The sequence below is a fragment of the Gouania willdenowi genome, chromosome 10, assembly GCF_900634775.1.
Source record: "Gouania willdenowi chromosome 10, fGouWil2.1, whole genome shotgun sequence".
Classification (NCBI taxonomy): domain Eukaryota; kingdom Metazoa; phylum Chordata; class Actinopteri; order Blenniiformes; family Gobiesocidae; genus Gouania; species Gouania willdenowi.
The window spans coordinates 257,383-329,471 of record NC_041053.1 but is presented as its reverse complement, the minus strand read 5'-3'; the positions used below and the strand labels follow the sequence as shown (position 1 = coordinate 329,471).

Genomic DNA, 72,089 nt, shown 5'->3' with positions numbered 1-72,089 from the left:
CAAGGAACCTGTATGACACCAAATTAAGCACCTAAACCTCAGATTGAACACTGATTGGCTGAAACCTCCAAAATGGCGACGTATAAAGCAACATTGTGTGTTTGGAGGTAACAGTCAATCTGAAAAACTCCAAACACGTAAAATACAAAGTTTTGTCAGGAAGTGGGTGTGATTTAAAACCTGCCAATCACTCCAGGATTCACTGACAAATGAAAAAAGAGAGTTTTCCCCTAATTTCTGGTTCTGGCACATGTTGGAATGTCATCATTTCCTGTTTCAGACTCACTCATTTATTCTGTAATATCACTGTAATTACTGCTGGTATACAGTGTGTGTGTGTGTGTGTGTGTGTGTGTGTGTGTGTGTGTGTGTGTGTGTGTGTGTGTGTGTGTGTGTGTGGGGGGAATTGTTCGCCCACACACAACACATTTGATCAGTGAGTTTAATTCAGAAAAATGAATGAATGTTTAAAGTATGAATCATTTACTAACTTCATGTTGTAGCTTTAGTCTGTAAATAAATATGATTAGTGGATGTGTATTTCACATGTTGTGTATCATTGTAATAAATGAGATTTGTCATGTCTGAAGGTCAAATCAAATAGAAATAGTTCCTCCTCTGAGGGTCACAGCCTCACCAACACTATGTAATGATTGTTTACAGTAGAATAATCAGAAGTGAAGTGTAGGTTTACTGCAGTGATCAACACAAAGACCAAATGAATATTTTGAGGATTACGTTAAACGTCTCGTCCTGATAACGCTGTGGTTTGTTTGATAGATGCTTCCATGGCGTCCCTCAGTCACGTCTGTGTTATTTTGTTAGACATAGTGAAAGAATCCAATAGTTTGATAAGACAGAGGAAAAACAATCATTTGTGCAATAAACTTGTATGTAATCACTCAGTATATTTGTTTTGTGTTCAAATCTTTCTAAATATAACATTCATATTTATTGTATTCTAACTAATGTGTTCTACTGTATATAGTGTGAAATAGAAGAGCAGAATAAATAGTAAAGGTGAATCAGTGAGGGATCAAGATACGCTGAAGGAAGTATTGATAGTGAAAGTTTGTGAGAGATGTAGAGAGGGGTCTGGCTACAGACCTCCAGTGTCAGGACAGGACAAAAATTACTTTTTGTGCATCTGTTAAAGGGCTTTGGTGCATACCTGTCAAGTATCTCGTTTTGGCCGGGAAACTCTCATATTTTACCCCTCTTTCCCACCATCATCCCGTATTAGTATTTTCCCGTAAATATCCTGTATTTTAACCCACTCAGTGCCATTGACAAAATAACTCGTCATTTACGTTTTTTCACGGGGATTTGTGGGCGCGCGTGCGTGTGTGATAATCTACAAATAGTTGTTGACAACAAAATGTGAATTCTACTAGAATTCACATTTAAATAAACAGATACATTTTCTGAAGTAGGCAGAAAATGAGCTTCCCCTGCATGAAAGACCAGCAGCCGCCACTGGTGCAGACTGACGGGAGATAAACTTGGAAGAACGCCAAAATACAGTAAGAAATCCATTCAACTCTGACATAGACAGCAAAATAATAATAATTTTGCCATCAAAAGCCTGGTCTCAGTGTTTTGTTTTTTTTGTTTGCTTTATATAAGGAAACAATGTTCAGATGGTAGAGTTGTCACTAAAGCTTTAAAGTCACTGACAGGGTTTTTTTTTAGAAAAAAGGCTTTTTTCTCAGCTTTTTGCTCTGAAACTGAAGATTTGTGTAAAACTTGTTCTATTCACCGGCTGATTACAAAAGAATGAAATGAGCCAGAAACAATTTTTTTTAATGAAAGTAGAGGCTTCAATCTTTCATAATCTGGTGTCAGATTTCAGATAGTCATAGTAGAAAATATTCTCTGGGTCTTTAAAAATCAGTCAAAATGCTCAAAAACGGCTGGAACTGAGGGGGTAGAAAATCTGAATGAGTTAATGTAATAATAATTAAAAGATAAATAAATTAAAATATTCCTCTGTCTCTCTAAACTGAACATTATCACTAGCCTTGTGAGAACTTCCACCTGAAATGGCCTGAGTGGCAGTTTTCGCAATATTAGTGCTGACATCGGCAACAAACCTGTAAACAACTCAGAACAGAGATGATGAATGAAAACGTTCTGGTGAAAAAAACAAAGAACTGGTGTAAATACGTTGTAAAATCTAGAGTTTATCTTCATAAAGACCATCAGGATGTGACACAGTTACACGTTCTGTTAGATTAATAACTGATATTTTAACGTCTACCACAGAGGAAGGAACCACGTAAGTCACCATGAAAAATCATCCAATCACAAGCTCCACAAATATACACTGTTTATAAAGTGTTAAATAATGTAAAGTCTGTAATAAATGTGTCTAATAAGTCATTAGTGAATACCAGAGAATCACATGAGTGAGTATGAGAAATTATAATAAAATATATAATAAAATAGAATGTAAATGTCTAACTTAAAGACAAACTATTTGAAATGAATAATAAATTTGGAACGTGTTGACTTGTATATGAACTGTAATTATATTAAACCAACATGTGTGCTTCATATACACATTTATGTTTTATTTTAGGCTGTGTAATGGTAGAATTATATGCACATTATAATTCTGAGCTTATATCAATATAGATACTTATATATGTATATATTTCTCCCCCTAATGTCAGAGCTGTGTTATGTTTCTCTCTCAGACAAGTTCACAAACATGTCTTGTTCCCACAGAGAATCTCTCTTAGTGTCAGCACACAGATAATCTCATAACAAAGTGTGTCCCTCCCCCTCTTCAGTGTGATTAGCCAATAGCAGCCCTTCTGATCATTTTGTATTTTCTGTTACTATGTGTTGACACTTTTCCATTTTCTCCCCACTAGACCTTTTCATCTGAACCCATTTTCCATGTCAGAGCTCTGGAATAAAATCCACTAAATACAGTTTGGTCTATTTTTAATGTATTTCATCAGACATATAATGTATGCTCCATAACAGCTGTTTTATAGTTTAGGGCTGGGCGATATATCGATATCGATATTCCATTTTGGTGACATAGAAAACTACAATATCACATTTATCAACATATATATTTGATATCGTATTTTGTATAAAAATACAGAACTCACTCACACATGCTGTCCCTTACAGGTAAAAAGGCAAAAGTGTCAGATATTGTGCAGCTGTTTGTTAATAAATGAGCCTGTGTGGCATTTTCTAATGTTACCGTTGGGACAACAGTAATATGGTGCACCCCAAATATGTGTCACCACATTTGGTATTATTGAGAAAAATTTTATTTACACTATTTTGTTAAAATATAATCTGTTAATTAAGAGCTTTGTTTTAGATTTATTAGACACATTTCTATGTAAAATCTGGAGAGTAAGGGAGTGGAATGGTAAGTGGAACCTTAAGCACTGGAGTCGAGTAGATATTTTAATTGAAAAAGCGAGATATTTTAAATTTTTTAAATTTGTATTTTTTACTAGATGTATGAATCTATTTTTGACAATGTCCACACTACCACACGATGTACCGCTATCAGGAGTGATAGGACTGTCTGCACAGTTTTGACGACTACGTCATTGTGAGCCTGGATCTGTGTTTGTATCTGAGAGTCAACTGACAAGTTTGTACAGTGAATGTTATGGTCTCTGTCATTTGGTTCCTTTTGAGTTCCTGTTTCCTGTTTTATTTTGAAGTTTGGCGTCTTCTTTCCTGCTTGTGATTACCTAATGTGTTTCACCTGTCTTGATTGCACCCCCTGTGTCTTGCCTTGTGTATTATAGTTTTATTGGATTGCTTCCACACTAAAATTAAAAGTAGTACACTATTAGCAAAACCTTACACTCAAGAAGCAAAACATCAGCCCATATTTGCACAACTATAAGCACATTGTCAACCTCACACTTGTTGCAAAACTCTACACACAGTGATTTGCAAAACACTAAACACACTTAACATACATTCTACACAAAAATCTATCATGAAATACCAAAGCACTGACTGTCAAATTACCACATCGTCCAATCAATTGGTTCAACACAGTCATCAGGTGTGAAAACACTCGTTTGTTTAATTGTAGACACACTAATCAGGTGTGTAAGCCCTATAAAAAGCAGCAGGTGAGTTAATCAGTCTTCAAGTACAATGGAAAGAGTCGGAGGAGGAGGAGGAGGAGGAGGAGGAGGAGGAGGAGGAGGAGGAGGAGGAGGAGAAGGAGAAGGAGAAGAAGAAGAAGAAGAAGAAGAAGAAGAAGAAGAAGAAGAAATCAACAACAGAGGTAGAGGAAGACAAGAAGGTTCTCAAAGAGAACCGAATCTGACAAACGAGATCTGCGCAACACTGGTTGACCACGTTGTCATCCGTGGCCTGACGCTGAGGGAGGCTGGACTGTGAGTACAGTCAAATCTAAGTCCATATACAGTGGCAAGTGTGATAAGAACATTTCTACTGGAAAATAGGTTTTGTAAAAATATCATCATATCAAAAACATCTGCACAGTTTCAGTAACTGCTTACAGTACTGTAATATATGCACTATCAGCACTTCTGTTACCTTTTCCTGTGAAATGACTTGTATTGTAAACTGTTCTTTTTTTTTTTTCTACATAGGATTGAGGGTCAGGAACGACAAGGGGGAGGGGCCTCCCATGTTCACAGAACAGCAAGAGAGGGAGATAGTAAACATGGTTTTAGCCAACAATGCAATAACATTCAATCAGCTCCAAGCTAACATTATCAATAACCATATTCAACAATGTACATCAGGTCTGGACATCAACACGGACACGCATCCTAAAAAAGAACCATATTCAAATGAAGCTAATTTAACCAGTGCCTTTCGAGCACAATTCCGAAAGGATGAAACGACTGTGGCATGATTATGTAGAGGTACTGTATGTATTCACTTTAGCAGTGTGATCATGCATACTGTCTCATAATCTTTTACTGTAATATGTATACTAGATCTACACTGAACTACACAATTTTGCCTGATACTGTTCTTCAGAGAGTTCTACAAATGGATGGAGAGGAGATCCAGCATGAGTTCATGTACCTGATGAGAACCTGACGAGAACACGAAGGAGGGGCAGAAACATCTTTGGCCACAGGGCTATAGTCAATGTCCCAGGGCAACGTGGGGGTAATATAACACTCTGTGCAGCCATTACACAGAATGGGGTCCTCCACCACCATGCCCATATGGGCCGTACAACACAGCACTCATACTTACATTCTTGGACCAATTGCACAACATAACAGCATCAAATGGATCATATTCTATACATTGTTGTCTAGAACAATGTGTCTTTCCACCGCTTTGCTCTGGTTCAGAACTGGTTTCAGCAACATCCACATTCTTATATCTTCCACCATACTCTCCATTCCTCAACCTTATAGAAGAGTTTTTCTCAGCTTGGCGGTGGAAGGTATATGACCTCCATTTCCAGGCTGAGGTACCCCTCATCCAATCCATGGAGGAGGCCTGGGACCAGATGGAGGTAGCAGCAATACAAGGATTCGTCATTCAAGACGTTTCTTTCCAAGGTGTCTTGCTAATGACGACATTGTCTGTGATGTAGATGAAATTCTCTGGCCAGATCCAGCTAGACAAAGAGACCATGTCTAGTTTATTTGTTTTTGTCACATTTTGTTTCAGTATTATGAATCTCCATGTCAACATTTTGGGCGTGTTGAGAAATAAATGAGTTTCTTCAGTCTGAAACATTGGTCTTGTGTAGTGTTTGGTGAATTTACATAATATTTGTACTTTGTTGATAGTATCCTACTGTAATCATAGGGAAGTAGAAGTGCTAAAAGTGTTTTAGGTTTATCACAGCAGAGTGTAACTCGTGCAAACAGAGTACAGTAATGTGAAACGTGTGTGTTTCATATGGTAACAAAGTGTGGTTTTTAAAAAGAAGTGTATAGTTTTTACAAGAGTGTTTAATTATGCAAAGGATCTGTAGTTTGCTAATTGTGTGTGTGGTTGTGCTAATTGTGTAGTGTTTTGAAAACACGGGCCCTGTTCTGAAAATCGTGCTTAAGCAAGCCAAAAAAACTGTAAGCCTCAGTGTATCTTTGGGCTTATGTTACAAAGCTAGATTAGCTCTTATTGCGCTAACTTCCAAGATTTAATCAGTGTGTGCTGTCCTACGACGCTCGCTAACCTCTTACAGAGCTAAATCACCATGGAAACTTATGCTGAACGACTAGCCTGGTTGCCACCAGGTTTTGCTCTGGCTAGGATCTTAGCGAGTACTAAAACCCACCTCCTGACCAATCAGTTCTCTTAGAAAACGACCTGCCCATTGTTGTTAGATTCTTGTTGGTGCAGATCTGAAGCTGCGTTTAGGAAAGAAAGATTAACAATAAATGCAATCCTTTCATTTCCTGATGACATCATTTAGGAAAGATATAGATTTATATCTGGACTGATCTATAATCAGCTGATGAAGCATTTCTCTGAATGGGTGAAGTCATTTATTTATACACTTACAGCATCAGCAGGAAAATGCTACAGTGAAACAAGTGCTCTCAACCCTGTGTGTGTGTGTGTGTCTACTTTAATAGAAAAATGTGTGTGCTGTAAAGGAAACTGATCAGAGCACTGTCTGTTTATTATTCAATGGATTAATATCATAAATAATCTCATGCTTTTACACATTCACAGAGTCAGCGATTCGCTGGCAGCTTTCCTTCCTGGTGTGCGTAACACTAACAGTGTTGCTCTTTGCTGTCATCATGGATTTCATTTCATTATATTCTGCCTGGGGACCAACTCCAGATCCTGAACCAGAGCCTTTGGTCAGGGATGCTGACTGGAGGATTAACATGTTTTTGTTTTGTTTTATTTTAGTTGAAGTAGAGGAATAGAGAGGATTTTAATGAGTTCCCACATTAATAAACTAGATGACAATAAGGGACATTGTTTACTTTAAGAAGGGGAAAAATAATGCAAATTTGTCATTTTATTTTCATTTTTATGTTTTTAAGTGAGCACTTAATACTTTTCATTATACCATTACTTGGTTGGTATTGTTTACATATACATAAAGATAGATAGAAGTGCTGTTTATTAATTTTCAGTAAAAATGTTTCTGACTCCATCCTCTTCCTCTCCAGGTTGTTACAGTAAACTTGGATTAGTGAGAAACAGTTTTTATGTTAAAACCATTTTAAGGCATTTTGATTTGATGATGATGATGATGAGATGATGATAATGATGGTGGTGGTGGTGGTGATGATCATCATCATTTTCTGTAACACATTAAGAACCCCCCCCCCCCCCATTTGATGAACAAAGAACTCTTGTGGCCCCCACCATCACGACACAAAGAAAAGATAAAGTCTGACCTTTTTAAATTCGGACCATCTGCCTTCAAATCTCATAAAAAACACTTATAAAAAAGCTCTTTATTAATAAAATGCAAAAAATGCTCAAGGTTCATCAAGGCCATTAGTGCCCCCCAGTTTGAAAACCACTTCTTTAAAGAACACACAACACTACACTCCAGCTAACACACATGTGTGAGTGTGTGGTTTATGTAAATAAAAGGTGGTAATGATTCATCCATTACATCAATGAATCCATTAATATTCTTATGATCCAACTACATTGATCTGTGCTCGGCTAGTTGTCCTTCCTGATGACATTAATCGATCTAAAATGGTTTTAAAAGGTAATCAATCATATGTATTGATAGAAAGAAATAAGTGATGTAATTTAATCACAGCAGACTTTATATGGATGTGTTTTAAAACTCTTAACAATAAAGACATTAGTGTGTGTGACGTCATGGCCATTTAAATAACAATATGCTAGAAAAAATGTTGAATATGAGTTTTAAAATTTAGTAAATTTTAAATAATTTCACCTAAAAATTTGGTAAATTTAATTGTTTTCAAATATTTAGTACATTTAAATCATATTTTTCCAAATAATGAATAATTGCTACTAATTTTTTTTTAGTAAATGTAAGTTTAGTTCACATAGACATTAATTTGTATTTACTAATCATTATTGGGTTAATTTACATTGTGGCTTTTTCTTATATTAATTTAATCTATTTAATACCTTCTAATTAAATCTATTCGAATATATTACGTGTGACTTTGTTGCCATAATTTTTTTTAAGCAACTATGGGTCAGACTTTTTACAGTGTCAAGACTGGTGTTCCTGAGTCTACTGGTTTCTAGACTAGTCTTCCTGAGTCTACTGGTTTCTAGACTAGTCTTCCTGAGTCTACTGGTTTCTAGACTAGTGTTCCTGAGTCTACTGGTTTTTAGACTAGTGTTCCTGAGTCTACTGGTTTCTAGACTGGTGTTCCTGAGTCTCCTGGTTTCTAGACTAGTGTTCCTGAGTCTACTGGTTTCTAGACTAGTGTTCCTGAGTCTACTGGTTTCTAGACTAGTCTTCCTGAGTCTACTGGTTTCTAGACTAGTCTTCCTGAGTCTACTGGTTTCTAGACTAGTGTTCCTGAGTCTACTGGTTTTTAGACTAGTGTTCCTGAGTCTCCTGGTTTCTAGACTAGTGTTCCTGAGTCTACTGGTTTCTAGACTAGTGTTCCTGAGTCTACTGGTTTCTAGACTAGTGTTCCTGAGTCTACTGGTTTCTAGACTAGTGTTCCTGAGTCTACTGGTTTCTAGACTAGTGTTCCTGAGTCTACTGGTTTTTAGACTAGTGTTCCTGAGTCTACTGGTTTCTAGACTGGTGTTCCTGAGTCTCCTGGTTTCTAGACTAGTGTTCCTGAGTCTACTGGTTTTTAGACTAGTGTTCCTGAGTCTCCTGGTTTCTAGACTAGTGTTCCTGAGTCTACTGGTTTCTAGACTAGTGTTCCTGAGTCTACTGGTTTCTAGACTAGTGTTCCTGAGTCTACTGGTTTCTAGACTAGTGTTCCTGAGTCTACTGGTTTCTAGACTAGTGTTCCTGAGTCTCCTGGTTTCTAGACTAGTGTTCCTGAGTCTACTGGTTTCTAGACTAGTGTTCCTGAGTCTACTGGTTTCTAGACTGGTGTTCCTGAGTCTACTGGTTTCTAGACTAGTCTTCCTGAGTCTACTGGTTTCTAGACTAGTGTTCCTGAGTCTACTGGTTTCTAGACTAGTCTTCCTGAGTCTACTGGTTTCTAGACTAGTGTTCCTGAGTCTACTGGTTTCTAGACTAGTGTTCCTGAGTCTACTGGTTTCTAGACTAGTGTTCCTGAGTCTCCTGGTTTCTAGACTGGTGTTCCTGAGTCTACTGGTTTCTAGACTAGTCTTCCTGAGTCTACTGGTTTCTAGACTGGTGTTCCTGAGTCTACTGGTTTCTAGACTAGTCTTCCTGAGTCTACTGGTTTCTAGACTAGTGTTCCTGAGTCTACTGGTTTTTAGACTAGTGTTCCTGAGTCTACTGGTTTCTAGACTAGTCTTCCTGAGTCTACTGGTTTCTAGACTAGTGTTCCTGAGTCTACTGGTTTCTAGACTAGTGTTCCTGAGTCTACTGGTTTCTAGACTAGTGTTCCTGAGTCTACTGGTTTCTAGACTAGTGTTCCTGAGTCTACTGGTTTCTAGACTAGTGTTCCTGAGTCTCCTGGTTTCTAGACTAGTGTTCCTGAGTCTACTGGTTTCTAGACTAGTGTTCCTGAGTCTACTGGTTTCTAGACTAGTGTTCCTGAGTCTACTGGTTTCTAGACTAGTGTTCCTGAGTCTCCTGGTTTCTAGACTAGTGTTCCTGAGTCTACTGGTTTCTAGACTAGTGTTCCTGAGTCTACTGGTTTCTAGACTAGTGTTCCTGAGTCTACTGGTTTCTAGACTAGTGTTCCTGAGTCTACTCGTTTCTAGACTAGTGTTCCTGAGTCTACTGGTTTCTAGACTAGTGTTCCTGAGTCTACTGGTTTCTAGACTAGTGTTCCTGAGTCTCCTGGTTTCCAGACTAGTATTCCTGAGTCTACTGGTTTCTAGATTAAGCCAACTTCAGTTCCCCCTCCCCCCATCAGGCCCCCAACGCCCAGCCCGCCGGAGCCCTCACAAAATGACAACAAAAACACACAAAATAACAACAGATTACAGAAAAGCTCCAAAGACACACAAACTGTTAACAAAATCACACAAAATGACAGAAAAAATACAGAAAACAACCAAAATACAGAAAGTGACCCCAAAAACCCACAATGGACATTAAAAATGTAGAAAATGACAAAAAAAACACACATAATGACTAAAAACTGACAAAACATGAAAACCTCAGACAAAGACAAAAAGACTTTTTTCTCCCGTATTAACTCATTCAGTGCCATTGACGAGAAAAATCGTCAATTGCGTTTTATCACTGGGAGACACTGTGACGGAGGTCTCCTGTAAATGTAATGTAATGTTGGTTGATGTAGTGACCTACTATTGGCCTAAAGGTGGCAGTAGTGAACCTTTAGATGAGAGATTAGTTTATGAGGCAGAGGAGGGAGAAAATGGTGGAAATACAGAGCGATATTGTGACGTATCAAAAAGCTCAAACTAAAACAGAACATGTCTGGACCTGAGTGGATCATTGATATTGTCGCGATTGTAAGGGGAACCATCATCAAACTGATCCAAATGCGTCGACTCGCATAGGAAGAGGAAGTTACGTTTGTAGAGAACGACGGGGGGAGGAACTTGGACGCAGCAGAAACAGTAAACAAACCATACAACTGTGAGCCAGATAGCAAAAAATATTAATTTTGCTATGAAAAGCCTGGTCTCAGTGTTTTTATTTTTTAGATGGAAACACATTTGGAGGTGTTATAGGTGTCACTAAAGCAAGAAAAATAAATAAAAATGATCTTCAAAGTCACTGAAAGATTATTTCAGAAAAAGCCAGTTTTCTCAGCTTTTTCCTCTGAAACTGAAGATTTGTGTGAAACTTGCTCTATTCAACAGCTGGTTATGGGAGAACAAAACAAGCCAGAAACAAAAAAAAAAAAAAAAAACTTCTGGTGAAAGTAGAGATTTCAAACTTTTAGAATCTGGTGTCAGATTTCAGATTGTCATAGTACAAAATATTCTGTAATTTTTTTAAACTCAGTCAAAACACTAAAAAAAGTGGCTGACCCCGGGGGGGGGATGGGGGCTGCCATAGACTGTAGGAGATAGATAGGATCATTCCTTTGCTAGCTGAGCTGTTATGAGAAGAAAAGTGATTTAAAATGAACGCAATGATCCATAAAGCTCAGATGACTGAGAACAGATGAATAAAGTAGAGTTGAATGATGGAGCAAATGGAGGTAGAGGGTTGATAGAGGATGAGAGGAGGAGCTACACCATGAGAATAGAGGAAGGATGGCTTTGTTCTCTGACACTTCCACCGCTACGATGAACACACAGTGTTTACTGATATCTGCTGGTGTGTGGGTGTTGATGTAGCTCTCCACCCCCCTCCTCTTTACTTTGTGTTGTTGTGATTGATCACTTTCAGTAATACACACTTTGTGACACGTGACTTTGTTGAAAGAATGGGTTTGTTTTATTGATCTAATATTACACTGATTGTTAAACAGAATATATTAGAACACATCAGCTTATCTGATAAAGATATCTAAACACTTAAAATCACCTCTATACTAAACATAAATATATTAACTGTGGATAAATCACATTAAAACAGCTATTCACAGTCATTGTTGGGGGGTTGAGTTTATGTATATGTTCAGCTCTTGTCTCCGCCCCCTCAGCCTGCTGATTTGTACTTTATAGAGTGACAACATTCAAACAGCCATAACTTATTCAGATATTCTTTGATTTCTATGTGTGTGATGCCATTAGGAAACCTAGAATCTACACTTTGTGAATCTGTAAATAACTTAAATTCTCCTCTGATTGACAGCACATATCTGTAACAGATTTAGTCGACTAAAGTTTAAAGGTCATTAAGTTGACTAAAACTGCACTATAACTGAAATAGTCACGATGGCTACATTTGTACTAAAATTAAATCAAAATCTTCTGTCAAAATAAACACTGGTGATGTCACATCTCTGATAAGATTGATAAATATTGACTAAGAAAAGCTCTAATCTCAGATTAATATTATTACATATGGGCTACAATGAGTAAATGAACGCAACATGTTTATTAAAGCATTTCATTTTGGATCCTCAGACGTGCTGTTTGTTAGCACTCTGCTAATGATAGCGCTGACTTGTTCATGAAGACATCAGAGCAGCAGCTTTTATTTCTGAGTAAAGGTATGTGTGAGAGGAGTCATCTGTTTGTGTTTTAATGTGTGTGTGCATCATAAGTGTGTCTGAGGGCACACATTAGCATGTTTATATTAGCGCGAATATGAATAATATGTATGAGCGCTAACAGCTCTTTAACAGTAAAGTCACACACCTGTAACTCATCATCTCACGTCTCTGAGGACGTTATGTTCTCATCAGTGATTCACAAACACCTCAGCTCTGAAACACCTGCACAACATGAACACACTAGAAACATTAGAAAAGACAACATGATTCAGTTTAAAACTGCTCCCACCGGAAATGAACATTTCTAGAAGTATCCGTTGAAGGTGCATCAGTATTGAACGCCTTTATAAATATAAAGAATGGAGATCAGACTTAGTGGACTGCTTGTATTCTGTATTCACTGATGATATACCAGTTTATATATATATACAGTATATACTGCTATTTTTTGGTATTGATAAAATCAGAATTAATTTCATTTTCTTTTGTTGTAAGAGTTTTTATTTTTGGATGTGACTGAATTGTTAAACTTTGTGGCCACATAACTTAAAGCATTTGTGTTATGTTCTGTTGGGTGTTTTGTTATTCTGTGTCTTTGTTTATTCTGAGTCTTCTCTGTGTTTCAGGTGTTTCTGCTTGTGGCTCCACCTCCCAGTAATCAGGCTTCCTCCACTATATAACTGAGTGCTGTGGGTGTGGACCTAAATGCACGAAGAGATGGAGGCAGGACAGAGGCATTTCGTTCGCGGAACCAGTCCATGTTTAATAGTAAAGCAAAAATCCCAAAATCTAAACTCAAATCCAAAAAACAGGGGAGCAGGAACAGGAAGCAAGAACAGGAATGACAGCACACGTGGAGGGAGACAACAGCGACGAACCAACAACCACACTGTGACCACGCACTCAGTTATATAGTGGAGGAGGCCTGATTAGGAATGGGCCACACCTGGGTGAACACATGAGGGAGCTAATCAATCACCCACCAAGCACACAGACATCACTGGGAGGTGGAGCCACAAGCAGGACCACCTGAAACACAGACAAGACTCAGAATAAACAAAGACACAGAATAACAAAACACCCAACAGAACATAACAATTTGACTGTTTTATTTTCAAAACTACTTTTAGTGACAAAGAAATATTACATTTTTAACGTAAGCAAGATAAACGTTTCTTAATCCAAACTTTGCTTCTGTGTGTTTATAATTTTAGAATCACTGCATTCAACCTTGAAGAGCAGCATTTTCTTCAAAATAATCTGTTTTTATTGGAACCCTTTGTTATTAAAAGTATTGATTGTTAATCAAGAATCGGTTTGAATGGAATTGTGATTTGTTGGAAGATTCATATCGTAACGTTCTGAACGTCTCCACCCTCAGAACCTGTTCCTATTGGACTCATAGATACTCCTGCATCATCTCATTCACACTCATTATTCTTCTTTTAATTTGCTGCTTTCATTTCCTCTCATTGGATGCTTTACAAAGTTTGTAATTCAGTCAAATATACTAAGTCGTAGGAGTGCAGATGGTCTCAGTCAAGTTGACTTATTCATTCACTTTGAACAGACACATAAAACCATGAAAATCTGAATCCATTCACTGGTTCTAAAGTGTATTAATGTAGTGCTCAGAGCACAGGGAGACTTTCAGACAAAAGATGATAGAATAGATTTATGGGCTGCTATCTAAGGTTTAAACCCCGCCCACTGACCTGCTCCATAGGGGAGGAGCTCATCCATGTGACAGGAGTTGGTGCATCCTAATCACATGACCAATTCAAAACAACAGTATTTTAAAAGTGAAGACTCATATAGCTATTAGTGAATGATCTTAATAGACCAAATAAATCAATAGTTATGATCAATTAAAAACGCCACACTTTTCCTGATTATCCTTATTTAAGTAGCAGTCTTTGACTTTATTATGTACGTTTTATTTTTCTTTCTTTGTTTAGTGTGTATTCTTTTCATTTGTATTATTTATGGAGTAGTTTCCCTCTGGAATAAATAATGTGTTTCTGATTCTTTGTGTCGCGTTCTGTGCAGAAAGAAACGTTAAAGATGGGACGTTCTTCCTTCTCTCACAAAACAAAAGGTCCACAGACCACATCGTTTTATATGATAACTTATATAATCTGCACAAATGTATAATCCAAATATAACTATAGGAAAAGTTCATTCCAAACAACAAATAAATGGTTGTTTAGTTACAGAGGAACTGGTTCTGTGAAGCTTCTCTATGATATGGTTGCTCTGGATCTGAACAAAATCTCTGCCTAGAAGAGCTTGTATTTACATGAAGTAAAGTTATTGTATATTATTATTGTTTGAGCAGATAACAGCTGCCAGTGTTCAGCCTGAGATATGAACCGATTTAACAGATACAAAGTTTTAATACAAGTATTTTAATACCAAGGTTTCCTTGAGATTATACCTTTAAAAGACCTTTTGAAGATATGTGGAGGAGGTTAGAAGAAAAGAAACAGGAAGTGAACGTAGACATTGTGAGGTTCTAGGAGGAGATGGTGGAGAAGAAAGTTTGTTGAAAAGAAGCAAGTAGCTTTTAAAAAAGGTAAGAAGAAAATAATATGGTTTAGAAGAGGTCTGAGAGAGGAGGAGGAGGTACTTTACAAGTGGAATTGCCTTTCAGACTCACCTGTGTGACTCTGAGAAGTTCAGCAACACTTTCACTAAAACAAGCAGAAAAACTCTTCTCTCACAATTCAGCAACAAATCAATCCCTCAAATGTATTTTTGTAGATAGAGCTGCTTGTCATTATATAAACATACACACATATATATATATATATAGAGAGTCAAGCCTGAAATGATTCATACCCCTGGCATATTTTGAATTAAAGCTACTTTTATTCAACCAGCAAGTTTTTTCTTGATTGAAAATGACACCGGTGTCTCCCAGAAGATAATAAGACGATGGCTTTTATTTCCATTTGAACTGAAAGTGGCATGTCCAAAATGATTCATACCCTTCTCAATAATTAATAGAAAAGCCTTTATTGGCTATTACAGCAATCAAAAGCTTCTTATCATTGTTGACCAGTTTTTTATGTGTCCACTGGTATTTTTGCTCATTCATCTTTAGTGATGAGTTCCAGCTCTTTCAGGTTGGAGGCTCTTCTTGCCATCACCCTGATCTTCAGCTTCCTCCACATATTTTCAGTTGGATTAAAGTCACTGCAACACTGATGTTTTTGTCTGCTAAGCATTTCTTCACCACTTTTGCTGTATGTTTGGGTCATAGTCATGTTGAAATGTTCACTGGTGGCCAAGGCCAAGTTTCTCTGCAGACTGTCTGATGTTGTTGTTGAGACTCTTGATGCTCTTCTTTCATGATGCCGTTTACTGTGATTAGGTTCCCTGGTCCATTGGCTGAAAAACACCCCCAAAGCATTAGGTTTCCACCACCATATTTGACAATGGGGACAGTGTTCTTAGGGTTGAAAGCTTCTCCTTCGCTTCGTCATTGTGGCCAAACAATTTCATTTTTGTATCATCTGACCATAAAACAGAGGACCAGAAGTCATCTTCTTTGTCCAGATGAGCCTTTGCAAAGGCCAAACGGGCTTTTGTGCCTTAACTGGAGAAGTGGCGTCCTCCTTGGTCTGCGTCCATGGAACTCAGTAGTGTGCAGTGTCCGTTGGACTGTCTGCCTTGAGATGTTGCCACCAGAAGAGCCCAGATTCACCAGAATGGCCTTGGTGGTGATTATTGGATTCTTTTCCACCTCTCCCACTTTCCTCCAGGCCAGCGCAGGTGTCACTTTCGGCTTCCGACCACGTTCACTGAGATTTTCCACAGTGTGGAACGTCTTGTGTTTTTTAATAATACTTTGCACTGTAGCCACTGGAACATGGAAACATGTGGATATGGCCTTATAGACCTTTCCTGATTAGTGTGCAGCCTCAGGTCCTCATTGAGCTCTTTTGTCTTCTTAGCCATGACTGTCCACAAACCAGCTGCAGAGAGCTGCTGTTTTTCACCTGTTGAGTTGATTAAACATCAGGGTCATTAGGATGTTTTAGAACAGCTTGGACTGTTTGGAATGGTGTAGAACTTTGGATTTTCCCATACACTGACAATTTGCAAAGGGTATGAATCATTTTGGACATGCCACTTTTTGTTCAAATCTTATTTTTTTTCCACAATGACGTCTCTTGTACATCGTCTTATTATCTTCTGGGAAACACCTGTGTCATTTTCAATCAAGAAAAAACTGATGGTTGAATAAAAGTAACTTCAAGTCAAAATATGCCAAGAGCATATTTTACTAGGAACTCATGAAATGAGAAATGTTCCACGCTGTTTAGGGTGAGAAAAACAAAACAAAAAACAAAGTGATTAACTGCAATTTTTTTTTTTTTTTTTTTGTGTGTGTATTATTGAAAGGCGATAAAGTATCAGCCCTAGTTTCATGGTCTCAGTGTAATAAAGCCTTTGTCTGCTGATTCAGATTAGTCACTAATAGTTTTATATGGAATGACTGATTGTAAACGTGTCTTTTATCTGACAGAAAGGGTTCAGGATGCTTCAGAAACAAAGAAGAACAGAAACATCAGTAAAACCGAGGCGTTACGCTGACTCATTGTTCTCAGTACGCTGCAGTCTGAGCTGATCGAGTCAGAGACGAGAGGAACAAACACATTTAGGAAGTTTGAAAGGAAAACACCTGACTCTGTGAATCCACCCCCTGCGGTGCCGCAGGAAAACCCACGACACTACAAAGGCTCTGAGATTTAGGAACGCACATCAGGTTAGGACTGAGTTTCTGCTGCTTTGACACGTCACTTCAAAATAAAAGAATAATAAGGAACTAAGGCACTGTCTTAAAGACACTAAGTTTATATTATCCTTAATGAAAGGGAGTCAGAAAACCCTTTCATCATCAGACCATGATCTCAGGTTACACATTGCTTTGATGTTTTGTTTTGTGGCGAGATCTAAAACCTCTATAAAAAAAAACAGGTCAACATGTAGGAAAAGGTCTTTTTTTATTTCAACATAATCATTGTAAGATCCAGACATTTACCTCTGAATGACACAGACAGACTGAGACATGTCGTGAAATGGTCAAGTCCAGGGGTTCTCAACCTGTTCTCAACCTGGCATCCTGCCCCCATGGGGGTCAGGAGTCAGGAAACTAAGAATATATATATATATATATATTTTTTTTAGTTTAACAATTTTATTTAATTTTTGCCTAATTCTGAACCCTTTTTCTGCAACTACACCAAATGTGCCATATTTTAACCTATTTTCATCACTTTTTCTTGCCAAATTTTTACTCTTTTTAATGTACATTTGCTACATTTCTCCCATTTCCGACACTTCTCTAACATATATCAGAGACTTTTCTGCAAATATTTTCCACTTTTAAGACATGTTCAGCATTTATAAACCGTTTCCAACACTTATTCATCTAATGTCACAAATGTTGACCCATTATTATCTTTTAACCTCTTTTATGATTATTTTCTCTCAAGTAGATAGTAGTACTGGTATTATGGGATAGTAGTACTGGTATTATAGGATAGTAGTACTGGTATTATAGGATAGTAGTACTGGTATTATGGGATAGTAGTACTGGTATTATAGGATAGTAGTACTGGTATTATGGGATAGTAGTACTGGTATTATGGGATAGTAGTACTGGTATTATAGGATAGTAGTACTGGTATTATGGGATAGTAGTACTGGTATTATAGGATAGTAGTACTGGTATTATGGGATAGTAGTACTGGTATTATGGGATAGTAGTACTGGTATTATAGGATAGTAGTACTGGTATTATGGGATAGTAGTACTGGTATTATAGGATAGTAGTACTGGTATTATGGGATAGTAGTACTGGTATTATGGGATAGTAGTACTGGTATTATGGGATAGTAGTACTGGTATTATGGGATAGTAGTGCTGGTATTATGGGATAGTAGTGCTGGTATTATGGGATAGTAGTACTGGTTTTATGGGATAGTAGTACTGGTATGATATGATAGTAGTACTGGTATTATGGGATAGTAGTACTGGTATTATGGGATAGTAGTACTGGTATTATGGGATAGTAGTGCTGGTATTATGGGATTATAGTGCTGGTATTATGGGATAGTAGTACTGGTATTATGGGATAGTAGTACTGGTATTATGGGATAGTAGTGCTGGTATTATAGGATAGTAGTACTGGTATTATGGGATAGTAGTGCTGGTATTATGGGATAGTAGTGCTGGTATTATGGGATAGTAGTGCTGGTATTATGGGATAGTAGTACTGGTATTATGGGATAGTAGTGCTGGTACTATGGGATAGTAGTGCTGGTATTATGGGATAGTAGTGCTGGTATTATGGGATAGTAGTGCCGGTATTATGGGATAGTAGTACTGGTATTATGGGATAGTAGTACTGGTATTATGGGATAGTAGTACTGGTATTATGGGATAGTAGTACTGGTATTATGGGATAGTAGTACTGGTATTATAGGATAGTAGTATTGGTATTATGGGATAGTAGTACTGGTATTATGGGATAGTAGTACTGGTATTATGGGATAGTAGTGCTGGTATTATGGGATAGTAGTGCTGGTATTATGGGATAGTAGTACTGGTATTATGGGATAGTAGTACTGGTATTATGGGATAGTAGTACTGGTATTATGGGATAGTAGTACTGGTATTATGGGATAGTAGTACTGGTATTATGAGATAGTAGTACTGGTATTATGGGATAGTAGTACTGGTATTATGGGATAGTAGTACTGGTATTATGGGATAGTAGTGCTGGTATTATGAGATAGTAGTACTGGTGTTATGGGATAGTAGTACTGGTGTTATGGGATAGTAGTACTGGTATTATTGGATAGTAGTACTGGTGTTATGGGATAGTAGTACTGGTATTATGAGATAGTAGTACTGGTATTATGGGATAGTAGTACTGGTATTATGAGATAGTAGTACTGGTGTTATGGGATAGTAGTACTGGTATTATGAGATAGTAGTACTGGTGTTATGAGATAGTAGTACTGGTATTATGAGATAGTAGTACTGGTGTTATGAGATAGTAGTACTGGTATTATGAGATAGTAGTACTGGTATTATGGGATAGTAGTACTGGTGTTATGAGATAGTAGTACTGGTATTATGAGATCGTAGTACTGGTGTTATGAGATAGTAGTACTGGTATTATGAGATAGTAGTACTGGTGTTATGGGATAGTAGTACTGGTATTATGAGATAGTAGTACTGGTGTTATGAGATAGTAGTACTGGTATTATGAGATAGTAGTACTGGTGTTATGAGATAGTAGTACTGGTATTATGAGATAGTAGTACTGGTGTTATGAGATAGTAGTACTGGTATTATGGGATAGTAGTGCTGGTATTATGAGATAGTAGTACTGGTGTTATGGGATAGTAGTACTGGTATTATGGGATAGTAGTACTGGTAACTTTAGAATCACCGTTGGGGGTTCAGCAATGGTTGTTCTAGAGGTTCCAGCACTCAGAGCTTTTATAGACAAGATGTAATTTAAACTAAAGTTTGCTCCATGAATATAGAACCATTTGCTTCGTGAAGGAATTGTGAGCAATGCTTGAAAAGCACCAGACCAGAGACATAATAAAACATGGTCACGTTTCAGTATGTCAGTCATCACAGTGATACTCAAATGCAGATGATTTACACAGTGGGACAGAAGAAGACATAGAGCAGCATGTTCCATGTGGTAAATGTCTTTTTCTGCTAACGACCTAAACAGGGGTGGACACCTGCAGAGGAAGAACATCAAAGAACCATTCATCTGTAGAAAGTCATTCCACTGAAGTATCTCAGAGTTTATTCTGAGTGTGTCATGTCTACCCTTGTCTTTCTGTAGGTGTGGAGTCTTAGTTTATGGTCCAACAACTTTATCTGACTAATACATGATGTTTGTGAGTCATTGTTTAAATTAAAGATGGAGAGGAAAAGATAAAATATTCATTTTGACACCAAACAGGAACCAGAATATCAGAATGTTTACTTCCTGCTTTGGTAAACATCAGGTAAGAAGTGATTATATCTTATTATATCTCATGTTTTAAATATGTGGAACAAGTTTTAACAGTGAAAAAGTGAACTTGGCTGTGAATGAAGAGTTGGACGACAGGCTTTAGTTTCAGTCTCTGCTGTAATTCAGGATCAGATCCAGGATCAGGTCCAGGATCAGATCCAGGATCAGGTCCAGGATCAGGTCCAACCTGTGAGACCATTCCATGTTGACCTTTCCATGTCAGGTTGGCCCTAACCAGTAAACATGAATGAAAAGATCCAGTTTTATTAAAGTGTAAACAGTGAAAACATTTGGCTTTGGTTGAACTAAGATGACTCATGTCTACAATAGTTGACCCTCTTTGATTTGCTCTGAACCAGGAGATTAAGGTTCAGTTACTATGGTTACAGGAGAAATAAAAGTTAGGGTTGATGACAGCAAATGTTTCTGCTCTTTGAGAAGAACTTCTAGTTATACCTGGTAAGATTTAAATATTGTGCCAATAATCCAGAACTCTCATGATTAGATTTACTAGAATATTGAGGATGCAGGTGCTAGCCCGTGTCACATTAGCATTAGCTCAGTGTAGTAGGATAACCAGCAGTGAGGAGGACAGACAGACTTCAGAGCAGAATTAAGTTTAAACTTTTTCTATAGAGGGTTTTCATGACACATCATCAACCATGTCATCAACCCAGAAGTCTCCATTTTGGAGATAAGCAGCAGGTTTACAAACAGCACACAAACGAGCAAATCCTGATTTTTGAGAGGAAAAGGTGTGTGTGTGTGTGTGTGTGTGTGAATTATTGGCTGTAATAATCAGTCAGAACGTGAAAAACATGTGGAGTTTTATAGACTGTCAAACGTTCTAACAGATCAGGGATAATGTCTGTATTTTATAGTCAGTAGTTCTACATCAGGAGAGCAGTGACATGAGACGAGCTCACCATTGTTACACCAGTTGTTATTGATGTTTATGTAAACACTGACGCCCTCATCTCCTGTCTGACATTTAAATCCATCTTCAAGGCCAGTTTGTTCTCCAGGGAACAGACATTAGAACACAGGATGGAAAGAAGCAGCGTTCTCTGAGGATTAGCTTTTAGCTTGGTTGTTTAGGTAATGATGCCAGGGCAGAGAATAGCTGATATATGGAAAGATAACTCAGGTAACTGAAGGTGTGTGTGTGTGTTTTATATCAGAGTGGTATTCCATAAAGCAGGTTATGTTCAAACTGAGTATGTTCAGGCTCAAATGAGGGAAAAAAGCGAGGTATGTTCTTCTCTGAGTATGTTTCCATGGCAACACTGTCCGTGAACTAAACCTGGTTGCTGGCAGATTTTATCAAAGAAACCCTGGGTTTCTACCTGGCTCCGCCCACCTGGACAAAAGTGAAGTCATGGATTGTCCGTTCATTGCTAATCCCATTGACATAGAAGCTCAAATGATTAGAAATGCTTTACGACGCGAGAGGTTTTTCCGGCCAAGACAGGATATGTTTTATTTTCCTGAGGAGTATCTTTGGGAACGCTACCGGTTTTCACGGAACAGTTTAATTTATCTTGATGATCTTCTGGGACCACACATTACGAACATTACACACCGCGGACGTGCCCTCACATCCACACAAATGTTCTGTGCCGTTTTACGTTTTTTCGCTAACGGAAGTTTCCTTTTTTTTTTTTTTTTTTTTTTTTTTTTTCTCTTGTCTGCACATTCTGTTGAAGGTTAACACTACAAGAAGTGCAATCTTTTAACAGCAATGCATATTTTGTTATTGCAATTAAATAAATTTATTTATTTCATTGCATAATTGTGACCATCACCAGCTCTCCCTAGGGAAGGGTAAGAAATACTTTATTAAAGGGAGGGTGTAAAAAGAGAGGGCAGTGTTACACCAAGGTGAGGGGTTGGAGAGGGGTGGGGAAGTTAACAGGGAAGAGGGATACAAGATAGGATATGGAATGGGTGGGGAGTAGTCGTTAGGTTTCAAGTGATGTGATGTGAAATTGTGGTTGTGTATATTGTGCTTATTGTTGAGTTATCAAGCCAGTTTGGTGACCAGTGTGCGGCTTAGGAATAATGGTGGTGGCTGTGAACAGAGGAAGAAGTGAGTGGAAATTCCATAAAACAGGTATTTGGGAACAACGTGTCTGTGGTTGAGCCCAGTATGAGTGTTATCCCACAGCCCAAGGCCAGTGCATCCATGACAAATGTATTTCCAAGAACCGCCACTGCAAAACCCACGAGCCGCCCCCGGGCCCGAAGAAGCAGCCAGGCCAGCAGCAAGAGCGGGCAATCTGGGGGCCCCCGGCGACCACCCCACGGCCAAGCAGCCCCCCAAACGCCCCCAAGATCCCAAGCCGAGAGGCAGCCATCGCCCCCCCCATACACACCCGAGAAAGCCCCAAGGAGCCAAGGACCCAGTGCACCACGCCACCCCATCCCCCCCCACACCCCCGCGCCCAACCCCCCGAGGGGAGGGCCCAGAGAGCTCCCCGCCCGAGACCCCAGCGGAGGAGCCGAAGCCCACGCCCAGCAGACGACCAGTGCCACGCCGAACGGGCAGCCGGCGGGCACCCGCCGCCGAGCCCAGAGCCAGCAGGGACCCGACCCCAGGCCAGAGGGACCCGGAATGGACGCAACACCAGGAGCAGCCCGCCCAGGGAGGACGACCACACCCCAAGCCGCATAAGGCACCAGGGGGCCGCCGGGAATCTCCCCGCCGGCCCCCAGGCACCCCAACCTAGCCCCCCATGGCGCCCCAAATCACCTATTGTTGATGCCGCCCGCACCACGGGCTTCAGTTTTTTTTTTTAAAGCCAGGGCCCCCTCCAAGGGCCAAGCCAGACCGCCTTGCCGGGATGTGGCCCCCTATGCATCCCCGACACCCTGCCTCACGGGGCACTGCCCAAGCAGGGGCCGCACCAGTAGGTATGCAAGGGCGCGGCACGCGGCACCCGCCCCGAAAGACCCCCGCCAGGACCGGCCCGGCCAGCCAGCCAATCATCCCGGGCCCCAGGAGCACCCCCCGGGACCAGGACCCCCCAAGGGCAAGCCCCCGGGCCAAGCCCCCCGGGACGCACCCCCCACCCCCGCCCAGGACCCGGCCACAGCCCAGCAGGACCGCACAGCCCCGGACAGCCCAAGGCCAGCAGCCCAGGGCCCGCCGCCCCCTGGGCAGCGCCAGCCACGGAGCAGCGCCCCCCACCGGCCCGCGAGCAACCGGCGATCCCCACTGCGGGGACGGAGGCACCCCAATGGCACACATCAAGTGCGGAACCGCAGCCCCGAGCCAAAGATGCCCCGGACCCACCCACCAGTCCGCAGATGGCAGGACAGACCCACCAGGCGGCCGACAGCAACCTCCACCACCGGAACAGCTAGTGCCGCCCCCCAGTAAACAGCATCGCTCCGAGGCACCAAGCAACCCCGCCCCAATCCCGGTGAGGACACCAGCACACCCCCAGCACACCCACCCCCCAAACCGGCGAGGCAGGTAGTAACGGTAGTTTCCTGTATAATATTGGGGATGCTGAGCACCTGGGAAAGGCAACAGTATGCAGATCGATAAGGAAGGTTGCTCTGGCATTAAAACGCCGACTTCCTTCATTTGTCAAGTTCCCGGGATACAAGCCTGTGGCTAATATAAAGGCAGAATTCTACAGGATTGCGGGTGAGTGATGTACACATTATACACTGTATTACTAAAATGACATGCATTGTGCTGCAACCACACAGGTGGGTGAGTAGTTTAATGTGCTCTCATTCGGCAGGGATCCCAAATGTTCTGGGCTGTGTGGATGGGACACAAATTCCCATAATTGCTCCATCAGAAAATGTGTCGGACTATGTGAATAGGAATCGTTTCACAGCATCAATGTCCAGGTACAACAGCTATCTGACTCATGTACATGGAAATGTATTTGTAATTCATTGAACATGTCATTCTCTGAACTGTGAAGATCATATGTGATGCTCCTACCTCATCACCAACGTGGAAGCTAAGTGGCCTGGCTCTGTGCACGACTCCAGAATTTATCGGGAGTGTAGTCTGAGCAACAGATTTGCAAGTGGTAAGGACGAATGTTTTTTGCACTGTTCTTGATCTCCAGTTTAATTGAAGTTTATTGAAGGTATTCTATTCTCAAAGCTCGGTTCCATTGCCTGAAAAAGCTCAGGGTCACTCCAGCAAGGGCATGTGACATTATTGTGGCATGTGTTGTTCTCAATAATATTGCAATTATTAGAGGAGAGCCACACCCTGCTGTACAACTGATTCCATCCTGCTGCTGATGCCCAGGATGGAAGGGCCATAAGGGACATTGTCTGAAGGAATTTATGTTAAACTCTTTCCTTAACCCCCCCCCATCACAACATAATATGAAGCAACATTGCTTTGGAAAAAAGGCCCCAGAAATGTTTGTGAAAAAGAAAATACAGAAATGCATAAACAAATTTTTTTTGTTGTGGTGTTCTTTATTCCCGAAAAGTACAAAAGCAACTATTAAAATCCCTACAGATAGTACCATCCTTCACATATGCTTATGCACCCACCTTAACTGTCGTTGAAGTAACAGGATTTCAAGATCCGTCTTCTCTATATTCCTTTGGGGGTAAATCTGTTCCAGTTTATGTATTTGCTCTATGAGGTTCAACCTGTAAAGTTCTTTGGCTGGGAAACAATGGCCAACATTTAATTATTGCTGTTGGTTAAGCAGAGATATTATTTAATTATTGCTGTTGGTTAAGCAGAGATATTATTTCAACCTCATATGGCCGTAAAATCTCACTGTGTGAAGGTGGGCTGTGGAGGTAGACGCAGGCCCTTCGTGAGGCGTTCCCATGTCCTGTCGAGAGACAGCACTGTGCAGTTAATTATATTATAATCATTTGACATATGATTATGTTCAATGTCCATAGAAATTGTATAAGCAATGAAAATGCCTGCATAGCTATTGTATTCCAAAACGTATACAAACTCTAGCTGTGGCTGCAGACAGCGTCTCCTCATCACCATCATCCTGATCCTCCAGTGAGGCAAGAGAACCCTATAGTCACCTTCAGAATTGTCCCCTTTGAAGAAAGAGCTCAGTGATACCTACAGCTGCAGTGGGTTCAATGGTCCCAGGAGGATGGACAAGGCACAGGACACCATCTACAACTGTTTGGGGGGGATTTCAAAAATTAAAAAAAGATGACTATCTATATACACACACACAAATATCATGTACATTCACAAAAACAGTGTTGCAGGGTTATACGTACATGTAATGAGGTCATTTGTGTCCTGAGGGGTGATGGGCTCAGAAGTCGTTCCTCCTGGGATGCCTTCAGCCACTGGGTGGCCCACATATTGGCTGAGGGCCAGCTCTTCAGCCTCTGTCATAGGTGGAGGGGGTGGTCCACCACCAGTTCTTTGACTGTCGGCCTTCTTTCTGTTGGCTGAATAGACCTCAAATGTTACTTACGTAAAAAATATTATTTGATGCAGTCATCTACACATTATCCAGTGGTTCTCAAACTTTGTTGGCTCAGGTACCCCCTTTCTCTTCTTTTTGAATCCAAGTACCCCCTTTATTTGACTCCAACATTTTTTCTAGAATACTATGAAAAAACATCTAGAGAGCATAGTAATGGAATGAATGACTATTGACACGCGTTTTAATGAATCTTTTTATGTATGTCATTTTTTGTTAAATAAATAGAATAAATGGTGTTTAATGGCCATGAATAGACTTCTTTAAATGATAGTTTTTATCATTTCTGGTCATCTCCTGCCTTGTATTTTCAGTTTATAATTCAATCAAGATAACTTCCATCATCATTATTATGATTATCATTATGAACTAAAAATGTACATTACAAAACCCTTTATCTTTTAATGCTTTCAATTGTTAATTTTCCTCTCTGTCTTTCAACTACCCCCTGTAGTGCCATCATGTGGCACGACGGGTACACGTACACATATCGCCATTTGAGCAACACTGCATTAAACATTCAAATGTATTTGTAATTGTCAGAGTTCATGCTACACAGAGAGAAAATATAATTAACTACAGAGGATGACATCAGTCATCACATTTATACCCATTGACATATTAGTCAAATAACTTAGGTGTGGTGAAATGATGAGGTCAATATGCATTACTGTTCTGAAGGATGTTTTTATATTTCATTTTTAGCTGCTGCCAAGTTCTCTTTTCGCCCGTGGGATTGACCCTAAATGAGCGTAACATATTTAATTAATTATTATGACTTATTGAAGTAACTGTGTTTGAATTACTGCATTTTCACTTACGCATTCACTTGAGCAGCAATCTCCTCCCACGCACGTATTCTCTCCTTGGCAGCAGCTACGGTGTTACCTTTTTTTAGGACCGTCTCGTAGTCCCCATACGCCTGCATGAGGATATCCAACTCCTAGCAGTTGCCATGGCAGCTTGGATAATCTTGGCTCCATTGATGATGGCTTTTTATCGCGCGCGTGCACGGAAGTAACCCAAGGTTTACATACTCAGGGTTACAGCTGATTCATTACCAGCTGTAATGGAATCAGATACCCAGAGTTGCCCATCGCTGGGTATGTTGACCCAGAGTTTATGGATAGACTCAGAGTTTGTTAACCCGCCTTTATGGAACACATCTCTGGTGTTTTTAATGTGATGGTTTAATTCCTGCTAATAATTCCATGTTTGTTTGATGAAGTAGTGAAAGCTTTATGTTGTGTTCACTAACAGGAGGATTTCCCACACTTCTCTCATTCTACATCACTGTTCATTTCAAATGTGATGACTGAACATGTTATTATTGAGAGCTAAACAGTCATTCTGATTTATTCATTGTTTGTTTTTTGTATAGTTGATTATTGATTATTGATAATAGTGTTGCTTCTGCCTATTTATTGTCCAAATATTTGTAAGTTTTAAACTAAAGGTTTAAAAGTAACTGTTCTTGTTAATGGGACTAAATACTGTAATAAATGTTATCCTCTGCCATCACTAGTTTTATTTCTCTACCATAGACTACCGTAAGTAGAGTTGTCATGTATGGTTTGGATAAGTTTATCCTCTAACATCACTGACACTCATTCACACACTGTCTCAGGTTTAATTCATGTCTTCATACTGAAGAGCATTAGCTGATAATTAACATGCTAACCACTGAGGGGCGTGTTCTACTGCTGATATCTGATATGGACTCACTAGAACTCACTTTATTACAAGGTTGGGCCACGCCCACTTAATAAATGATGACATCTGAAACTGAGTGTAAGGTAGAGCACTTTGTGGATTTCACCCCACAACCCTGAAAACAGGAACAAGTGGGTCAGAAGATGGATGGATGGGTGGATGGATGGATGAATGAAAGAATGGATGGATGGATGAAGGATGGATGGATGGATGGATGGATGGATGGATGGATGGATGGATGGATGGATGGATGGATGGATGGATGAAGGATGGATGAAAGGAAGGATGAAGGATGGCTGGATGGATGGATGGATGATGGAAGGAAAGATGGATGGATGAATGGATGGATGGATGATGGATGGATGGATGCATGAAAGGATGAATGGATGGATGGATGGATGGATGGATGGATGGATGGATGAAAGGATGAATGGATGGATGAATGGATGGATGGATGGATGGATGGATGGATGGATGGATGAAAGGATGGATGGATGGATGGAAGGATGGATGGATGAATGGATGGATGGATGAAAGGATGAATGGATGGATGGATGGATGGATGGATGGATGGATGAATGGATGGATGGATGGATGGATGGATGGATGGATGGATGGATGGATGGATGGATGGATGATGGATGGATGGATGGATGGATGGATGGATGGATGATGGATGGATAGATGGATATGGATGGATGATGGATGGATGGATGGATGGATGGATGGATGGATGGATGGATGGGTGGATGGATAAACTCACATGGTGCACGTTTATATCCAGATACAGATTCATATTGATTCATCTCCACATGCTGAGTCACAGCTTCTAACATGGGTCTCCACCATGACTCTGACCATCATCCAGAGGATGAGATTGTGATACTGAGATAAAGCTAGGAGCAACTTAGTTGTTGGTTTTTATCATAAAATCATACATTGTCAGTACGACATCATCTGGAAACTACAGTAAACACACTCTCACAAAGAAACATAGTGAATTAACAAATATATCACAATATAATTCACCAAACAATTAGAAGTAGACAATAATGTTTGATCTAATGTCCACCGTGTGTTTTACATGATGACATTTAGGACCAGTATTAATACAGCAGACCTGATCATGCTGAGTCATGATGTTTTTCTCCAGCTGATAAACATCAATTTGTGTATCATTCGTTCATTTGTTTTTCATTATGCAACAAAAACATGAAAAACCAAAAAAAAAAACACTCATTATTTGATATTTGTTTCCATAACCAAAATGAAAAAACGGAAAAGGCCTTGTTTTTCAAATTCAAGCTCTTTTGCTTTGGTACAGAAAACGAAAAACGAACACAATCCGTGTATCATCCGTTCATTCGTTTTTTATTACGTAACAAAAACATGAAAAACGAGGAAAACACTCATTATTTGATATTTGTTTCCAAAACCAAAATGAGAAAATGGGAAATGTTTTTCTAATTAAAACTCTTTTGCTTCGGTAAAGAAAACGAAAAAGGGAAAATGAACACCTTTATCAGTTTTCTCCATTACGTTATAGACCAGAATACGTGACCCGGAAGTGAATTTCGGGCAAACACCGACGACAGTATCGGTGGCAAGAAACATGGATAGTTTTGTACTTTTCAGTGGAAGTAATCGAATTACCCTACGGCCAGAGGACATGACGACGGAGAAGATATCTGTAATATTTCAGGTAAGTTGTTTTTATTCTTACAGAAAAACGTGACATTTATGCTAAACCTGTAAACGTATTGATTTTCTGCTGCGCACTGTTGTCATTGAGCTAGTTCCCTTTGCAAAGAATCAACGAGTTGGTGCAGTGGTTCCCAAAGTTTTCACAGTCCCATACCCCTAAACCCATATAGCATACCCTCTGCTCCTGTACACTTAAAAACATAATAATGTAATGTTGAGTGTTTCAACCTTGAGGTTGTGACCCAATGTGCGGTCGCATGGATTTCAAATGAGGTCCCTCAAAAGTCTAATTTATAATGATGCAAAATTAAATATGTTATATTTTTTACATTTTAAATTAATGTAATTACATTTAATGTTAATTCAATGTTTTTAATTATGTTACAATTATAACTACACACATAAAAAACAATATTACATAACTGTATTTTTTTTTTTAGTTTCTGAAACATAAATCTATTTTAAATAAAATGCAGTATCAACATATATGTGCGGACGCATCACTTTTTGCACTAACACTAGCATCAATAAACACGTGTGACAACAAAATGGGGTCACGACACAACCAAAAAAAAGTTGGTAACCACTGATGTAATGTTATACATCTTATTTAGGAACAATATACTTTATAATAATAATAGACATAGTAATTATTAAAAGAATAATAATCTGTAACCACGGGTAGTTGGCTATTGTACACAGCAAAAATTGGAGTGTTGATATTTCAGACGTAAATGAATCAGAGTTGATTTCCACTCTTAGGGTGTTATTTTAACACATTCTGATTCAAATGGTGTTCAGTGTTGGAGTTGTTTAACAGAGTTAGTCACGTCCAAGCAAATCAACACTGTAGCGATGTCCTCCTTACATCTCTACAGTGTTAATGTGCCTTGCTTCAGCAATGCCCCTGGACTTCAGGCTTGAAACCCCGTGCATTGATGCTGTGCGCGCCATTTTCCATCTGCTGGAGCTGCTGCTGAAGTCGAGAGGAGTTTTTCGCTGAAGGTAAGTTAACTAATTCAAAATTATCAATAGTGTCAAATGACAGGCAGCATTTAAAAATGAAATATCTACTTTCTAATATATTTTAGCTATGAGTTGGACATTAACATGCGGTTGCATCGGAGCGGGTGAAGATATTGTCAATTAATGTCGGTTCGGGTTGGGGCGGGTAATTTGAACGGACAGTCGCCTTTTCGTGTGATGTGTCCATGTATAATAACATGTAAATTAAAAAGGTACTGTGTGTGTGCGTGAAGTTATGTGTTTGGGCTCCCATTGGCCAATTTAGAACATTACGACTGTCCATGAATGCATCACACCTGCACAGCTCATCAGCGCTGGCTAGCACCGTGCGCAGTACATCGTGAGGCGTGTGCACCATGTGGAATATCCTTTTATCTTTACTAACCGTAACAACATGGAGGAGGAAATGCGGTCAAAGATAAGGTCAGGAGTTTACAGTTATTTTGTTACGCTTGCTTGGTGAAGCAAGCACTTGTTCACCGAAGTGTTCGGTGAAATGTGCTAATGATGCAGCTGTTGCAATATGGAGTCTGTTTCCACTTTCCATGCATACTAGCTAAAATATAACGGATTAGTATGACCATTATGTCTGTAGATTTTATTCTTGCTGGTTGGGTTGGGGCGGGTTCTGTAAATAGAGGCAGAAGCTCGGGGCAGGCGGTGCGGGTTGGTTTTAGCCATTTATGCTGGGCCCCGCCGGTTGAAAAAATCCCGACCCCGCGCATCACTAGCGTCCACTATGTATATTGGATGTAAACCTGACGCTTTCGACGGGTTCTGCCGCGTCCGGTGTCAACGTGCCTTTAGAGTGGCCAGATGCAGAGACTACCCCGCCACCGCTACCACAGAGGTCGGACTCAGTGGACTTGACTGTGCCGGTGTTGTGACAGAATCTGTGACCTGACAAAAACTGTGACCACAGGGTGCGGTGTCAGTTGACCTGTAGCTGGGATTATTTGGTTCGACAAATTCGACTGTACGTTTTAGAATGTTTTTGAATATTTTGCAGAAGTTTTTTACAGTTATGTCATCAGTGCTAGTCTGGGGCAAATATTTTTTTTTTTTTCCCTTTTTTTTTTTTTTGTTCAATAATTTTATTTACACATTTAATTATGTACAAAACTCTTACATAACTTTTTTTTGACTGGAAAAGGCAGAAAATTAAAAAAAAACCCAAACAATTTATTACAAAAGACTAAAAACGGACGTGAGTAACATTTGATCAGGATTCATCACAGAAATCTGGGGCAAATAAAATGTTCAAGGGGGCACCATTGATTCGTTTTACCATTCACATGTCCAAAAATCGCAGATGCACTCTATCGGGCCATGCAAATGTACAGACTAAGTGACCAAGCTTGACAGGATTATTTTAAAATCCACTGCATGTGTGTCAAAGCTTTGACAGTCTTTACAGGGTATAACCTGCATGATGTGTGTTTATAAGTGTTATTAATCATTTCAACTTGAATTGCTTCATTTTGTTTTGTCTTTTACATCAAGTGCTTATTACTGTCAATTTAATTTATTTGTTTTTTGTAGGTCTCAGCATGCTGATCCAGGTTCGTTACTGCCAACAGCAGAAGTATGTGAAGGTGAATGATGTCGATGGACAGTTTGATTTCATGGAGTTCCATGAAAAAGGTTTGTTTTTACATATAGACTAAAAATTGAATGAATATTGTGTATGGGATTTTATCTAAGTCTGTTTTATCTTTTTCTAGTCATTGAGAGATTTTGCATGCCACCTGACGCAAAAGTAGTGTACAAAGATACAACGGGTACAGAAGTTGATGAAGACATTTTCAGTGACCTTGTCAGCCAAGGCAGTCTGGTTCTAACAGCTTTCTCAAATGATGGTAAGAAATGTAGCGGTCAATGGTATGACCCAATCCAATTCCAGATGGTGTAACCTATATATTTTTTTCTCAAATCTGTCAACAGTGTTAAGTATATTGTGGAATTAATGTAATTCACTTTTGCAGTGCAAAATAATTGTTTTTCTTTTCCTTCTAGGGTTTTCCGATTCCTCCTTGTCCTCTCCATCTGAGTGGTCTGAATCTAGCTTCAGTTCAAGTGCATCAACTATACTTCTAGATGAGGTCCCTAGGAAGAAATCCAGAGTTGAAGGAATAATCAATGCAGCGTCTGCTAAAAAGGTTGCAACAATCCTCACTTCTCACAGATTTCTTTAAATGTATCTATCTATTATTCTGCTGTTAATCACAATTTTTCTTGGCTTTCTTTTTTTTTCCTTAAGTTGATCGAAACATTACTTGAAACCAGTTCAGGTGGTAAAGAGGTTCTCGAGGAATATCACACAACACAAACTCTTCCAGATGCTACCCGAAGACTACTGGTCAATATAATAGTGGCCCACATGATTGATAAACATGGGTAATCTTGTCCTCTTTATTAAGACTTTGATAAGAAAAATAACTGTTTAACCATTACATAAAGAATGCAAATTACATAAATAATTCCACCTCAATCTTTCTTCTCAGGCACATCCCCACCAAAGCTATTATAGAAGAATATGCTCTGGGGATAGTGACTGTGTTCCCGTCCCTCAAAGACCCTTACTTCAAGAAAGGCTATGTATGTATAGTTATTATTTTACTTTTATTTATTTTATTTTTTTTACATAATTTGTATGTTTTGGGTTGTGTTTGAGGGGATGTTCAAATTCTAAGATTACTTATGAGTGACAACACATTGTGAATTAATTTCCATTTTAGGAACACTTCTATGAAGCTGCAAGCAGCACAGGCTACATTTCTTGGCGTCTGAAGACAGTCAAAAGAAAGAGTCGACGAGGATCTGTAGCTCCAAATAGCCCCACTGGCTTTTCGCAAGGGGGAGGAGGAGGTAACATACTTGCTAAGTGCCTTTTAGACTATAGTCACCATTTTTGATGTCAACCAGTATAGAATTGAATGAAAGGGTTTAAGGGTCTTATGTTCTCACCTTTTCCACAACTCTGTTTGTAGGTCTGAAATGTTATTTTGTTTTTATTTACCTATCTGATCAGCAGATAGGGCTTATTTTCTTTAAACTGTTGTGTTCTTTCCTTCAGGGGGCCCTAATTTGCAACGATCCAGTGATGTTGAGAAGCAGCTTGAGGGAGATGCCTGCCAAGAGGCAATCTCTTTGCTCAACCATGCAACAGACACTTCTTTAATTCTCCAAAAGATGAGAGAGACATTTCAACATCGTCGAAAACTTATCAATGACCCTGCCAAAATTGTTGATATCCTGTCTATCTTCCCAAGATTCATGGATACAAAAGGATTAGTAAGTATGCAGTGGTCTATGTTTTGAAGGACTTGAAATTTGGTTCTGAAGGTGGTAGTAATATATTTTCTTTCTCACAGGTGAATCAAGACTTCACTCTTCTGTTTGATGATGAGGTATCCACCAGACTGCTTCAGAAATGGGATCCGATCTTCAGATCTAACGTCATCAAAGAGGCCAAGCAGCTCACCTCAACACCGGAGCTGCGTGAATTGGTTCAGTCAGCAGAGAGTCAACCAGGAAGTGATGAGGCAACAAGTGAGTTTTGCTCTTTAGAATTTGTTACAAGCAGTTACATTCCAAAACTCTATTAAATAAGAATTATTTGATTTTATTAAATTTTTTTGTAACTAAATTTCTTCAATGTAGATTGTTTATTTCTTCTCTAAGAAATAAACGTGAATGACTCAAAAGAAGATGTTTACTGCCTACTACTAAGTGAAGGCTTATGGTTGTTCACTAGTTGATCATAAAATTTAAAGCATTATATTCACCATTTAAACATTTGAGGATTGATGTTTTTAAATCAGATATATTGGGGGCTCTATTCTCTCAGCTCTTGCTTCACTAACATCCTTTAACTGTCAATTTACAATTTATTGCAGCACACATCAACTTAAAAAATTCAGGATTTTCAATCTTTTCAACATTGTAACTGCTTTTAACCCTTTGCAAACCATTCTGTTCAGCCTCCAGAATTCACAAACTTTCAACAGGAAAATGCTCTTTATTCTAATCTCGTTTTAATTAAAAATATCAAATTAATGCATTTCAAAGTATTTTCCGTCAATTCATTCTGTCTGTTCTTTGTCTATAGCTTATGACAAAGAGATGGCCTCCCTTTTGTTGCTGTTATATCTCCTTCCGCCACCACCTGGGGGACCGAAATCTCCAAAAATAAGCGCCTCTGATGCAGTCAAAAAACTTGTCGTCTTTCACAAGGTAATTTAATATTTATTCATTTTTATCATGTTTAAAGGTGGTCAAGAGGTGGATGAAACAAATTAGACAAGTTACAGAGGGTGTTTGTGTTCACTTCTGTCATGCTGTTTTCTCTGATTTAACTTGTGTCAAATGTCCCCTGTCCTTGTGTAAACCCTTAGTCTTGCTGCAGTTTGGAGGAGCATCTTCGGAATCAGCAGTGCCAGCAGCCATACCTCCTAGCCGTTGGTCGCCAGAAGAGGAACATCGACAGCTTCTACATCTCCATGGACAAACATCTCATCCCTTGCCAGGCAAACCGTTTCATTGGGGCATTTGATTTCCATGTTTGCAATAACTATTCATTTGATATAATGCATGACCTTCTTGAAGGTGTTGCCCAGTATGAGACCAAACTGTTATTTCAATATCTCATAAACAACTTTATATCAGAACAGGACTTGCTTTCCCGAATTTATGGATTTGACTATGGTTTTTTAGACAGAAAAAACCGCCCCACAAAAATCATTTTGGATAGTGCTGGCAATGGCATTGGCTTGAACTCCATCCAGACATTGTGTCTCGTGAAAAACATCCCTCTTTTGTTTGGTGACATTATTCCAGCGGGAAACGGACACTGGGAATTACTACTACTCTTACTCCAAATAATGGACATTGTTCTTTCTCCTTCTCTCACTTTGGGTATGACTGTGTATTTGAAAAATCTCATTGTTGACCACCACAAATTATTCAAGCACTTGTGTCCTCAAAGAAACTTGATTCCCAAGCATCATTTTATGATTCACTATCCATCTTCTATTTGGAAAATTGGCCTCTTATTGTTTGTCTGGTCTATGAGGTTTGAGGCGAAGCACCAATTGTTTAAAAATTATTTAAAAAACTTCAAAAACATAACCAAATCACTTGCAAAAAGGCATCAGATGGCCATTGCTTTCCATTGGGAAACTTTTCCTTTTAAAAAAAAAGGAATATGGGCCCATCAAATCATTTTCTCCAAGATATGTGGTCAACAGTGAAATGCTTCAAATGATGTCAAAAGAGGTGTTCGAAACAAGTTGGGTGAAAGTTGATGGCGTTGAGTACAGAGCTGGACTTGTTGTTTGCAATTCAATGGAGGAAGAGATGCCAGTCTTTGGTGAAATACTTGATGTACTTTTGCTTGAAAATGACATTTTTTTACTGACACTGGAGCTTTTTACAGTGAACTTTGATGACCATCACCATGCGTTCAAAGTGAAACGAACAGAAAAACAGCATGTCATAAAAACAATGGAACTGAAATGTCACCAACCTTTTGATATTCAAAGCTCATATGGAGCTACAAATGAAAGTTTATATGTCATACCTTCATTCACAATCTTTTAATTGTATAATGGGAGAAGAGCCATAAAATAAATATTTTTGCAAATGCATCATTTTTCTTGGAATTATGTCATTGTCAATCATTTTAATTTTACTACTAGTTATATTAAATTATTTCATAATTAGAAGTAAGAACTTTGTATGTTTTGTTAATGTAACTCACTAAACCAGGTTACAAAGGAACTCTGAATCAGTATTAATAACTCGATTAGTGTTAATTTAACCCAGTTTATTGAGTTAAAAAGTAACTCTGAATCAGTGTTAATAATAACTCGATTAGTGTTAATTTAACCCAGTTTATTGAGTTAAAAAGTAACTCTGACACAGTGTTAGATATTTAACTATTTTGAAAATGTTAATTTAACTCTGTAGAGTGTGGAGCTATATAAACCCTGAAAAAGTGTTAAAATTGACTCTGTGGGAGTTGAATCAACACTCCACTTTTTGCTGTGTATGATTTGTGACAATGTAGATGCTCCTCATTGTTTAATTTATATTTATATTATAGTTTCCAATTTTTATTTATTTTTTATTACATACCCCACTTTGGGAACCTTGGTGTTATTGCCTAAACTTTTAAGATACTAGTGTGTCAGCACTTTTTTCCCTCCTTGGTGGATCAGTGGTCACTACATACTCCAGTTCTCACAGACTGAGTCTGGCAACTATGATGTAGGGTTATTTTAATCTCTGTTAACATTTTACCTTTAACCTCCCTTGTCAACTTTGTTAGTGCAATATACGTTTGAATGAGACTGAATTACAATTAGATGGTGACATTCAACAATATTTTCCCAATGAAACAAATGACCCTGTATAATTATACTTATGTTTAGAGTTAGTAAGCATCCACACAAATCATAGTCATCTTTCTTATTTCCTTATTAATTTATTTTTCTGTGATCCATTTTACCTTGTACACAGTTTGTCTGATTTTAAAAAATGTTTTATCAAGTCATAGATTTGATCTTCATTTTAAAGTAAGAATAAAATGGATTTAACTGTGACCTTATCTAAAATAAACATTATGAATACCTTTCATAGGTTCAAAAGGAAACCATCTATCTCACAGATGATACCAATGTGGCCATATTTTCAAGAAATGATGGCGACTTTACCTCCTTCGACCTCACACCTAGAGGCCACTATGAGGTACACGGTGAGGAAAAAATATCAGAGGTACCCCAGTCAGGCCAACCTGTCCGGTTTTCCTTCCACCGCCCTTCGAGCACAGCAACCAATCCCACCGCTCCTATTTCAAGGAGTACCACCAAAACGTTCACAAGGTGACAAACTTTTTTTCTCACTTTGAATTTGCTTTGTTACTCATATATATTACTATTTCCACTCAACCATGCCCAGCTTTTTAACTTTTTCACACTGTCCGAGCTGTAACTGAACAACCACATTTTACTTGGATGGACAACTCTAAAGAACATTAGTACTACACTTGGATGATAAAATGCCATTGTTTATGAGAAAACAAAACCATCTCTGGAGTTATTATAAATATTCACAATGTAAAATTTTGTACTGCATAATGTGTGGGGGCATGACAAAATCTAGAGCGAGAAAAGGACTTTGACTCAAGAGCAACCCTTTTATTACAGTTTTTATCTTGAAATAATTTTTAATTTCAGATTTATTTAGCTGGAGTAATGTCAGCTGGCAATGTTGTCATCTACAACATTAAAATGAGTTCTAATAAGAAAAAAAAAATGAATGTTTCATAAACACAGGAAAAAATAACTAAATATTATCAATTTTTAGGAGTGTTTTCATTGCTGAGGTTGTGAATGGAAAGCTGGAGACGAGTAAAATGGTAACGGTCCGGTTTTCTGAGTTGGAGGCATCAGTGGCCCCTATTGCCATGAAGGTGAAAGAGTCCTTGGGACAGCAGGACTCCTTTGTTTTGACTGATCGTCAGGGCAACAGAATATGTGATTCTGATGGAACAAGAGGTATGTTTGAATGACTGATGTGAAACAACTTATATCAACACTATGAGATACAACATCACTAAAAATCAAGTCAAATATTACAAAGCTTACAGCTAAATTAAGTAGCTCCTACATACATGTAATTCTAATATTACAAACACATTTAACATTTATAATTTTATTTTTTTAGTGACATCACTTTATTCCATTAAACTTACATGAAAATTACTGTCCATGTGTTTTTTTTCTCAAGGGTCAGCATTTTGGAAACAAAGTACCAGAAAAATATTTGCTGTGCCAGAAGAACAGATGGAGCTGTTACAAGTGAGCAAGAGGAGAAGACTGAGGAAACTGGAGCATGTTGTTCTTTTACTTTTACTGCACACCCATTATGTGGGTTTTTCATTTACACATCAATGATCCACCAATAATGATTTCTGTGGGATCTTAGAATTAAAGTGTATTTGAATGTCTTATTGTATTGACATCTTCTTTTTCAAAGCTCTACTGTATAGGGATAGAGTGATATGAATTCTTTAGGGCCGATGCCGATACACAAAAAAAACAAAAATCAGCACTACTACTGTTTATATTGTAAATTGCTTCACATACTTTTTTATTTAGGTACTTGTTATTTCCGCCTTGTTTTTTCTTCTCAGATTTATTTTGTTTATTTACTTTTTTTTTTGCCTTGTTTTTTCCTGTGCACCACACAAGACAAATTCCTTGTATATGCAAATGTACCTGGCAATAAAAAACGATTCTGATTCTGTGTTTTTAGCCGACGAGAAGATGCTGGATTCTAAGACGTGATTGCAAATATTGAAGAAGTTGTCGAAGCAGCTCAAGGACTCAAAGACGTGTCCCAAATGATCAGGGAATTCTCTGGTTTTACCCATAACACGCTGACAACCACACTGTCCCTCTCAGAGGCTGAAGTTACAGCTTTGAAAATGGTCTTTGCCTGCCTTGTCTGCACAGGTTTGACTGCTTTGCTGTGGATTCATTTGACAGTGTAATAAAAAAAATTAATTTCACTGCTGGGTTTGGTTGCAATTGATTTTAAAATGTTTTGGAAATTTAATTTTGCTTTGAAGGAGCAGACCTGCTGCTAGATCAGAAAGAAAAACCATCACTAAATGACCCCCTTTCTTCTCTACAGGCACAGTGAAGAATCCAATGTTCTCTACCTGTTGCAGAAGCCTTATTGGTTGGAGGCTCTGTATTGAAAAGTGGATTGAGACCCACAGTTACTGCCCTAAAGGTCGCTGTGTAGACATGGAGGACAACATTCATGAGGTCTCTGGGCTCTCGGATGCTCTGGCACCACTGGAAAAGTTATTCCAATAGTTCAACCCATCATGATGTTAGCTGTTGGGTTTATTTCAAATGAGTAAAAAAAATGTTATTGCTTTAACTTTATTTTTGTTAAATTCACATGTTGTGGCACTCAGGTAAAAAAAAATGTTGACATGCCGTTGTGGTGACTGACGCACTGCTTTTTGTTTTTTTATACTGTGTATGTTATCACTGCAGTCAGTCCAGGTTTTACAACTTTTGTATTAAAAGAACATGAAGCTCAGGAAAAAGATGTTTTATCTAGTTGGTCCACAGCTTTGCCAACAAAATGTTTACATTTGCTCATTTCACATGTTTACTGTGTTTAGAGAGGACATCTCTCAGTAACTCTGATCAGGTAAAGCAGTGCCTCCTGAAACATAGTGTGGTCATTGTTGACCACGGTATCAAAAAGGAGGGACATATCAGGAAATCTTTCTCCAAACAGCTGCTCGGCCTGACACCGCTGTTCCTCGGATGCAAATGGGTCAGAACCAAAGGTTGACACCCATGTGAGAGAAGACCCCAATTCCATTTCATACACATTTGCAGCCTCAGCAGCATCTGGTAACAGCTCTGGGGGAATTCTTTTTGGACAACCATGGCCTGCAAGATTATTTGTTATCCCTCTACCTAAAATAGAATATGATGTTTAAACTTTCAAATAACATGATTCAAGTTGACATAAACTTATGAATATTACAGATGAATTACCTGGTATCCTATGAGCGTTCCAGGACTTTACTTTTTTTTTTTTTTTTTTTTTTTTTTTTTTTTTTTTTTTTTTTCACCTTGTCTGCACATGCTGTTGAAGGTTAACACTACAAGAAGTGCAATCTTTCAACAGCAATGCATATTTTATTATTGCAATTAAATAAATGAATTTATTTCATTGCATAATTGTGACCATCACCAGCCCTCCCTAGGGAAGGGTAAATACTTTATTAAAGGGAGGATGTAAAAAAGAGAGGGCAGTGTTACACCAGGGTGAGGGGGGTGGGGGGGGGAGTTAACAGGGAGGAGGGATACAAGATAGGAAAACGAATGGGTGGGGAATAGTCAATAAGTTACAAGTGATGCGATGTGAAATTGTGGTTGTGTATATTGTGTTTATTGTTGTGTTATCAAGCCAGTCTGGTGACCAGTGTGCGGCTTAGGAATAATGGTGGTGGCTGTGAGCAGAGGAGGAAGTGAGTGGAAATTCCATAAAACAGGTATTTGGGAACAACGTGTCTATGGTTGAGCCCAGTATGAGTGTTATCCCACAGCCCAAGGCCAGTGCGTTCATGACAAATGTGATTCCAAGAACCGCTACTGCAAAACCCATGAGCCGCCCCCGGGCCCGAAGAAGCAGTCGGGCCAGCAGAAAGAGCGGGAAATCTAGGGGCCCCCGGCGACCACCCCACGGCCAAGCAGCCCCCCGAACGCCCCCAAGATCCCAAGCCGAGAGGCAGCCATTGGCCCCCCATACACACCCGAGAAGGCCCCAAGGAGCCAAGGACCCAGCGCACCACGCCACCGATCCCAACCCCCAACCCCCAGGCCCCCCAGCCCCCCACCCCCCCACCACCACCCACACCCCCGCGCCCAGCCTCCCGAGGGGAGGGCCCAGAGAACTCCCCGCCCGAGACCCCAGCGGAGGAGCCGAAGCCCACGCCCAGCAGACGACCAGAGCCACGCCGAATGGGCAGCCGGCAGGCACCCGCCGGCGAGCCCAGAGCCAGCAGGGACCCGACCCCAGGCCAGGAGGACCCGGAATGGATGCAGCACCAGGAGCAGCCCGCCCAGGGCGGATGACCACACCCCAAGCCGCATAAGGCACCAGGGGGCCGCTGGGAGTCCCCCCGCCGGTCCCCAGGCACCCCAACCTAGCCCCCCCGGGCGCCCCAGATCGCCCTTTGTTGATGTCGCCTGCGCCACGAGCTTCAGTTCTTTAAAGCCAGGGCCCCCTCCAGAGGCCAAGCCAGGACTTTACAACCCTGCTCAGTCCAATTCGGCTCACGTGGCATGTGAAATTGGAGACACAAAATTTGTTTACGTTGTCCTGCATGTCAAGTATTTCTTGATCCTGGAGATGAACGAGAGCCTGCTTTAGGGGATGGTTCACCCAGTTGTTGACCTCTGGCCAAATCCTTTCCACACGGAGGTTCTGTTTGAACAGTTTCCAAATGTGGTGATAAATTAGATCAAGGCAAGGCAAATTTATTTGTATAGCGCATTTCATACTCAAGGCAACTCAATGTGCTTGATAAAACATTCAATTGTTTAAAATCAATAAGAACATTTAAAATCATCAGTAAAATCAATTAAAATCATCAGTAAAATCATCATGACATCATCAACATGACCATAAATCTCTCTCTCAATCATATGCAGTAGAGAAAAAAAGTTCCTTTAACTTTGATTTAAAAATGTTCACATGTGATGCTGACTTCAGCTCTGCTGCAGTTTGTTCCACTTCTTTGCAGCATAACAACTAAACACAGCATCACCATGGTTACTGTGAACTCTGGGCTCCACTATCTGACCTGTGTCCATAGATCTCAGAGACCTGCTGGGTTCATACCTGACTAACATCTCACTGATGTATTCTGGACCAAACCCATTCACACATTTATAACCAGCAGCAGAACTTTACAGTCTCCTCTGAGGCTGACTGGGAGCCAGTGTAAAGACTTTAAAACTGGACTAATGTGTTCTGACCTCTTTGTTCTGGTTAAGATTAAAATGTTAACCGGATAGATTTTTTTGGGGTTGAAAAAATGCAAAGACAAAGACAAAAATGAATAACTAAACCTCAGATATCCCTGGTTTACAAGATTAAATGATAGATGAGAAATATTTCCCTGTCACTAATGTGATGTATACCTGGCTAACTTCACTGACGTTTGGAACCAATATCATTAAAAACACTTATTAATAGTTATTAATAAATTATCAAGACAAAACTCACCCTTGAGGAAGTTGTTTGGATGTAAGGTCATCTGCTCAGGTTGGATCTGTGTTGAGAACTTCTCTTGCATGTACAGAGTCAGTAGGTTATAATTGTGCATCAGTGATTCAATGATGACATTCACAGCAGTTTCCTCTCCATTAAACCAAAATAAGTTACATTTTGGTAGCGAAATAAAACATTTATGTTTGCTCTTTTAACACAAGATTAAACTCTAAGAGGTTTAATAAGTTGATTAAACAAAACCATAGCACAGCAATGTCTTTGTTAAAAACAAGGATTTGTTTTTTTGCCAGTAAAAGTTTATCACTATTTTTTATCAAAAGATAAAACTTTATAAAGTACAAGAAGAAACCCCTTGAATGGCTGAAATCTTGCAAAAATGACTAACAATCTAATGAAATTATCTGCAAGAGACGTTCTTGTACATGTATTTATAATAGCTTTAAAAATTGAGCAATTTTTAAATGTTAGTCTTGCACACAAACATTTATATATATATATATATATATATATATATATATATATATATATTTTTATTTTTTTTTATTTTAATAATCTTACCTGTAAACATCCTCATAAATAATAAGGTTGTTCTTTATTGCCATGGTGGATTCAGCAATAATTTGGCTGCTGAATCCATCAATCGCCAACACACGTGTCACACCAAACATCGCCAGCTTCTCATTTTGATCCATGTGAAGCTTGTGTCCCATAAACTCTGCATGATAAGGAACTGGATTCAAATTGCAGGTTCCCTGGTACAACAACGACAACAAAAAACTATGGTTAATTATCTTTGGACCTTATGCCATTCCACTTTGTTCTGTTAATCGAAACTGAACTTTAAAAAAACATTTTGGTCAAATTTCATGTTGTCAACTTACCTGGCGACGCAACTCGTGATAAGGTTGGTGGATCTCTCTCAGAACCCTTCCTACTCGAGGTTCTCCTACCTTCACCCCTACAGACGACATGTATCCTGTCATGAATTTCCGACCATAAGATGGACCTGTCTGTTGGGTTTGAGAATAAAGACATTTAATAAATAACTAAAATTACACAGTTAGCAAAGCAAACATTAATTAAAGTTTCTGCACAATTGCTTGAAAAATGGGTTCGTGGAAGAATTCTAAAACAAACTTATGAGTACAATGTACTAGGGCTGCTCGAATATAGAAAAATTAAAAATCAAGATTATTTTAACCATAATTGAAATCACTTTTTACTTTAATTTATTATTTATATTATAGTATAAATATAACACAAAATACTCTAAAAACACACAAAATTACTTTAAAAACACAAAAATGACTTCAGAAAAACACAAAATGAATTAAAAAACACCAAATAGTCCAAATACACACAAAATGACTTTTCCATGCATGTACATATGTTTTTAGCAAATAAAACCGGTAAAATGCATTAAAAAATTATTTCTTTAAATTATTTTTTTCTCGATCATGTTATTTTTTTAATTGCTGGATGTGATAATTGAAATCGTAATGGAATTTCGATTAATTGCACGTCATCAGTTTAAACACATGCATGGGCCCTTCACCTAAAAATAGGGCGAGAACATTAGTGTAGTTTACAAGTTGTTTTCTTGTTTTAAGATCAATGATTTTATTTTTTGTCAGCTATCACATAAGAAAGGGTTAAAGTTTGTGATAAAGAAGATGGTTTATGTATTCTAATATATTAATTTAGTCCACTCTATTCAATTGTTATTGTTCGTTACCTGAAATAATCTCAGACCTTCCGATTTGTATTTACCGTTGAGGACTTACGACTCCTGGTTTTAGAAGTATGTTAAATAAATGCTTCTAAACTAAAATAAATGTGATGGCTGAAAAGCTATAGCAATCTTAAAATGTAATACGGTTTCGATGCTAAATGCTAGCAGGTTGCCTTGGACGCTAAACGTAACTACAAGTAAGAGACAAATCGTAAGACACCAACATCACTATCGCAACAATATTAATCAAATGCCCAAGTATATTTTAATATTGTTAAAATCTCACCTTGTCTATTGCTGACATGATCGCTCCTTCCAACTGTGCATCCGAGACGTGTCCATTTCGCTTCAGCTGGTGTTGGGCACAGAACCTCCTCACGGACATTTCGGAGGACTTAGGGACTCCTAAATTGTGCAAAGCTAGAGATATCTCAGCATAGGTGTTGCCGTCTGCGAAAATCTTTGCTACTAACACCTTATATTCCTCCAGTCCAGCCATGACAAATCTAAGGACAGGTGATTTATTTCTGTGGTCATGGTAAACACTTTACTTCCGGGTCACGTATTCTGGTCTATAACGGTAATGGAGAAAACTGATAAAGGTGTTCATTTTCCCTTTTTTGTTTTCTTTACCGAAGCAAAAGAGTTTTAATTAGAAAAACAAGGCATTTCCCGTTTTTTCATTTTGGTTTTGGAAACAAATATCAAATAATGAGTGTTTTTCTCGTTTTTCATGTTTTTGTTACGTAATAAAAAACGAATGAACGGTTGATACACGGATTGAACACCTTCATTCGTTTTCTCCATTACCGATTTGCCAAAGTACATGACCCAGAAGTGAAGCGTTACACATTCCGAGATATCTTTAGCTCTGCAACATTTAGGAGTCTCTAAATCCTCCGAGTGTCCGTGAGGACGTTCTGTGCCCAACACAAGCTCAAGCAAAAAGGACACGTTTCGGATCCACAGTTGGAAGCAGCGATCTTGTCATGCCGAACTGCCGTGAGCATAGCCGTTAGCGTCGGATGAGAGTACACTTCCGGGTCACGTACTTTGGCAAATCGGTAATGGAGAAAATTAATAAAGGTGTTCGTTTTTTGTTTTCTGTACCGAAGCAAAAAAGCTTGAATTCGGGGAATGAGGTGTTTTCTGTTTTTTCATTTTGGTTTTGGAAATAAATAATGAGTAGTTTTTTTTTGTTTTTCATGTTTTTGTTACATAATGAAAAACAAATGAATGAATGATACACGGCTTAACATCTGTCACACCTTCTGTTATAAGGAACACACACACACACACATCTGTATTCACTGCATGATGTTAGGAGTGAAGCTCAGCAGGAAGCTGTGGAGGAGTGTAAATATTAACACACACACACACACACACACACACACACACACACACACACACACGTTCAACAGGAAGCTGTGGAGGAGTGGACATATTAACACATTAACACACACACACACACACGCACACACACACACACACACACACACACACACACACACACACACATTGCTACCACCATGTCGGTCAAAGAACGGCCATGACCAATGTCCAGGAAAACTAATCGATCTTAAAGACTCAAGCCAAGGTCCAACCCCCTAGCTTTGATTGACAGACCGAAGTCATTCTGCTGAAAAACCACATTATAAATAAAAAGACCATTGTGGAAATAGATATTTAAGAAAAATAAAATGTATTTCATAAAAATATTACTGTATTTAACAATTTTTTGGCCATATTACATATTTGTCTGTTATTTATCAAAATTGTATTTTTTTCAAAATGTTGTTTTTATTTATTTAATTATGACTGTTTTGGGCTTCCATCAGTGGCGGATGCTTTAAGACTACAAGGGAACCTCAGCTTCCCCTAAAATCAGTGGTCAAATATGTAGTGTTGTGTGTACATTTCATTGACTAAATATATGACAGAACACATGTATGTTTAGTTCAGAATCAGCTTCTTATAACAGGAAACTGACAGTGACAGCGTGACGTTCTTCATTCATTACCGCAGCGTCACAGTGTTAATAAACAGTGGTGAAGTTCAGCTTCAATTGACTTCAATGGGAGAGGATTTAGTGGTTGATCCACTGCAGTCAAACTAGACGCTCATTGGATAAATGCTCGGTTATGACGCACTTAGTCCCGCCCATCGGACGCCGGGCTTCACAGGAGGTCTATGGAGCAGTGGGCTGGATCTGTCTGTTCCGGACGCTGGAATAATGGATGATGATTGGATGATCTGTCTCAGGCTAATTCAATTTTGATTGACAGCGAAATGAGCCAATCAGAGAGTATGACGTTGTAAGCACACAGGTGGAGTTTTCAAATATTTCAGTCCGTTGCTCTGTGTTGACACGGAGACTTTGCTGATCCTCTCATAGCGAATTAACTTCTGACAAACCTAGTGTCTGTTTTTGGTGTTTGTGGAGACTGTTACTGCTTGTGTTGTGAGACTTTTGACCAAACACTCACACTCCAGCGCGCAGCAGCTACGTGCGTGCGTGCGTGCGTGATAATCTACAAATAGTTGTTGACAACAAAATGTGAATTCTACTAGAATTCACATTTAAATAAACAGATACATTTTCTGAAGTAGGCAGAAAATGAGCTTCCCCTGCATGAAAGACCAGCAGCCGCCACTGGCTTCCATACATGTTTAGTCTAAAGGATTTTTAAAGTCTAGAACATGTCTATTATTGCTGTACTGTGATGAAGAGGTTTTGGGAAAGAAAATGTGAAACCTTGGTTTAATTATAGTTTTGTTAATTTTTCATTTTATTTTGAAGAACAACTTTGTGGAATTTTTATGTGACAATTTGATGATATTTGCTAAAAATGTTATACATAAATGTAAGATATCTTCTCATTTTAAAGCTTTTCAAAATTGATCTTAAAAATGTATTGAAGTCAGTGAAAACATTATAAAACAGAAGCGCTATAAGACTAGTTTATTATTATTATTATTATTATTATTATTATTATTATTATTATTATTATTATTATTATTATTATTATTATTATTATAGCTGCTTAGATATGTAGATTAGATTTTAATTATTAATGCCTGATTTTCTTTATTATTATTTTTTAAAGATCTACACTGGTGTGATGTTTGTATATGAATGTTAAAATACTTGTTTCTCAATAAAGCAATAAAAAACGGATATTCTGTAGTAAAATAATGACGTCAGAGTGACGTTTCACGTATGCTCTCGTGTGGATTTGTCTAAGCTCCTCCCTCTAGACGAGAAGGCACCGCCCTCTTTCTTTTCTTTCTCTGTAACTGGAGAAGAAGAAGAACACGGAGCTTCATTCTGAGTCTGAGCCTGGTTTAACGGTCAAAGTTCACCTTCGTCAGGACTGAAGGTAAAAACACTCCTTTCATGGTTTTACTGAAAGCCTCTGATGGTTTCACACCGGTTTTAGAGCGCATTGAGGCTGATGTGGAGCTTTCAGAGCACTTTTCTCTCATGCTAACGTTAGCGTCCTGTCTGTGTTCATCCTGTTATTGTTTAGACTCTGTGATGATGAAGATACAGTCATTGCTAAAGTTCCTGTAGTTTATCATACGCAGCTGGAGCAGATCATCACATTATTCACTATTAAATATGAGCTAGAAACTACCGCCACGTGGTTAGCCTTTAGCCCGCTAGCTAGTAGGGCTGTACATCACCAGGTACATCACGATACGATGTCGATATGTTTGGATGACGATACGATGTTTGCTGATATCACAAAGTCTGTCACGATACGATTTTTATTCGATTCACAAGCCTGTGATTGATATGATGTGATATTATATTCATATCTCACACAATCATTACATGTTTATTAACTCCATAAAAACTACTGAAATATGATTTGACCATTTTATTTCTAAGGCTTTAAATAAACAGTATAAACACCATTCTGTAACATTTAACAAATAATAGACTTTGAATTGTGAGTGATAAGTATCTAGTAGTTTTATTCAAATTACTACGGTGTAATATGTTATTAATAATACAAAAATATGGATTTAAAAACAGTTGATTTCACTGTAACAAACAAAATGGGGAAGAAGTGTCACTGTCATGTTATTATTATTATTATTATTTTAACATTAACATGTTAATGATGTCACACTGTTATATAACTATGTATCAAAACATATTTTAAGGGTCAATGAAAACTGTTGTATAAATGCACCAAATATTTGGTACATGTTGTATTAATTAGGAAACACCTACAATTATGTCAAATGTATTAAGTGATTGAGTGCATATGGAGAATATGTCACAACAGAATTAATTAACTTTAAAAATAGAAATGGCAATAAAAAATATTTTTTTTAATATTGTACTTAATATTTCCCAAATGCTAGGTACTTTTACATCATATATACTGTATATGATGTAAAAGTAGCTATGATTTGCTAAATATTAAGTACAATATTAAAAAAATAATTTTTATAGTAATTTTTTTACAAACCACAACTTAAGTAGTGTAAATAAATATTTTTAGTGTATTTTACCTTATTATACTATTTAGAGTGTTGCAGATTGCTTAATTTGTGGTAAAATAAAAAGACCCCCCTACAATGGGTTTTCATGTCGTTAGTGTTTGCATGTCTGTAATTAAAACAATAAACCTGATCAGATTCAGTAAATCATTGATCCCTGGGGGGACATTGGGTGACTGTGACATTAATGCTGTTCTCATACATTTTATATGACATAAATATTTATAAATTAGCAGTCAGAATAATCCATGTCACTACAACTTAAATCTACCTTTTAATTGTATTGTATAAGTGTATTTATGTTTAATTATGTTTATTTATTTATTAGTATTTATTTGGTTTCCTCACAGAAGTTCAAAACTAATATTTTCTGAAAAAAATGATTAATATTTCTATAAAAAAATGTAATAAAAAAAATAAAAGTGGAAAACACAGAATTTAGAAAAAAATAAAACAGATTTTATAGGGCCCTAGTTATGCCACCATCCCATGCGGGAAATGGTGGCACAGACAAGCTATATGAATTTCAAAATAAAGGCGTATCTTAAAGATGACTATGTTTATTGATGTGTTGTGTTGTTAAATTCTGTTTTTTTAGAAATATTAATCAATTTTCTTCAGAAAGTCTTAATTAACTACTGTGAGTAAACTAAATAAATACTAAAGAAAACCATAATTAAACAAATGTTAAACATAAAAATGTATTTTAAAATGAGTTAGCTACAATTAAAAGATATATTTAAGTTGTAGTGACATGGATTATTGTGACTGATCCTTTTTAATTACTCATATTATATAAAGATGTATGAGAGCAGCATTAATGTCCCTCAGGGATCAATGGTTTACTGAATCTGATCAGGTTTATTGATTAAGTTTTGATCAACTTAATTTAAATGATCCTGATGACATCATTCCAGACCATAATGATTAAACAAAAACAAATGGACTCAAAGTTGTATCAGTTATTTCACCACTAGTGTATGTCATATTTGACAGTATTTGACGTTATAGTTATTAACCTACGATGTTTAAGACTCTACAATGTGTGTTTCTATGGTATTAAATGGTAAATAACATCTCAATATTTACCAATTTATTTACTTAATACAGTTTGTATTTTACCAACATTTATTTCATCAACGTAAAAACCTGTGACAACAACTACACAATGTTTATAGATTTATAGATAAACTGACCCTATTAATATTTAGTAAATACAAATAGATTTCTATGTAAACTTAATTTACATTGACCTAAAAATGACTAACATTTAGTCATTATTTGGAAAAATGGTTTAACTCTACTAAATATTTTCAGGGCTTGAGACTGCGACCAAATTGGTTTCATATGCAAGTATTTTTTCAGTTTGTGCGTGTGAAAATTTCATCTGGTCGCATCTGTGAGAGTGCGTAGGATGACCTTATTTTGTGACGGAGCAGCTGAGCGCCTCGTCACGTCCCACAGAGTGCACTTTTCTTCTTTTTTTTTATTTATTGTAATACAATACAAGTAGAAACAACAAAAACAGACAAAGTACAGGATGAAAGCAGTTATAAGTTCCTGGAGGCTGATCCACTCACTCTCTCTCCTAGAAGACCCCCTTCATTGGTGGAGGAACCATGACTCAGCTTTCTCTCTTCTAGCATAATTAGCTAAACACTACCTGGCACTCGTGATGCAGCAGAAAGAGTTTTCTCCACCATTGGAGATATTGTGACAGCAAAGTGAATCAATCTCAGTCCAGAACACGTAGATCATCTTCTAGATGTTCCTGATGGACAGTAATCCCACATGGACAATTATGGACTGTATAATCCTACACATCGAGACCAAGATGTTTCCACCATTGTTATGTGATTTGTTGAGAAATCACATAAAATACCAGTTAAAATTTGCAGTGTTATTTGTACAATGTTATTTTTTAAATATCAAATAAAACACCAGTATCACCAAATAAAAAAGGAATACATGTAACCTGTTGTTATGATTTGCTGTTATTTAAAAAAAATTGTTACATCTTTTAAATTTATATAAAATGAATTACCTGTTATTTCAGCCACTGCTTGTTGCAGAAAAAACGTAATATTGTCACTAAAACTTGAAAACATTTTGCAAATATCTCAAGTAATTGTCAATCTTTACTTCATACAAAACTACGGTACGCCAGTTAAGTCAACTATTCATCAGCATATGTGGCTATTAGTGATGTAACAATTAATCGTAAGGCAGTTAAAAATCAATTCATAGGCATCACGGTTCATATCGATATTCTGAAAATTGAATCGCAGTACTTTTTTCATATATTTATTCCTTTTCTCGTCCATAAGTGTCGGCAGCGGGTGGAATCTCGTGCTAAAGGGGTAAGGAATCATTTATTAACATATTTAAGAGTAGATGGCAGCCAGAAAGAAAGTATTAGCAGACTCCGCCCACCGCCTACACTTCTTGATAGCGCCCTCTGCTGGTTAAAAAAAGGTACTGCGATTCAATTTTCAGAAGATCGATATCAATTGTGATACCTATGAATCGATTTTTAACTGCCTTACAATTAATCGTTACATCCCTACTATACAGTTCAATGACTGTTTTTTTTAGGTCCAATTGTTAAGGCACAAAATACATTTTCAGTTGCACTTTTAAAAAGAAAAGAAACTATTATGCAGTTTTTCATTGTTTACAATAGAACCAGAATTTAAATTAATAGGCTTCTTCTTCATTTGTATTGTTCCTTTATTTATTTCATTCAAGATTTATTTTTAGGCAAACTGCATTGTTTTGAATAGTTTATCAAGGGATTCTTTTGACAATGAAAAATAAAAGGGAAATGCTACAGTATTTTCTACTTTTTTCCCCAAAAAAATAAAGGAATATTTTTCAGTCATCATTTGTCTACAGTCCCATTTTGTAAAATAAATCATGAGAGAATCGTATCGTGAACTCAGTATTGTGAATCGAATCGTATCGGGAGTTGAGTGAATTGTTACATCCCTAGTGGCTATGCTGTACCCCCCACACCCCACCCCATTCAAAAAAAAAGGGTGCGACCAAATTCTGTGCTGGTGCGACCAACTTTATTTTATTTAGCGCAAAATACAACAAAGTCATCTCAAAGCGCTGAGCAAAATATAAAGTCTATAGTAAGAAAGAAAAAATCTCCAGTGGAACCAGGTACAGGGGTGGCAGCCATCTGCTTTGACTGGTTAGGGTTAGTGAACAGAAGGGCAAACAGAATAGGATAGGATAGTCCATCTAATTGTCCCAGACGAGTTGAGCTGGAAACCACTGATCAGGAATCGCAGGATCTCAGTGATCACAACAGAGGGGACCTTGTCCGCTTTAAATTATCGCGATTATAAGATGTACGCTTTAGTAAATAAGTAGGTTTTGAATGTAATCGTCTCTCACAATGGTCTGAGGTGCTGATGATTGCGTGTAATGGTCTGTGATTGTGACCAAAACAACAAGACCAAGTTCGTTTTAGGTTATTGCTATTATATGGTATGAGCTTTAGCAAATAAGTAGGTTTTGAGTTTACTTGGAGAGAGTAGCAGCCTCCCGTACTAAGACTGGAAGCTGGTTCCAAAGGCGAGGAGCCTGGTAGCTGAATGCTCTGCCTCCTGTTCTACTTCTAGACATGTTAAGAACTTCCAGAAGACCAGCAGACTGAGAGCGGAGTGATCTGCCCGGACAATAGGGCACTAACAGGTCTCTAAGATATACAGGAGCTAGATCATGTAGAGCTTTGTATGCTAACAGGAGGATTTTAAACTCTATTCCAGATTTTACAGGAAGCCAATGAAGAGAAGCCAATACTGTAGAAATATGCTGTCTCCTGTTAGTACCTGTTAGTATTCTAGCTGCAGCGTTCTGAATTAACTGGAGACTTTTTAGTGAGTTACTAGGACATCCTTACAGTAGAGAGTTACAATATCTAGTCTAGATGTAACACATGCATGGATTAGTTTTTCAGCATCACTCTGGGTCAAGATATTGCAGTGGTAGAAGAAGGCTGTCCTTGTGATTTGTTTACTATGAGAATTAAAGGATAAGTCAGCATCAAAGATAACGCCTAAGTTTTTTACTGTGGTGCTGAGTGACAGTAATGTCATCTAGAGACACTATTTGCTCTGATAATTTATCTCTGAGGTGTTTTGGACCAAATAAAATCACTATGGTTTTATCCTGGTAAGAAGGAGAAAGTTATGACTCATCCAGGATGTGATGTCATTAAGACAAGCCTGGAGTTTTAATAACTGATGAGTTTCATCTGATTTCATTGAGAGATAAAGTTGTGTATCATCTGCATAGCACTGGAAATGTATATTATGTTCTCTGATAATGTTACCTAGTGGAAGCATATATAATGTAAAGAGTATTGGTCCTAAAACTGAACCTTGTGGAACTCCATGATTAACTCTGGCGTGCGCTGAGGAGAGATTATTAACATGAACAAAGTGGGTTCTGTCTGATAGGTAGGATTTAAACCAACCCAGCGCTGTTTCTTTAATCCTAAAAACACTTTCCAGTCTCTGCAACAGTAGATGATGATTCACTGTATCGAAGGCTGCACTGAGATCTAAGAGCACCATGGGACCGCTTATTAAGTGCACCGCCCTCCCCCTGAAAGCTCCGTCCATTTTTCATGTAGCGCAGCGATGCTCCGTGAGAACGTGATCAGCTTTAATCATCTTCACCTGCTCAGTGTTCGAAGTGTTGTGTCTGGCTAACCTGGAATGACTCAGCCCGTGTTTTCCTTTAGTTCTTTTTATTCCAGCCTTTTGTCAGTGCCTTGTAGGTACACATTCACAGTCTGCAAGCTACCTCAAGTACAACAGTTTCATTGAGAACTTGTGGTTTACAAAATAAAAGTCTGTTGGAATAGGAATGTGCGATATTTTATCGTTTATGATATAATGTCAAAAACATTTTCACCGATAAGAATTTGTCATACCTTTATATAAACGATAAATTCCGATGTCGGAATATAGCGAGGGCCACGTGCCATTTGTTCCTCAATTTAGCCAAGAATGCCCCCAAAAAAAACGCGTTCCAAGGGCCAAAACTGCCCCGTTTATTGTCAACAGCTTATTATTCTCTGGAGCAGAACGTTGTTTATGGAAGCTCTGCACGGTGTGCACCACCACCGCCCCTCGCACACACCGCCGTCTCTGTGTGTGTTCGTCACGGCTACCAGAAGCTGCCGTGCTGCGATACATCATGAACCACTACTTGGTTAAAACTAGATAAACATGCAACAAAGTGAACCGATTCAAGTTCCTCCGTCAGATCCACCCAAAGTTCCACAAACACGGGGACGGAGATGAACCTGTAGCAACGATTAGGAACTGGAAACTCAACTAAAGCTAACTATGCTAAGCTAACCCACCGACACACAGACTGAGCTAAGTGCTAACGCTAACCACTCCATATAAGGAATAATAGACCAAGTAAAAAGATCACGTCTTACTGTCATAACACCACAGAGAACCACCGACTTGTTTATGGTCAGATTTAACACTTGTATGGAAGAATAAAAGCTAAACATGTCACACGTTGTGTGACATAAATATTATCATAATAACTAATATCACTATTCATTCATCCCAATTTGTGAAACGCAATATTTTTTAATTATATTTCATCAGCAGTAAAAACACTATTGAAGTTATTTGTGCTTTTAATGTGTTTTTTTTTAAGAATTTTTTTTCAAGTGAGGAAATAAATGAATTACATACACTAACACTAATAGTAATCCACATGCACTAATATATTCCATAAAATATCAGCTCATGAGCTGTTTGAGTCAGCAGTTATTGTAGCCTTTTTTAATGTGTCTAATGTTGATATATTCACATTTATTTGTGTTTGTAAGGAACCTGTTTACACTAAGTTGTGAATTTTTTAATTTATTTATTTTATTCATAGTTTTTATTTATCGTGATTTTTATCGTTATCGTGATAAATACTAGAAATTATCTGGATAATTTTTTTTTCAATATAGCCCATCTCTACGTTGGGACAACGTTATTATAATGTTACATTCTAACAACATCTCATCTCATCTACAGTTGATAGGATAATTTAAATTAGGTTAATTTAAACTAAGTTGGTCTAAACTTAATCGATAAACCTGATCAGATTCAGTAAACCATTGATCCCTGAGAGGAAATTGTGTGACATTAATGCTGTTCTCATACATCTTCATATGACATATAAATAATTACAAAGGAGCAGTCAGAATAATTCATGTCACTACAACTTATATATCTACCTTTAATTGTATCTTACTTAATCTTTTACATATTTTTTTGATTTATTAGTATTTATTTTGTTTTTTCACAGGATTTAAAAACTAATCTTTTAAAAATGGAATTTAAAAAATTGAAGTGGAAAACAGAATTTATGAAAAAATAAAACACAATTTGAAAAAAAAAAAAATAAAACAGATTTTATAGGGCCCTAAGTTAAAGATAAGAACTTCTTAGTAGTAAGCAGTGATGTCACTAGGTACGATACATTGTAAACAACAACTTGTTTAAAATCACAGTAACTAGCTAAATAAACCTAGCCATCAGCGGACCCCTTTAAGCATTAACTCAGCGCAGACATGATCCCCTTGTGTACTACATGCTAGTTAAACTTTAGCTGCTACAACAACTAGCAAGTTAACTAGCTGCTAACAATACACCACGAACATGTCTGATCATTTTATTTTTCTCAACAGACTTTACACTGTTCGTTAAGTTACATTTTGTGCTAAAAGTTTCATAGTTATTGACTTCATTTGATTTAGTTGATGTTCAGACGAGAAGATTCAGGTTTTATTTTGGTGACAATTTATTTTTTGACTGTCATGGTGATGAGAATGTTTTGTTAATTTTTTGTAAAATCAGCACTTTTATAGATAATTTATTTTTGTACAACAGACACCATTTTGTTTTCGTTTGAATTTTAATAATTTATTTTGGTGCTTTTTTTATGTTTCCACAAAAGTGAAATATAACCTGTTACTGTGACAGTTGTTGTGCAATAAACTTTTCAGATTTGAAATTTTATTTTGTTTAATTTCAGATACATTTTTAACATATGTGAATATATCTGCTAATTATAACCATATATCACTATTAAGAGAGTTTAACACTACAATTTAAGAAATAGAAGAATATAAGAAATGGAAAGAAATACATTTTTTTATTTGGTACCCATTGAATTTCCCATAGACTCACTCAAATGATCAGGGATCTGTAACCTTTACTCTACAAAGAACCATTTAACCTCATCTCACCTGGATTAAAGTCCTCCTGGAGCCAAAAATACCTTCTCAATGAAGAACTCAAATCACCCCCTGTGGGTCTCAGGGCTCACTACATTGCAAACCTGTCACTGTATGTCAGCAGGTGGTGCTATAACCAAGGTCAACACATTTTGGCCCATAACTCCTACACCGTTTGTTGCACATTGAAAAACTTCATATCCACAAATTCTTTGAATAGCACTGAATCACCTGGGCTAGGCCACGCCCATTTCCACCTGAACTTTTCTTGGAGCAAAATCGCGAAAACTGGAAAACCTACTTTTTCAAACTCCTCCTTGGGATTCTGTCCAATCAGCGTAAAACTTGGCACGTAGTCTTCAGTTGGATCTGATCTAAAGTTCAGCGAATAATTTTGTTCAGGCAAAATATGCACAAATTATTAACGGGTAAAACTTTCTAGCTCGCTATAAAAACGTGAACTGGTGCATATCTCGGTCAAAATAAATGCTAACACCAAATCTGAGATCCTTGGTTGGCATGTAACTGTGGGGGTATAAGCAAAATTCTAATAATGTAGGCCACTAGGGGGCGCTGCAAATATGGGATATTTATATCTACCTATAAAAGCAAGGGAGGTCTGCGTGTGTGCGTGCCTGTGTGCGTGCCTGCGTGTGGAGCAAATATCTCCCCGACGCGGTGCGAGTTCGATCTGAAACTTGGTCAACGGGTTTCAAATACCCCAAGTGTGTGTATCTGTTATTTTGGAGTAATTTGGTCATTTTAAAATGTTTATTTTAATTTTATTTCACTTCTGGACGGACCGAAATGAAACCTATTCAACTTTTGACCTCAGGTTGTGAGGGGGCGCTAACGCACCATCTATATCTATTTCACTGCACAGCTCCTCACCCGAGCAAGAGTCACGTGTGTGGCCACTCCTCCCTTTCCTCCTGTGTCATGCTATCGTTAGCTTCTCAAACACTGGAGCTCTCTGAATCATTTGAAACCGTCAGCCACTGGTGAGTCTTTTGCAGACACGTTTCCCATTATTTAAACCATATAACTGTTGCTCAATAACGCGCTGTTTCACTAGAACTCAAACTGTTCAATACTCCATCTGGAAAACTGCAGATTCTCTGTGGTGCCATGCATGGAAGTTAAGCTCTGACCACTCGGTTCGAAGGTACAAAATGATTTTTGTTTTTAAAAAAAAGACAGACAAATTGTAGATAATACTTTAATTTACTTAGTTACTCATGTAGTTTGGAGCTTTACGTTTTGTTTTGCGCAGTTTTGTTACTTTTCTGATTGGCGCTATAATGTCTATGGAGTTTGGTTATCAGCGTCTCAAACATTTCACGGAGCACACACACACACACACACACGGTATTTATTTATTTATTTAAATATACTAAATGAGTAAAATAAAACACAAAAAGACAACTGAAAGAATAAAAAATACACATGACTCCAAAAAACATACATTACAGAAAAATACACCAAACAAAAAAATATAAAAGTGAGTTAAAAAAACCAACAACAAACACATTTATCATGTTCATGTCCCATAAAACTAAACCAGGGAATTCGCACACACTGTTTTATTTTGCACCTGTTGAAAGCTACAAATTTCTCTGCAGCGCTTGTGTGAGAGAGAAAAAACATATATTATAGAAAAATACACCAAACGACAACAAAAATATGAAAATGACTCAAACTACACTAAACTAAATACTTATCCAAAAAAAACACAAAATACATAATGACTCCAAAAAACATACATTGCAGAAAAATACACCAAACAAAAAAATATAAAAGTGAGTTAAAAAAACAACAACACATTTATCATGTCCCATAGAATTAAACCAGGGAAATCACACACGCTGTTTTATTTTGCACCCGCAAATAAACCCCTTTATAACACCACAGAGTATGTACACATCTGTACATCCAACCTTCAAACACATACTCATTTGGCCAGAATTAACTCTACTTAAGCTCCCACATGAATACATACTTCCAACGGGCACTGTACTAGTCTCTTAAATAGCAAGACTGATTTTTACCAAACTTGGTGGGTATAACTTTGGGTGTCCCTTGGGCCATATCTTGAAGTCAATCGCGATTGGTCAAAGTGGGCATGGCTTATTACATCATAACATATAAATAATCAAACATTTATTTCAGCTTAATTATTATGTTGAGGGCTGTAAAATTTACAGGGTAGATATAGAAGACCACATAGACCTCCCATACCAAAAATTGTGCCACTAGGTGGTGCTATAATTGCAAAAACATTTAGGCCTCTAATTTACACATTTGAATTCACATCTTCAAAAACTTCATATCCACGTGTTCCCTATATAGAGTCGCATCTTCTGACATAGGCCACACCCACTCCCATGGCATATTGCTTTTTGTAAGTCGCTACATATCAAGAACCTTCTTTTTCGAACTCCTCCTGGTGGTTTTGTCCAATCAGCGTGTGAAACTTGGCACATAGAGACTTCCTTTAGACCTTATCTAAAGTTCAGCGAAGAATTTTGTTGAGAACATTTTTTTAGCTAGCTATAAAAACACGAACTGGTGCATATCTTGGTCAAAATAAAGGCTAGCATCAAATCTATTATCCTTGGCATGTGACTGTTGGGCTATGAGCAAAATTTTAATTATTTATGCCACTAGGGGGCGATGCAAATGTGGAGAATGTATTTATCTTAAATGACAAGACCAATTTTACCAAACTTGATGGGTATGACCTTGGGTCGCTCCTAAGGCCATATCTTGAAGTCAATCGCAATTGGTCCAAGTGGGTGTGGCTTATTACAACATAAATCATAAACAAACATTTATTTCAGATGAAGTATTATGTTGAGGGCTGTGAAATTTACAGGGTACACATGTAAGAGTACACAGATCACCCATACCAAAAAGTGCACCCCTAGGTGGCACTATAATGGGTGCAAATGCATTTTGGACTTTAACTTTCACATTTTAAATCACAAATTCTAAAACTTCATATCGACCTGTTCACAGCAAATGGCCTGTGTCCTGACGCTCGCCACAAACCCCTCATCCTTTGTGACGTACTTCCATGGGCTCCGCAAAACCTCATCAACTAGAACTCCAAGCAGTTATGAAAGGGGACCAAGCCTTCCCGCAGGACTCGCCCCCTTTCATAACTGCTTGCAGTACTAGTTGATAATTTTTTTTGTACAACAGACACCATTTTGTTTTCATTTGAATTTTAATAATTTATTTTGGTGCTCTTTTATGTTGCTACGAAAGTGAAATATAACCTGTTACTGTGACAGTTGTTGTGCAATAAACTTTTCAGATTTGAAATTATGTGTTTAATTTCAGATACATTTTGAACATACATGAATTTATCTGCTAATTATAACCATATCATACCACCATTAAGAGAGTTTAACACTACAATTTAAGAAATAGAAGAATATAAGAAATAGAATAATAGTTTTTTTTATTGGTGACCCATTGAATTTCCCATGGTCCCACTCAAATCACCACCTGTGGTTCTCAGGACTCACTACATTGTAAACCTAACATCATCACTGCTCTCATATAAATTGTTCCTATGTAGGTGATCACATAGTTGACCTGTGATGACTTTTTCAAGAATTTTGGGAACAAAATGGAGATTAAATATTGGTTTATAAATGGACAAGTTACTTGGATCAAAGGTTGTTTTTTAAGAAGAGGTTTGATTACAGTGGTTCTTAAGGCCTGTGGTACATAACCTGTTGCTAGAGATGTGTTAATGTAGTTCATCATATTAGTGCTGATTAGTGGAAGAACATCTTTAAATAGTGGAGTTGGGATTGGATCTAAAAGACAGGTTGTTGGTTTAGAAGCACTAACTATTGAGGTCAGTTCAGACAGACCAATTGGAGTGAACAGCATAGCCACACATGCTGATGAATAGTTGACTTAACTGGCATACTATATGAAGTAAAGATTGACAATGACTTGAGATAGTTGCTAAATGTTTAAATGTTTTAGTGCCACTATTAAGTTTTTCTGCAACAATCAGTGGCTGAAATAACAGGTAGTTATTTTATATAATTTTAAAAGAAGATGTAACAATTTTTTTTTTTAAATAGCATTAAATCATAACAACAGGTTACATGTCTTCTGTTTTTTATTTTTCAGAAATGCTGTACTTGAATTAAGTTAACAGTAGCATAACCAACTTAGCATCTGTATTGTTTCACCCCATGAATTAAATTCAGAGGGTCCAGCTCTGATAGTGGGGTCTCCTGACCCTCTTCCCCTGGTCAGGGGTCTGTAACCTTTACTCTACAAGGAACCATTTAACCTCATCTCACCTGGATTAAAGTCCTCCTGGAGCCATAAATACCTTCTCTATGAAGACAATACAGTGTATTACATTATATACAGTTAAAATGTATAGAATAATGTTTGATTAATATTGATCATGTAAATGGAAACTTAAAAACAGTTTAAAATAAAATACATTTCCATCAAGAAACAAAATGAAATTCTTACACATCTCAGTTTACATGAACACAATGTTATATAAAGAAGATTTTTATAGTTAATGTATATGAAAGGCTACAAAAAGTAACATGAATTTGATAACACATGATCATGTGATCAACACATGCTAATTACTCATTTCTTGCCACACATAAAACATACATATTTAACCTGTACATTGGTGGTTAAATGAATCTGTTCCCACACAATTAAAATCTCTATTTTCTTCCAGAATAGTGTTTTTGTTGGTTTAGTTTCTTACCAGGGATTTAAAACTTAAGGTTAGTCACAGGTGGAGGAAAGTTGATGGTCTGTAGATGTTACAGGAGGTGAAGTAGGAAAGTGCTGAGTCATTGCACAATGTGATGTATTGTAGGTTCACAAATTGTTATATCATGATTTTATTTGTCATTAATCATTAATAGCCTCTGTAAAAAATAACTATTTCAATAGTTTTTTTTAAAGGTATTTGGAGCCATTGTATAAGAGTCAAAGGACCACATTAGGCTCCAGAACCACAGGTTGCAGACCCCTGCTCTGGGAGAACCACAGCTGAACATCTGTCCTGGTATCATAGTCCATCAGTTCTGGTCCCTCCATGATGATTCTGATGAATGTGTACGCTCTATTGCTGAGCTCAGCACGTTCTTCATTTTTACTGCTGCTCTCAATGTGAGCGTGAACTCAGTGATCGACTCGTTATGTCTGGCTCTGTTCACAGACCTCGCACACTCCAAAGGAGCACATTGGTGTTGATACTCTAGACATTCACCGATGCATTACCTGCAGCAAAATTGAGAGAGCGTACACCGTCTGCTCACCCACAGCTCAGAGAGAGAGAGAGAGACTCTGTGACAAAGCGTTCAGCCGCTCTGTCACATAATATGGTCACCCATACACACTCGCACGGATACGACCAGATAAAGTTTTCACTCGCACACACTGAAAATATACTTGCATATGCGACCATTTTGGTTTCAGTCTCGAGTCCTATGTTTACACATTAAAAAAAGCTGCAATATCTGCATATTTTATGCATATTGGTCACTGCATTAGTGTTGTATATAATTCATTTATTTCCATTTTAATGCAATTATTTTCTAAAGAAAAGAAAATAAAAAGCAAAAATAATTACAATAGTGTTTTTATTGCGGCTGAATGTATTTTATTTTATATCTGATAATGAGTTACATAAAGTTATGGTTGATAATTAACTATTTCCTATAATTAAAGTAGATCAGATGATGATTTAATCATTAATTACTGAGAGCATTAATAATGGCATATTCTGGTGTAATAATCACAATATTTACATTAGTCTAATGGGACCAGCTTTGTTTGTGAACATGTAAAATATAATAAAACATATAGTGTTTTACATGTTAGGATGGATGAATAGTGTTAGTTTTATGTTAACATTTATTTAACTCAAAGTCAAACTGTTTCCCCTAAAGACCTTCATTTAGAAATTCATGGGAATTTAAATTCATCAGCCACAAAATCAAAGCATTTTCCTCCACATCATGTGATCTCTGAACAAACTGATCCTTTTAGTCCATTTCAAAGTGATAACAGTGCAAAGGATGGATGAATATTTCTAGATCCTTTATGTTCATTCTGTCTCTTCCATCCTTCAGGTGGAGCTGATTCCATGCTGATGTTGTAGGTGAATGGAGGCATCTGAAGGAGGATTGTGGAACCACTCAGCCGTGACAGCAAACATGGACTCCTCAGAAAAGGTGAGAAATTAGTGAATTAAAGTCTTTCAGCAAAACCAGTGTTGAACCAGTGAAGGACACCTTTAAAGCTGAACATCAGCTGGACTTCTGGTGGAACATGTGACCTTCAACTGCTCAATGACAGACAGGAAGTACAACAACAGATCAGTTGTCACATGATGAGCCCTGATAGGAAATGTCAGCTTTTACACACATAGGTGCCTGTAAAAGGTCAGGCTCCGCCCATACGGTGCCTATAATACGGTGGCTATAAAAGGTCAGGCTCCGCCCATACGGTGGCTATAATCTGGTGGCTATAAAAGGTCAGGCTCCGCCCATACGGTGCCTATAAAACGTTTAGGCTCCGCCCATACAGTGCCTATAAAAGGTCAGGCTCCGCCCATACGGTGCCTATAATACGGTGGCTATAAAAGGTCAGGCTCCGCCCATACAGTGCCTATAAAACGTTTAGGCTCCGCCCATACAGTGCCTATAAAAGGTCAGGCTCCGCCCATACGGCGTCTATGAAACGTTTAGGCTCCGCCCATACGGTGCCTATAATACGGTGCCTGTAAAAGGTCAGGCTCTGCCCATACGGTGCCTATAATACGGTGGCTATAAAAGGTCAGGCTCCGCCCATACGGTGCCTATAATACGGTGGCTATAAAAGGTCAGGCTCCGCCCATACGGTGCCTATGTTACGGTGGCTATAAAAGGTCAGGCTCCGCCCATACGGTGCCTATAAAATGTTTAGGCGCCGCCCATACGGTGCCTACAAAAGGTCAGGCTCTGCCCATATGGTGGCTATAAAAGGTCAGGCTCCACCCAAACGGTGCCTATAAAAGGTCAGGCTCTGCCCATATGGTGGCTATAAAAGGTCAGGCCCCACCCAAACGGTGCCTATAAAAGGTCAGGCTCTAAAATACTTAGACTTAGCTTGGTTGCTAGCCCCGCTCAGCATCTTCACTTCTGCTTACGTCTCCTCCGCTGGCAGACACCACTGGTATATGGCTCTGCTGCTCCACAGGCCGTAGGGTGTAGCCGGCGTAGCAATCCAAAGCTACGTAGTAGGTCCACAGTTGCCACATCTACCAGACTATAACGGTTTGATTTACCTAAATCTAAGATTGTCTGGAGGTGAAATACTATTTTAGAGTAATTACGCTGTTGGTTCACTGAGAAATTATTAGAACTGACTGAGTTATCTGCTGTTTAATATTTGTTGCTAACGCTAGCCTCTACAGCCGACAGGCGCGTCACCAAATACGCATGCATAGGGCAATATACTGAGGCCAGCAAACTTAGAGAGTCCATTTTCATTTACCTTCCGGTTAATTGATTTATTGATTATCGGCCCAGGCCTAGTCCCACAGTGTTTACTGGTTGGTGGTGCTGGGGTGAGTGAGACCGGGGGCACTGCAGCACCTCGTCCTCCCTCCCACCACAGCACCTCATCTTCACGGGGGGTCCTGTCTATAGGTCTTGCTGGTCTCTGTAGATCCTCTCCCTCCAGAGTTTCTCGTGCACCTTGTCCTCTAGCAGTGCCTGATAAGCCAATGTGCGTCTTTACGCATTAAGTGCGTTCCTTTAATAACAGCTACAGGTGTCGCAGCCAATTGATCAGCAGTGTTGCGCAATGATAATGTGATTTTGATTAATATTCTAATGTAAAACTGTATTTGTAGGCGTGTATGTCACTCACTCTCTGGGATGTCAGTATAATTTTTTCTTCCTTTGTTTTTGTAAATATATCCTTAATATATGAAATGTGTTGTGAAATGTGCAATGTTGGATTATTTCACACACATCTATTTCACAGAGCTGTCTTTAATTTCATCCTTACCTGTTGGGGCGGAGTTTCCCATTTCTCATGATTTTGTGCGTACGGCAGAGTCAGAGCTGATGTGGAGGTGCACACTAGGGCTGAACGATTTTGGAAAATAATCTGATTCCGATTTTTTTTGCGGTTTATTATGTGATTATTTTTTCAAGGGCCTCTAAGTCCCAAACGTTGCTTATATGTGGCGTATGCTTTATTTTGTACGTACGCAGTGTTTATAAATAAGGCCCCAGATCAACGTGTTCTCACTGTGTGACATCATTGATCTGACTTTTTAGCAGCGTTAGCCTCTGTTACTGCCTTTAACTGAGCTTATCTCATACAGAACACTAGTCTGACTCTTATTGTGAAAAGACTTCCTACTGTGGTGTTTATTTGGACATCAAAGGAACAGCTACAGTTACAAGTAGCAACTAGCAACACAATCAGAAGGTCATCAGTTAGACAGGTTACCATTTAAAGCACAACTTGTCTGTTTGATCCTTTTCAACAAACCAATCTGAGCTTCTCCTCATATTTTCTCCACATTATTTAATAAGATATAAATAAGCTTCAAATCCCTTCATTTGATCAGAGACAAGTGCTAATGTCCATCCCTGCTACTGAGCTGTGGAGGCAGTGATGCTTTGGTCAATGTTCTGCTGGTAAACTTTGGTTCCTGAAGTCCATGTGGATGTTCTATTGAAGTTGATCTCCTACTGAAGCCTAATGCTATGTCTGATCCATCTTTAACAGCCACTGTTCTTTCTAGGAACACATTTAGAAACAAATGTTTGTTTGGTTCCTTCTCTGTGTTTAATCTCTAACTGTTCTACAGGACTCTGGAAGCCAGAACAAAGTGACACCTCAACGTTCTCAGGACAACAAAGCTCAGCCACAACAAAGAAACAAATCTAAAAGAAAAACTTCAGCCACAGTTAAAGCTAAACATACATGTGACCAGTGTGGAAAGGCTTTTACCAGGAAATCACACCTCACTATACATCAAAGAATCCATTCTGGATCAAAGCCATTCAGCTGTGACCAGTGTGGAAAGGCTTTTACCAGAAAATCACACCTCACTAGACATCAAAGAATCCATTCTGGATCAAAGACATTCAGCTGTGACCAGTGTGGAAAGGCTTTTGCTTCAAAGCAACACCTGAAGAACCATCAGCTTGTTCACAGTGGAGAGAAACCTCACACGTGTGATGAATGTGGAAAGACTTTTACACGAAGATCATATTTAACGACTCACATGCTGACTCACTCCAGAGCAGAGTTGTATCGCTGTGACCACTGTGGGAAAATATATAAACATAAACATTACCTCATCATCCACCTGAGATCTCACACTGGACATGAAGTGTGTCCCTGTGACCAGTGTGACAAAGTTTTTACAACATATCAAAAGTTAAAATGTCACCAAATCAGCCACTCATCAGAAAGACCTCATAAATGTGACACATGTGGAAAATCTTACAAGAGTAAATCTTACATTAATCGCCACCAACGAGTTCATGAGAAGAATGTTTTCAGATGTGATGAGTGTGGGAAGATCTTCAGCACTTCATCTGTTCTCCACTCACATCTCTGTGTGGATGGAGACATGGAGCAGGAATCATCTTCAGATACCAGCGACACACGGATGGTGACGACACCTTCTGGTTCCAGTGTTGGACTGAAGAACCCAGAGATCAGGCTGCACAGGATTCCAACATAAACCTGCTGTCAGCTGGAAAATGGACACCAACAGTTCAGGAAGTTGTTGATCTTTGAAGGTGTGGTCTGAAAGAAAAGATCAATACAATGATCAGTTGGAAAGGAAGCAGGAAGAAGTTTCCCTTTGTTCACTTTCTATACAGGATATACATTCTATAGCTTCTGTATTCATACATGATGTATATGAAGAATGATTCACATTATTATTATTATTATTATACACTAATGACAGATTCTATATCAGGGCTGTTAAACTAGTTTTAGTTGATGGTTCAAATATAGACCAGTTTGTGTTCCAAAGGGCTGCAGATTATAGGAAAACCAGCCTTAGTTTATGAGAGACTTTGAAAATGAAAATGAAATGTTGGAATAATTTAGGAAAAATTGCATAACTTTCAAAAATCGAGTTTCTGCAACAATTTGAGTTTAAAATGACTCCCATCATGTGATGTCATCGTGATCTGCTAATATTGTGGAGTTTACTAAAAATGATTTGTTTTTAGAGCAGTCGTGATATCTACAACTGAAATAATTTATAATAACTACAATATTGTTTGATTTGTTTCACACATATCTAGCATACACAAACTGATGTCATTTCTACATATTACTTCACGGCGGACTAATATGTGAGCGTATAGCCCTCAGTGCTCGCGCTCCGTATGGACCTGCTTGGAACAGGTCACATGATTGGACTAGAACTGAACACAGACACTTATCAGGTATGTAGGGCCCTATGTCTTCCACGTTGTAGGGAACCAAACCACATCAAGCCTAAAGACCCTCTTCCTAAGAGGAATTAACCAAGGAGCCTGTTTCTTTATCACAAACTGTTTATAAAATAACTGCCCCAGCAACTTTGAGGTGCATAGCTAACCCCTCTATGTGGCCTTTGAACCCAATAATGGAGCCTTTTTACGCCTCCACACGGGGGAAGAACATCCGTCTTCTCCCTCCTTTACAAACAGATACCTTTGGGATGCTGTAAGATCACAGAACTGTCCCACTGACCCCGTGGTGAACTGTCACACAAGGACACTGTCCAGGCCTCTTCTGGGATGTGTCCCAGTGAAATAATGAGAACAAAAGAACTATACTATGTTTCGGAAAGTGACAAACGAAAACATTATTTTAATGGTTTCTGCAGAAATTGAAATTGCAAATATTCTTTCCGATTCCACACTTTTCAGATGATTTTATACCCACAGAATGCTATTTTAAATGGTTCATCATTTAAAAAGTGCTTAAAATACCAGAAAAGTTAGTTTAATGTATCTACTGCAACCATATAGTAAAGAAGAGGCATAACATGATTTTTGACATTTATGTTTACAAGTATTTACAAGTAAATTCATTAACCGGTTCCTAAAGTAATGCTAGGCTATTTTCCAGTCGTGTTTGGTTTCAAACTGTCTTGTAATTCATGATATTTCAAGTCTGGTTGTCAAAGATTTTTGAATTTGTTGAACTCATTATTATGGTTTATGTGTAAATCTAGGAATCATCCCTTCATGTTTGTCAGTGTCCTCACATACACACACCCACAGGTAGCCAGCTGAGATGCTGACAACTTTAAACCAATCAAAGCCTTTCTTGGGAGATGAGTCTCAAAGATAATCTTGGGTGACCATGGCTCAGGTGGTAGAGGGTCGTCTTCTGATCGAGAGGTTGTGGGTTCGATCCCAGTACCTGACTATGTGTCGAAGTGTCCTTCGGCAAGACACTGAACCCTAAGTTGCTCCCAGTGGTAGACTAGCGCGTTGCATGGCAGTCCTGTCCCACTGGTGTGTGAATGTGAGAGTGATTGGGTGAATGAGCTGATATGTTAAGTGCTTTGGGACTGCTTCAGTGTGGGGATAAAGCGCTATATAAATCAAGTCCATTTACCATTTTAAAAAGAAGAAAACCGCCCAAAATTTTAGTTTTTGGGACGCTGGCCGTTTCATGCTCAACGCGTTTCCCTTCCCCATCTTATATTTGTTTCATTTTATTTTTAGTTGAAACAGTTAGATTTTTGGAAACGACAGCTTGCTTGGTTCGGACGAACCCAGCATTTAGTGACGTGCGTAACAGCCAAAAGAAGCCTGGCTCGTTACCCATTTGGGTAAACCACGAGCTACTTTGTTGAAACGCAACAGAACTCAACAATGGCACGTCCCGCTGTATTTCTTCAACCCAGCACCTAAAGGTCCAACCCTGACATCATCTTCAAGGTACCTGATGAACTCAGATCAGCATAACTATGAGAAACACAGAACTTCACACAGAACCCTTCTGTTTGCCACATGAGATCAAGTGTGCCCATCATTTATCTTTGCTTTTATTCATTATGTTGCTCATTTATTTACACTGCTTTGGCCTTTATGAGAAAACAACAAACAAAGGGGAAGAAAATAGTGTTACTGATAAGGTTGTTTTTGTTTGCTTTTCTTTCATTTATTTTCTTGATTGAGGGGAGGCCCCCCACAATGCAAGATATGGTTACATCCGCTGAAGACAGAGCCCTCTGTTGCCTCAGCTTTTGGAGCTGAAGTTTTAATTTTTTATTATTTTATTGGCCATGATTTTTTTGAGCTCATACGTTTTTCTCCTTTGTTATTTCTGAACGATTCTTCTTTTTCTCTTTTGTTTTTACTCAATTTCAGGAAAATTGAGACAGAGATTGAGGACTGCAGCCTCAACAAGTTTAAATTTTGACATTTTTTTGACCGATACCCTCGTAAACAATCTGTACCTTACCCTTTTTGAAGCTGCTTGCGACAGACAGCCTAGTTCAACATTCATTGTTTTCATTTTGCGCGCCTCCCCCTTACCGCGTCGGACTGTCTGGCCGGCCCAAAGCCACTCGACAGCATGGGGGGGGTACCAAATTTTTCCTGAGAAAAAAAATGTCCCATTAGTTGCTATGAGTACGTAGGCAATTATTTTTCAAACAAGAAGTCCTGGTTTAATGTGCTGAAAAAGGATAAACCTTGCTAGGGAAAGCGCTCTTTGGGGGATAGCGGTCCACCTGATTTGATACATGCTTGGTAACCGAATACCGTTCTGAACAAATTTCTACGTTCCCTTAGAGTGAGGGTTATTAGAGGTTGCGTGCTCCGTTCTATCTTAGAGGTGCCCAATAAAAGTCCTGACAGTTGTGCGAAATCTTCCCTCGGTTTGGTACCGAGGTTGAGTTTATGTGTTTTCCTTCAGTTTGGTACTGAGGTTGTGTTTTCCTTCAGTTTGGTACTGTTGTGAATTATTCTCCCAAACTCTTATTTTCAAGAGCGGTGGTTGAGCCCTGCTGATTCAGAGATTCTTTTTTATAATCTTTGGAGACGGACGGCGGGTGAGTTTTCCTTCAGGTTTGGTACCGGAGGTTGTGTTTTCCTTCAGTTTGGTACTGTTGTGAATTATTCTCCCAAACTCTTATTTTCGAGAGCGGTGGTTGAGCCCTGCTGATTCAGAGATTCTTTTTTACATTTCTGGAGACGGACGGCGGGTGAATTTCCCGCGGTTTGGTACCGCGGTTGAGTTTGTTGAGTTAGACACGGCTGTGCTATTCCTGCCTGATCAGCAGATGAGCAGACTGTCAGTACCACGGGCGATAATCTAAGACTCCGCCAAGGCGGAAGTAAAAAGGAGCGTACCTCTTAGTAATCAGACGATACCAGTAAAAAGCAATCAATTAACACTAAAAGGTTGCCAAGCATGAGGGGGCCATAAGAGCTCATTGACCCCGAGAGACGAGGTGGACTGGCTATCGCCATTGGTGGGTTAGATGAGACCTATATTCTACTTAGACACTATGCAACAAAACCTTGTGAATGCATGGACGTGAAAATTGAGGCATGAACGTGTGCGGTGCATGAATGACTGAATGATGACACGTTACGTATGCCTGAGAGAACCGCGTTGTGAGTGCGAATGTGCCGTGGACGTGTCATTGAGTGATTGACCGATGAATGGCTGTTTGACTACACATGTTCCTCTGTTTCACCTTCTTTTCCTCCTGGGTTCTGATGCACTTGATCTTCTCCCTGTTTTTGCCAATTATGTAGTGGGGTGTTCAGAAAACACTGCTGCTTGTTAAAAATTAAGGTTTTAGGCCTTGGGCCTTCTAAAAAGTTACCAGGTTTTAAAGGTTTTTTTCTGGGTGTTTAAAAACACCAAACGACGTTTTTATATATGATACCACTTTCAGTGGAATGACTGGCTTTGACCTTGACTGACCTTACTGTTCATGTTCAGTGTCCATGTTTTTTTGTTGTTATATGTGTATACTCGTTGTGGTGTGCACTTGTCTACGTCTTCGTCTTAGTTGTTGTTATTATGTAGCTTTTTCCAAAATACAGGTCGCTGTAAGGAGACGAATCAGATCCAACTAAAGAAAAGAGATATTTTAAATTATTCATTTAAGTCTTAATGTTTTCCTCTCTTTCTGTTTCTGAGTGTTTCCTAACAGAAAATGCCACCGCCTTCTCGACTCCGATCCTGCCTCCCCCAGCCGCCATGCCTGGTCACTGCTCTTATGATGAAGGATGAGAATTAAAGGGAAGTATTGTCCATAACTGTAACTGGGAAACAAAGGGGAAATAGATTGAAATAGACACGTGACAATATGACATATTGTGAATGTTCTAACATAATATCTATTCCAGAGACTACAGAGACTTCCAATCCAACTGCGAAAGTGGGGACAGATCTTCAAATTTCCAAAAGGAGCGTACAGTTGACCCAGGCTTTGACCTTTTAAGGCTGAGGAGGAGGAGGTCGAGGAGGCTGGAGGGCACAAAGGCAGGTAGACACAAGAGAGAGGAAAACGGAGACACATCCAAAATGATCAGATAAGTGATTTTCCAATGATATTTATCATATGGTTTTAAGAATCCAAATGTATTCTTATGTAAAAAAGGGAAGGGAGGGGCCAACGTCCCTCTGATTTTTGATTTATATTTTATCATAGGAAAATAATATACCCCAAAACCCTCCAACCATTTTCTTCTTGTTCCAACAGCACTTAGCGTGCAAGACCATAAAACACCTTCACTGGGTTTAGACACTTTTAAGGGAAAAATTAAGTGTTCTCAACATTGGGTTGGTGGCCCAATCTGGGTCGCCTGAGATTTAAAAAGGGTCCTCCTGAAATTCTTGATAATTGATTGAAATAAGAGATAGTTTAAAGTTGAGTAACTTCCAAGCATTTAAGGAAGCTCTCCAAACCGTGCTGGGGCTCGTCACCCCCACGAATGGGATAAATACAGAGAGCAAAAGACAATATGATTGTTCGACTCAACTTAACTTTAATTCTGTCTAACCTTAAAGGGCCAATAATCTTGCTAAACTCTGGTTCAGACACAGAATAGGAGACACTTTTGCCACCAATTGACCTTCAAAATTAAGTAAATTACATCTCAAATAATAATTATGAGGGAAATGAATGAAATAAATGAACTGACAAATTCAGCTCTATAAAAGAATTAGGCTATGTAAATAGGTGTGGAGTGTTAACATTATTCAGAATAAATAAAGGATAGAATAAGATTTCTCCTTCACAAATAAGAGATAGCAACGAAAAATGAAACAAACAATTTAAATAAATAAATAACATCATTTATTTATTTGGTTAAACTCATTTAGCTTTCTCACATCTCCATGTCTCCCAATTGTATGTATTCATCTTGAGAAGACATGTAATCACACTCCACACTTCTCCGTCTGACTTGCATGTCCTTCTCCGTCCGACTTGCATGTCCTTGTAAACAGTGGTTCTCAAATTGCTTCTCACCAGGTAAGTAGATGTACCACAGATAATCACTGCAACTCCAGCTATGCTTCTTCTTACTCCAGGAAAAGAAAATCGAATTAATACTTCCTGCTTTTCTTTCAGCCTCATATTTTCCCACTCGCGTGCGAATGGGCTACAGAGCTAGCATGGCTAAAAGCTCACTAACCCACACCTAACCATTGTGTGATTGTGCAGCAGCACCTTTTAGGATCTGAAAAGCTCTCAGATCCTGACCTCTGACCTGTCTCTGCCTTCCTGGCCATACTAACTATTCATTTAGTTAGTTAACTAAACCTAACACCCCTAAACTTTTATTTTACTTTATTTTATTTTATTTTTTATTTTATTTTATTTTATTTTATTTTATTTTATTTTTTATTTTTTATTTTATTTTATTTTGGGTGAGTGTTTTTCCCCCCCACCCCCTTTTTTTTCTGTCCAGGTACCAGCTAAAGCCTACCAGGTACCAGGTACCAGCTAAAGCCTCAGTAGTGGGATCGCGCATGTGTTCAGGTACCAGCCAATCCCAAGAGTTCTGTTTCGGTGTTTTTCCCCCTTTTCTGTTCAGGTACCTTCCGATCCCAAGAGAGGTTGCCAGGTGTGTGGAGACTACCCTTCCTCAGACAACAACCAATCATCTACAACGCCGACCGGAACGACCCACACGGCAGTGAAGGTCGCGGAGCAGGCAACATGGATCCAAGATGATTGCCGACACCAGCTGATGCTGAGACGGAGGCTGACCGAACAATGAAGGGGGAACCGACAAGGCCACTGAGACACACACACAAGAAAACTCTCTAGAACAAGGGCCTAGCTTTGTTTATAAGCCACACCAAATGCTCATAGCTAGGTTGAGGGAGGACAACCTCACACCTAGCTGCAGGAATACAGTCATAAACCCTTCTGCTACGATTGAGGAAAATACTCAAGGTTCTTCACTCATGATGCTATTGGTTACCCCAGTTACCACTGAACTCAGCCGATGAAGACGAGTGATGTCCTTGATGCAAATGATGATTTTTGCTTATCTAGATG

The 72,089-nt window shown here is 38.5% G+C and overlaps 1 protein-coding gene and 1 long non-coding RNA gene across 2 annotated transcripts; both read left to right on the top strand.

Annotated features, from left to right (window-relative positions):
- The first annotated feature begins 31,489 nt into the window (after positions 1-31,489).
- On the top strand, positions 31,490-38,931 carry LOC114471507 (uncharacterized). Its single transcript, XM_028460344.1, has 11 exons — positions 31,490-31,808; positions 31,889-32,023; positions 32,181-32,323; positions 32,425-32,561; positions 32,669-32,762; positions 32,903-33,032; positions 33,241-33,458; positions 33,539-33,716; positions 34,276-34,400; positions 34,562-34,797; positions 38,865-38,931. Exons 1-11 carry the CDS (start codon positions 31,715-31,717, stop codon positions 38,929-38,931), a joined length of 1,557 nt encoding a protein of 518 aa, XP_028316145.1. The 5' UTR covers positions 31,490-31,714.
- Positions 38,932-46,990: 8,059 nt separating this feature from the next.
- Positions 46,991-65,191, top strand: LOC114470857 (uncharacterized). Its single transcript, XR_003674918.1, has 3 exons — positions 46,991-47,111; positions 61,660-61,761; positions 64,398-65,191. It is a non-coding gene; the product is annotated as an uncharacterized LOC114470857 (long non-coding RNA).
- The last annotated feature ends 6,898 nt before the right edge of the window (positions 65,192-72,089 follow it).

What these genes read in the sequence shown, in the direction of transcription:
- LOC114471507 (XM_028460344.1), top strand. Translation starts at nt 31,715, where the DNA reads ATGCTGATCCAGGTTCGTTACTGCCAACAGCAGAAGTATGTGAAGGTG. An exon ending in AACAGCTTTCTCAAATGATG is followed by an intron (nt 32,024 to 32,180) that starts GTAAGAAATGTA and finishes TTTTCCTTCTAG; the next exon opens with GGTTTTCCGATTCCTCCTTG. An exon ending in AACTTGTCGTCTTTCACAAG is followed by an intron (nt 34,401 to 34,561) that starts GTAATTTAATAT and finishes GTAAACCCTTAG; the next exon opens with TCTTGCTGCAGTTTGGAGGA.